Source organism: Oryctolagus cuniculus, chromosome X (genome assembly GCF_051225735.1).
Source record: "Oryctolagus cuniculus isolate XC-2025 breed Fujian yellow rabbit chromosome X, ASM5122573v1, whole genome shotgun sequence".
NCBI classification, from domain to species: Eukaryota; Metazoa; Chordata; class Mammalia; order Lagomorpha; family Leporidae; genus Oryctolagus; species Oryctolagus cuniculus.
In genome coordinates this window covers 36,328,378-36,400,466 of record NC_142888.1, presented here as the reverse complement: position 1 = coordinate 36,400,466, position 72,089 = coordinate 36,328,378, and the positions used below count along the sequence as shown (strand labels likewise).

Genomic DNA, 72,089 nt, shown 5'->3' with positions numbered 1-72,089 from the left:
CAATTAAAAGAACTGTCTAAGAAACAAAATATACTTTTATGACAAAAATGAACCATTATGTTCTTTCTATTGATATAAAGCCCTGGCAAGGATGGCGTTTCGCTGCACTCAAAATAATTTTTGAAGAATAAGAAAAAATTCCTTACAGGAAGGCAATGCACAAAGCTACAAACTGTACTCCTCACTTTTGCAACCAATATTCACCAATGTTTGAGACACTTGTGGAATGCTTTCTTTCTTCTGCTGATTGAATGGACACCTCACCCCCAAAGGAATTTTACTTCCCCTGCCCTTTACCTTCACCCTCAGGTGCTTCCTCATCTTCCATGTCCTGACCCAAAAGAATATCCTCCAACCCACTCAGTAGGTCCTCTGGTTGAAGATCTATGTCATCAAACAGCAGCATCTATTGGATTGAGTGAAGGTAAACATAAATTTTGTTGTGCTACCTGTACGGACTATACATAATACATAGGTATGTCTAATGACCATCAAAGACAGACTTCCAACACAATTCTATACACTCATTTTCTTAATAAAGTTACACTCCCTTAGGAGAAGTATCTCCCAGAAGAGTTACCCCCCCCCCCAATGCTTTTTAGTTATTTCTATCTATGCCGGGATGGACGTGTGCTATCTAGTTTTTAGGAAGCGTGACAGTGAAGTCTCTGGCTATAGCTCCAAGAACATAAGGGTGTCCACCCAGGACACAGTAGAATGAAAAACTCCCAGATGAACGCTTCCTTCAAGAAACCAATTGCTGAGCCGGTGAGGTGGCAGAGCAGGTAAGGCTGCCTGCCGCCTGCAGTGCCGGCATCCCATATGCACACCGGTTCGAGTCCCGGCTGCTGCACCTCTGATCCGGCTCTCTGCTATGGCCTGGGAAGGCAGTGACGGATGGCCCAAGTGCTTTGGCTCCTGTACCTGCATGTGGGAGCTGAAGGAGGCTCTGGCTCCTGGCTTCGGATCAGCTCGGTTTCGGCCATTGTGGCCAATTTGGGAGTGAACCAGCAGATATAGGACCTCGATATCTATCTCTCTCTCTCTCTCTCTCTCTCTCTCCCTCTCTTTCTCAGTGTAACTCTAACTTTCAATGAAATGAATAAAAAAAAAACTAAAAAAAAAAAAGAAAGACCAATTGTAGGGCTGGCGTTGTGGCATAGTAGGTAAAGCCACTACCTGCAGTGCCAGCATCCCATATGGGCAGCAGTTCGAGTCCTGGCTGCTTCATTTCTGATCCAGCTCTCTGCTATGGCCTGGGAAAGCAGTGGAAGATGGCCCAAGTCCTTGGGACCCTGCACCCGCATGGGAGACCCAGAAGGGGCTCCTGGCTCCTGGCTTCGGATCACTGCAGGTCTGGCCATTGTGGCCAATTGGGGAGTGAATCAGTGGATGGAAGACCCCTCTCTCTCTTTGCCTCTCCTTCTCTCTCTGTGTAACTCTGACTTTCAAATAAAAAAATAAATCTCCAAAAAAGTGAGACCAATTGCCACCAAATATCGACATGGATGAACTGTATCTGTACTACTCGGTAACATTTTCTCAAATATAAAAATATTCAGAAGCGTCATCAACCACTGAAGCACTTACTTCCTCGGGCTCTTCTGGCTCTTGAAACCACTCTTGGTCATCTTCGAGTTCCATAACTATAATTACTGATTTCACTGCCTCAGGCATAGTTCACCCTGAAAGCACAATATTATGATTTGGAAAATGCACTGAAGAAGAGTGATAAATTGAAGTTTCATGGCCAAATGTCGACCTGCAGTTTAAAAAAAGTTCTGAACAGACTGACAAAACCAGTTCCAGTTGAATTTTATGTTCCATGAACCCTGAACGTTTGCAACAGTATTTATATGGGCGAATAGGGCAAAGAAAGCTCTGAAGGCAAATGGCAAAGACAGGTCATCTGTGATGGTATTCATCAGATAACTGGGCACACTATACGGAGATGTTAGGGAATCACCACTTGACAGAGAAATCTCGGGTGGTCATTCTATTTCTCTCAGGGACTACTGTCCCAGTTCACAAACCAGGCCCGCGGGCCGCAGATGAAGCTGCTCTGACGAAGTGCGCAGCTTCCTCACTCCTGGGCTGTTTGTCCTGCACCGTCCAGGGCTGAGGAGATAAGCTGGGATAGAGAGAGCACGGCAGGCCCCGACATGGCACCTGTGCGGGTGTTCTTCCCATCTCGGGTCGCTGCCCCTGCCCACGCCCTCCCCTCTCCACATGCCCGCCCTTCTTCCCAGGTCCCGGTTGAGGGTTCGGGAACCTGTCCCCCGTGGGACACTCGTGGAGCCGCTAGGATGCAGACATCTCCCCAGTCCTCAGCTACCATCAGCTGACCCCTCCGTGTTCCTTTCTGCCCGACTACGAAAGTAAGGAACATGGCGGCCACGCCACCAGGGAGGGGAGGGGCACTGCTCTCGAGGTCCTTTCTCCGGCAGGACCTCGGATCACATCTACCGACTGCGTGAAGCCGCTCTGTGTCTTCTCCCCGTCCTTCGCCCTTAAGCTGATAGGAGGACTGACCCGGACCTACCTCCTGCGTCTCAGGAAGAGAGAAAGACGACTCACGACTTCAGGCCTGGCCAACAAAGCAGATGAGAACACGCATGCGCAAGAACACACATGCAGCAGTGAGCATGCGCTCTGAGTCAGCCTCCTGTAGGCAGGACTTGGCCTTTTCTGCAGTGGCAGATGTAGGATCCTGAGTTGTCGTGTGGCTGGGAAGGACTTGCTCCCCACTGTTGCTTCCTGCCCACATTTTCTTCTCTTCCAGGAACTCGGTTGCTAGAAAACCCGAGGGTACGCTCTGGGAAGTATATTCGTCATATGAGCTCTTGTGAAAGAAGGACGTCTTCACGATGTTAATAGCTCCGTTTGTATCTGCATTCACCAGTGATTTCCTTCCCTGTTGCGGTTACGTTGTGGTTATGGATGTATCCATCCATGCAGGGCCTTTTTCCACGGCTGCAGAGTAGAGGCAACATATACTTGGGAGTTGTTTATCCATTCTTGTAGTGTGTTTCTTTGAGTTAGGGATTTAGTCTATTTATGTTCAAGGTTATTACTTATAAGAAATGATTCGGGCCGGCGCCGTGGCTCACTAGGCTAATCCTCCGCATTGCGGCGCCGGCACACCGGGTTCTAGTCCCAGTCGGGGCGCCGGATTCTGTCCCGGTTGCCCCTCTTCCAGGCCAGCTCTCTGCTGTGGCCAGGGAGTGCAGTGGAGGATGGCCCAAGTCCTTGGGCCCTGCACCCGCATGGGAGACCAGGAGAAGCACCTGGCTCCTGGTTTCGGATCAGCGCGGTGTGCCTGCTGCAGCTCGCCAGGCGCGGCAGCCATTGGATGGTGAACCAACGGCAAAGGAAGACCTTTCTCTCTGTCTCTCTCTCTCACTGTCCACTCTGCCTGTCAAAAAAAAAAAAAAAAAAAAAAAAAAAGGAGAGAGAAGAAAACTTTTAACGCCTTGCGGCGCCGGCACACCGGGTTCTAGTCCCGGTTGGGGCGCCAGATTCTGTCCCGGTTGCCCCTCTTCCACGCCAGCTCTCTGCTGTGGCCAGGGAGTGCAGTGGAGGATGGCCCAAGTGCTTGGGCCCTGCACCCCATGGGAGACCAGGAGAAGCTCCTGGCTCCTGCCCTCGGATCAGCGCGGAGCGCCGACCACAGCACGCCAGCCGCGGCGGCCATTGGAGGGTGAACCAACGGCCAAGGAAGAATTTCTCTCTGTCTCTCTCACTGTCCACTCTGCCTGTCAAAAAAAAAAAAAAAAAAAAAAAAAAAAAAAAAAAAAACCCAAAAACAAACAAACAAACAAAAAAATAGAAAAAGAAATGATTCGGGCTGGTCATTTTTGTAAAGATTCCCATCGATGTATTTCAGTCTCCATTTTTCCTTTACTAGGAAGTTTTGCGCTTTCACATTCTTTCATGATGCTGAGTGTCTGTCTCTGTTTCTTTGTGTACAATAGCCATAAATATCCTTACCAGGCTGGCCAGGCGGTGAGAAATTCTTTCAATTTTGCTTATTTTGAGAGGTCTTCATTTCAAAATGGTTTTGATTCAGAGCTCACTGAATACACCAGTCTGCATCGACAGTGTTGAGTCTTTCAATACTTACACCATAACTTTCCATGCTCTGCTAGCCTGTAGGGTTTTGTTGAGAAATCTGCCATTCATCTGATAGATGGCCCTTTAAAGTGACCTGCAGCTTTTCCCTTGCAAGTGTTAGGATACTGTTCTTATGTTTCACTTTTAAAAGTTTGACTTAAGTGTGACATAGTGAGGAGCATTTCTGATCATGCCTGTTTAGGGTTTCTATGTTTTTCCGTATTTCAATGCCCTAATGTTCCTCCAAGTTAGGAGAAAATTGGAGAAATCCCTACTATTATTTCATTGAAAGTGTTTTAAAGTTCATTCTTTCATTCCATTCATTACAGAATTCCCAGGAGTCCTAAAAGGAATTTTTTTATCCCACATATCTCAAGTAGTTTTTTCATTATGTCTTTTTTTCTCCTCCTCCTATTGCTCCTCCTCTCCTTTTCCTTTTCCTTCTCCTTCTCCCCTTTAATTCTCCTCCTCTCCCTTCTCTCTCTCTAGCTCTCATTCTCTTTCTCAAGCTAACCCCCTTTCTAATTCTTCTCTGTGATATTTTATAAGACATGTCTTTTAAATCAGATATTCTTTCCTCTACCTCCTTGCCTCTGTTGTTTACGCATTCCGCTCTATTTTTAGTTGTTATTATATAATCCATTTTGAATACTCCTATTCATTTCTTTTAAATTTTTAAAGATCTAGTTCAGAGAACTGCTTCTTCTTTTTAAGATTTACTTTGTTTCTCTGAAAGGCATAGTGGCAGGTAGAGAAAGATCTTCCATTTTTTGGTTTACTCCTCAAATGGCTGCAACACCCTGGGTGGTCTTCAAAATCAACAATAAGAGAGATAATACTTTATTTAATAAAGTGGAAGCCAACCAGAGGAGACACTTCACAAAAAAGATACCAGTGCAGATGGTAAATACGCAGGCGAAAAGTTGTCCTATGTCACATAACACTTAGGAATCGCAAAATGAAATAACAGTGAAACTACTGTAGCTCTCCTAAAATGCTCAGCATGTAAATCAAGGACAACATCTAGTCCTGAGGGGGTGTGCATCAGCAGGAACTTTCATTCAATAATCATGATAATGACTTCTACCAAATCTAATACATACTGGCCATGTGAATCTGTAATCACATTCTTTCTTTTTTAAATTTGTATTTAATGAATGCATTTTTACATAGACACAACTTTAGGCATATAGTGGTTCTTTCCCCTATGATCCCCCCCCCCCCACCCAGCAGTTCCCATCCCACTGCCCTCTCCCTCTCCCATCTCCTTTTTCATTATGGATCATTTTTAGTATGACTTTATATACAGAGGACCAACTCTATGTTAATCATACTTCAACAATTTGCACCTCCCCACAACATATAGAGTACAGTTTGGGGAGAGAATTTGCAGTCGTTTCTCTTACTACAATTCAATAGGGACACAGGTCTTACATGGGGAGCAAGTGCATAGTGACTACTCTTGCTCCTTTAACTAGTAACACTCTTTTTTATGATGTCAGTGATCATCCAAGGCTCTTGTCATGGGCTGCCAAGGCTATGGAAGCCTTTTGTGATCATGGACTCCACTGGTATTTGGACACAGGTGTAAGCGAAGTGGATGTTCTCGTCTCCCTTCAGAGAAGAGTGTCTCCTTCTTTGATGACCCCTTCTTTTCTCTGAGGTCTCACAGAAATCCTCCGTGTGGGATATTTTCTTGTCACCGAGTCTTGGCTTTCCATGCCTGAAATGCTCTCACATTCCTGACCAGGAAGGCTTAAGGGTTGATTCTGAGGTCAGAGTGTTACTTATTGTGAATGTCATTGTAGAAGTCTGCTGTGTGGACTGCTTCCCATGTTGGTCCTTCCTTCCTTTTTAATTCTATTATTTTTACCGGGTACTTGATGTTATTTATATCATCCTTTTTAAACTTAGACTGATCTATCTGTTTCCTTAACATTTAATATGATCGTTTTAACAGTGAAGATGGCGTTTATACCACCGATTTTTATGGGTTTGGAGCCCCATGACTAGTTCTTAGGCTGTACCCTTAGAGGTAAGTCTGCATGACTGTATACAGAACTAGACTGCTTTACAGTTTTAAACTACTTCCTCCATCTCTTATACCCCCTCTTATTTTTAACTGGGATCTTTTTCCAATTGCCTTAAAATACATATAATTAACTCTTTGTTACATAGAGAGTTCAGCATATAGTATGAACTAGAGAAATGAGAAAGAAAGAAAGAAAACAGAGAAAAAAAACAACAAAACAAGACGAAAATGATATACAAAGTAAAAAGTAACAATGGTAAATCGTCCCTCCACAATCACGTCAAGGATTCTTGAAGACATTGATTCTTTTTTTTTAGCTTTTTTTTTTTAACTTTTATTTAATGAATATAAATTTCCAAAGTACGATTTATGGATTACAATGGCTTCCCCCACATACCGTCCCTCCCACCCACAACCCTCCCCTTGCCCACTCCCTCTCCCCTTTCATTCACATCAAGATTCATTTTCGATTATCTTAATATACAGAAGATCAGCTTAGTATACCTTAAGTAAGGATTTCAACAGTTTGCTCCCACACAGAAACATAAAGTGAAAAATAATAGATGATTTTTTTTAAATGATGATGAAATCAGATCAGACCTATTGTCATGTTTAATCCCAGTGAGAGTCAAGTTGGGAGTTGATAATTTCTTTTTTTTTTTTTTTACAGAGGATCAGTTTAGTATACATTAAGTAAAGATTTCAACAGTGTGCACCCCCATAGAAACACAAAGTGAAATATATTGTTTGAGTACTCGTTATAGCATTAAATCTCAATGCACAGCACATTAAGGACAGAGATCCTACATGAGGAGTAAGTGCACAGTGACTCCTGTTGTTGACTTTACCAATTGACACTCCTGTCTATGGCATCAGTAATCTCCCTATGCTCCAGTCATGAGTTTCCAAGGCTATGGAAGCCCTCTGAGTTCTCCGATTCTTATCTTGTTTAGACAAGGTCATAGTCAAAGTGGAGGTTCTCTCCTCCTTTCAGAGAAAGGTACCTCCTTCTTTGAAGACCTGTTCTTTCCACTGGGATCTCACTCACAGAGATCTTTTTGCCAGAGTGTCTTGGCTTTCCATGCCTGAAATACTCTCATGGGCTTTTCAGCCAGATCGGAATGCCTTTAGGGCTGATTCTGAGGCCAGAGTGCTATTTAGGACATCTGCCATTCTATGAGTCTGCTGAGTATCTCACTTCAGATGTTGGATCACTCTCCCCTTTATTTATTCTATCGGTTAGTGTTAGCAGGCACTAGACTTGTTTATGTGCTCCCTTTGACTCTTAGTCCTTTCATTATGATCAATTGTGAACTGAAATTGAGCACTTGGAATAGTTAGATGGCATTGGTACATGCCACCTTGATGGGATTGAATTGGAATCCCCTGGTATGTTTCTAACTCTACCATTTGGGGCAAGTCAGCTTGAGCATGTCCCAAATTATACATCTCTTCCCTCTCTTACTCCCACTCTTATGTTTAACAGGGATCACATTTCAGTTAATTTTCAACACTTAAGAATAACTGTGTATTAATTACAGAATTAAACCAGTCATATTAAGTAGAACAGACAAAAAAACTACTAAGAGGGATAATGTATTAAGTTGTTCATTAACAGTCAGGGCTATGCTGATCAAGTCACCGTTTCCCATAGTGTACATTTCACTTCAACAGGTTTCCTTTTAGGTGTTCAGTCAGTTGTCACCGATCAGGGAGAACATATGGTATTTGTCCCTTTGGGATTGGCTTATTTCACTCATCATGATGTGTTCCAGATTCCTCCATTTTGTTGCAAATGACTGGATTTCGTTGTTTCTTACTTTGGTATAGTATTCTAAAGAGTAAATATCCCATAATTTCTTTATCCAGTCTACCGTTGATGGGCATTTAGGTTGGTTCCAGGTCTTAGCTATTGTGAATTGAGCTGGAATAAACATTAGGGTTCAGACCGCTTTTTTGTTTGCCAATTTCAATTCCTTTGGGTAAATTCCAAGGAGTGGGATGGCTGGGTCAAACGGTAGGGTTATCTTCAGGTTTCTGAGGAATCTCCAGACTGACTTCCATAGTGGCTTGACCAGTTTGCATTCCCACCAACAGTAGGTTAGTGTCCCTTTTTCCCCACATCCTCGCCAGCATCTGTTGTTGGTAGATTTCTGTATGTGAGCCATTCTAACTGGGGTGAGGTGAAACCTCATTGTGGTTTTGATTTGCATTTCCCTGATTGCTAATGACCTTGAACATTTTTTCATGTGTCTGTTGGCCATTTGGATTTCCTCTTTTGAAAAATGTCTATTGAGGTCCTTGGCCCATCTCTTAAGTGGGTTGTTGGTTTTGTTTTTGTGGAGTTTCTTGATCTCTTTGTAGATTCTGGTTATTAACCCTTTATCTGTTGCATAGTTTGCAAATATTTTTTTCCCATTCTGTCGGTTGTCTCTTCACTCTCCTGACTGTTTCTTTTGCAGTACAGAAACTTCTCAATTTGATGCAATCCCAATAGTTGATTTTGGCTTTGACTGCCTGTGCCTCCCGGGTCTTTTCCAGAAACTCTTTGCCTGTGCCAATATCTTGCAGGGTTTCTCCAATGTTCTCTAGTAACTTGATGGTGTCAGGTCGTAGATTTAGGTCTTTAATCCATGTTGAGTGGATTTTTGTGTAAGGTGTAAGGTAGGGGTCTTGCTTCATGCTTCTGCACGTGGAAATCCAATTTTCCCAGCACCATTTATTGAATAGACTGTCCTTGCTCCAGGAATTAGTTTTAGATCCTTGATCAAATATAAGTTGGCTGTAGATGTTTGGGTTGATTTCTGGTGTTTCAATTCTGTTCCATTGGTCTATCCATCTGTTTCTGTACCAGTACCATGCTGTTTTGATTACAACTGCCCTGTAGTATGTCCTGAAATCTGGTATTGTGATGCCTCCGGCTTTGTTTTTGTTGTACAAGATTGCTTTAGCTATTCGAGGTCTCTTGTGCCTCCATATAAATTTCAGCACCAATTTTTCCATATCTGAGAAGAAGGTCTTTGGTATCTTGATTGGTATTGCATTGAATTTATAAATTGCTTTTGGGAGAATGGACATTTTGATGATGTTGATTCTTCCAATCCATGAGCATGGAAGATTTTTCCATTTCTTGGTATCCTCTTCTATTTCTTTCTTTAAGGTTTTGTAATTTTCATTGTAGAGATCTTTAACGTCCTTGGTTAAGTTTATTCCAAGGTATTTGATTGTTTTTGTAGCTATTGTGAATGGGATTGATCTTAGCAGTTCTTCCTCAGCCATGGCATTGTCTGTGTATACAAAGGCTGTTGATTTTTGTGCATTGATTTTATACCCTGCTCCTTTGCCAAAATCTTCTATGAGTTCCAATAGTCTCTTAGTAGAGTTCTTTGGGTCCCCTAAATAAAGAATCATGTCGTCTGCAAAGAGGGATAGTTTGAGTTCTTCCTTCCCAATTTGTATCCCTTTAATTTCTTTTTCTTGCCTAATAGCTCTGGCTAGATCCTCCAGAACTATATTGAATAGCAGTGGTGAGAGTGGACATCCCTGTCTGGTCCCAGATCTCAGTGGAAATGCTTCCAACTTTTCCCCATTCAATAGGATGTTGGCTGTGGGTTTTTCATAGATTGCTTTGATTGTATTGAGGAATGTTCCTTCCAAACCCAGTTTGCTTAGAGTTTTCATCATGAACGGGTGTTGTATTTTATCAAATGCTTTCTCGGCATCTATTGAGAGAATCATATGGTTTTTCTTCTGCAGTCTGTTAATGTGGTGTATCACATTGATTGTCTTGCGCACATTAAACCATCCCTGCATACCAGGGATAAATCCCACTTGGTCTGGGTGGATGATCTTTCTGATGTGTTGTTGCATTCTATTGGCGAGAATTTTATTGAGGATTTTTGCATCTATGTTCATCAGGGTTATTGGTCTGTAATTCTCTTTCAGTGCTGCATCTTTTTCCGGCTTAGGAATTAAGGTGATGCCGGCTTCATAGAAAGAATTTGGGAGGATTCCCTCTTCTTCGATTGTTCTGAATAGTTTGAGAAGAATTGGAGTTAGTTCTTCTTTAAATGTCTGGTAGAATTCAGCAGTGAATCCATCTGGTCCTGGGCTTTTCTTTGTTGGGAGGGCCTTTATTACTGTTTCAATTTCTGTCTCAGTTATGGGTCTGTTTAGGTTTTCGATGTCTTCCTGGTTCAATTTAGGTAGGTTGCATGTGTCCAGGAATCTATCCATTTCTGATAGGTTTCCCTGTTTGCTGGCATACAAGTCCTTGTAGTAATTTCTGATGATTCTTTTTATTTCTGTGGTGTCTGTTGTTACGTTTCCTTTTTCATCTCTGATTTTATTGATTTGGGTCTTTTCTCTTCTTTTTTTAGTTAGTTGGGCCAATGGGGTGTCAATTTTGTTTATTTTTTCAAAAAACCAGCTCCTCGTTTGGCTGATTTTTTGTAATGGTTTTTTTTTTTTTTTTTTGGATTCAATCCTGTTGATTTCTTCTCTGATTTTAATTATTTCTCTTCTCCTACTAGATTTGGGTCTGGTTTGCTGTAGGTTTTCTAGATCCTTGAGGTGAATTGAAAGTTCATCTATTTGGTGCCTTTCCAATTTCTTGATGTAGGCACCTATTGATATAAACTTTCCTCTTAACACTGCTTTTGCTGCGTCCCATAAGTTTTGGTATGTTGTGCTGCTATCCTCATTTACTTCCAGAAAAGTTTTGATTTCTCTTTTAATTTCTTCTATGACCCATTGTTCATTCAGGAGCATGTTGTTCAATCTCCCTGTGTTTGCGTATGCTCTAGGGATTCCTGAGTTGCTAATTTCCAACTTCATTCCTTTATGGTCTGAGAAGCTGCATGGTATGATTCTAATTCTTTTGAATTTGCTGAGACTTGCTTTATGGCCTAGTATGTGGTCAATCCTAGAGAAGGTTCCATGTACTTCTGAGAAGAATGTAAAATCTTTAGCTGTAGGATTGAAAGTTCTGTATATATCTGTTAGATCCATTTGGGCTATAGTGTCGTTTAAATCTACTGTATCCTTGTTGATCTTCTGTCCTATTGATCTGTCTATTTCTGAGAGTGGAGTATTGAAGTCCCCCAGTACTCTTGTACTACTATTGTCACTAAAAGTGACAATTTCACTTCTAGAGCTTTCATTTTAGCTGTGCTGTTAATTCTCCCAAAGCAGGGAGAACATATGGTGTTTGTCTCTTTGGGAGTGGGTTATTTCACTAAGTATGAGGTTTTCCAGCTTGCTGCATTTTGTTGCAAAGGACCAGATTTCATCCTTTTTTTTTTTTTTTTTTTTTTACTGCTGTGCAGTATTCATAGTGTACGTAACCCCCAATTTCTTTATCCAATCTTCGGTTGATGGACATTTAGGTTGCTTCCATGTCTTAGCTATTGTGAATCGAGCTGCAATAAACATGGAGGTGCAGAGAGTTCTTTTGTTTACTGATTTCATTTCCCCTGGATAAATTCCCAGTAGTGAAATGGCTGGGTCATACGGTAGGTCTATATTCAGATTTTTGAGGTATCTCCACACTGTTTTCCACAGTGGCTGTACCAGTTTACATTCCCACCAACAGTGGGTTAGGATGCCCTTTTCCCCGCATCCTATCCAGCATTTGTTGTTTGTTGATTTCTGTATGAGGGCCACTCTAACTGGGGTGAGGTGATACCTCATTGTGGTTTTGATTTGCATTTCCCTGATGGCTAGAGATCCTGAGCATTTTTCCATGTGTCTGTTGGCCATTTGGATTTCCTTTTTTGAAAAATGCCTGTTAAGGTCTGTCGCTCCCCGTCTTCGTGGAGGAACGACACAGGACCCTGCGCTGTTCTTTCGTCTGCTCGGTCCTCCCCGGGTTTGCTGCTGGTTCTTCCCGGGTTGGCTACCGACCCTTCCACCTCCGTGGAAGGGCGGTTCCCCCTGCCACATTCCCCACTTCCGCGGGGGAGTGGCACACCGCCGGCCGGCTCTCTCGGGGGCTGCACAGGTGTTCCCCTTAGATGTTCCTGGTGCATGCCGTCTCTCTCCTCCTTTATAGTCCTCCTCCGCCAATCCTAACTCGGCTGCCCACACGCCAAGTACGCTGCTCTCCTCCAATCAGGAGCAGGTCCTGCAGCTTGTCAAGTTGGTGAGAGGCAGCTGGGTAGAAGCTGTTGCCTCCTCTCCCAGCGCCATATTGTGGGAGAGCAGATGCATAGAATAAGTCTTAATTCCAGTAACTCAGTCCAGTCCGGGTTGCTCCCCACAGATCCCCCTTTCTTTTTATGTTTTTGGCGTTGATACGCGCCTGTCTTCGGTGTCCCGCGGCACACACTCTGCTCTGCTTGCTAGAGTTGCCCACAGGTGCTTACAAGTCCTATCAACCAGGCAAACCGAATCCAGGTCCTCTCTTCGCCATGTTGTGAGGGGGTTTTTAGGCGCTGATGCGTGCCTGAGTTCAGTGCCCTACAGCGCATGCTCTACTCTGCTAGAACTGCCTGCAGGTGCTTACAAGTCCTAGCAATCAGGCAAACCGAATCCAAGCCTTCTCATTGCCATATTGTGGGGAGACTTATTGATGTTAATTCGTGCCTGTCTTCGGTGACCTGCGGCGCATAAGCTGCTAGCCGCCCGCAGGTGCTTATCGTCCTAATCAGGCAGACCGAATCCAAGCTCTCTCATTGCTGTGTTGTGGGGAGGCCTTTCTCTATTTCTCTATCTCCGGGCATTCCTATTTCTCCTATTTTACTTCTATCTACCAGCATTCCTATTTCTCTCATTTTACTTCTAAAACTTCTGTTTCTCTTATCCCTGCGGCTTCCCGGCACCCGCCCCGAGGCTGCTTCTCGGCGGCTTCTCGGCGGCTTCCCGGCTCTGAGCCGCTTCAGCCAGCTTCTCTCATCTGCGCGGCTTCCCGGCTTCGCGCCCGCACCACGGCCTCGCACTAGCCCAGCGTTCCCTATCTACTTGTGCCCCGCACGCTCTCTCTGCGCGCGGCACCCTCCGCAAGTCACACAGCCCCAGCTCACGTTTCCGCCACTAGCATTCAATCCAAGTTCCCCGGACTAACCTGGCGAATTCCAACCTGGTGGCCCACGTCTCTGCCTCTGGTTCCAGATCTTCGCCTCTTGCTCCCCGGGCTGACTTGAATTCCAAGCTGGCTTACGTCTCCGCCTCGGCCTGCACTCGCGGCTTCATCCTCCCTAACATTTTTCTCTACCCGGTATGTTTCCCTAAGTTTTCTTCCAACAATATTCCCCTCTCATTTCTCCTGGCCTCTCCCCACAGTCCGTGGTGTTCCTTCTAGGTTTCACTTTTACTTTCAACCTGCAGTCCGTATCTGAGTCTAAGTTTCTTCTTGCTTTCACTTTAAATCCTAACTTCTTTCCCACAGTCCATATCCGAGTCTATGCCTAGGCTTTCGATAGCTTCTTCCGGCACCTTTTCCATCCGGGTTTCCCTAGGCTCTTTGCTAGTCTCTCTCTCCGGTAATTTCCACTTCTTCCCGTTTCTTCCCTCCTAGGTTTCCCTATCCGAGTCACGGCACCATTATGTCGCTCCCCGTCTTCGTGGAGGAACGACACTAAACCCTGCCTAGGTTTTCTATCCGAGTCACGGCACCATTATGTCGCTCCCCGTCTTCGTGGAGGAACGACACAGGACCCTGCGCTGTTCTTTCGTCTGCTCGGCCCTCCCCGGGTTTGCTGCTGGTTCTTCCCGGGTTGGCTACCGACCCTTCCACCTCCGTGGAAGGGCGGTTCCCCCTGCCACTTTCCCCACTTCCGCGGGGGAGCGGCACACCGCCGGCCGGCTCTCTCGGGGGCTGCACAGGTGTTCCCCTTAGATGTTCCTGGTGCATGCCGTCTCTCTCCTCCTTTATAGTCCTCCTCTGCCAATCCTAACTCGGCTGCCCACACGCCGAGTACGCTGCTCTCCTCCAATCAGGAGCAGGTCCTGCAGCTTGTCAAGTTGGTGATAGGCAACTTTGGGTTTTGGGTTTGGGTTGCTGCTGTTTTTCTAGATCCTTGAGGTATATAGAGAGATCAATTATTTGGTACCTTTCCAATTTCTTTATGTAGGCACCAATTTCTTTCTTCCTTTGCTTCTTCTTCTTCTTCTTTTTTTTTTTTTTTGAACAGGCAGAGTGGACAGTGAGAGAGACAGACAGAGAGAAAAGTCTTCCTTTGCCGTTGGTTCACCCTCCAATGGCCACCGTGGCTGGCGCGCTGTAGCCGGCGCACCACGCTGATCCGATGGCAGGAGCCAGGTGCTTCTCCTGGTCTCCCATGCGGGTGCAGGGCCCAAGGACTTGGGCCATCCTCCACTGCACTCCCTGGCCACAGCAGAGAGCTGGCCTGGAAGAAGGGCAACCAGGACAGAATCCAGCGCCCCGAACGGGACTGGAACCCGGTGTGCTGGCGCTGCCAGGCAGAGGACTAGACTAGTGAGTCACGGCACAGGCCTGTAGGCACCAATTTCTATAACTTTCCTCTTAGCACTGCTTTTGCTGTATCCCCGAAATTTTGATAAGTTGTATTGTCATTTTCATTTGTTTCTAGAAATTTTTTGATTTCTCTTTTGATTTCTTCTTCTGATTTCAGTCAGAATCATGTTGTACATTCTCCATGTTGTTTGCATATGATGCAGAGATTCTTGAGTTGTTGATTTTGAGCTTCATTGCTTTGTGGTCTGAGAAGATGCATGGTACAATTTCAATTTTTTAAAAATTTGCTGAGGCTCCCCTTATGGCCTAGCATATGGTCAATCCTAGAGAAAGTTTCGTGCACCAGGGAGAAATATGTGTACTCTGTGTCTGTGGGGTGGAAAGCTCTGTAGATATCTAGTAGGTCAATTTGGTCTATAGTGTCAATTAGCTCTGTTGTTTCCTTGTTGGTATTCTGTCTGGTTGATGTGCCCATTGCTCAAAGTGGGGTATTGAAGTCCCCTGTTACTATTGTATTTGAGTCTATATCTCCCTTAAAAATCCCTTAATAATTCTTCCAAATAGCCAGGCGCCCTGTAATTAGGTGCATATACATTTCTAATAGTAATGTCTTCGTGTTGGATTGATCCTTTAATCATTATATAGTGTCCTTCTTTGTCTCTTTTAATAGATTTTGTGTTAAAGTCTATTTTGTCTGATATTAGAATGGCCACACTGGCTCTTTTTTGGTTCCTGTTAGCTTGAAATATCTTTTTGCATCCTTTCACTTTCAGTCTGCATGCATCGTTGCCGGTGAGGCGTGATTCCTGAAGGCAACAGGTAGATGGGTTTTTCTTTTTTAATCCATTCAGATAGTCTGTGTCTTTTAACTATAGAGTTGAGACCATTTACATTCAGTGTGACTATTGTTAAATACTGTCTTTTCCCTGCCATGTTTCCTTAAGTAGGGCTGTTTATGTATTTTGGTTTTTGTTTGTATTTTCGCTGGGTCATTTTCTACATCTGTCTTCTTTTGTAGTGAAGTTCCTGTTTCTGTGTTTCTGCATGCAGCACATCCTTGAGCCAGTGGTGTAGGCCTGGGTGTGAAGATACAAATTCTTTCATTTTCTGTTTGTCGTAGAAAATCTTTATTTCCCCTTCATTCATAAATGATAGCTTTGCAGGGTACAGTATTGTGGGTTGTCAGTGTTTTTCTTTAAAAACTTGGAATATATCACGCCATTGCCTCCTTGGCTGTAAGGTTTGCAATGAAAAGTTTGGGGTGAGTCTCATTGGATTACCTCTGAATGTGATTTGTCGTTTCTCTCTGGCACATGTTGATTTGTTCTTTGTGCTTCACTGAGCTGAGTGTTACCACAATGTGTCGTGGTGAATTCCTTTTCAGGTCGTGTCTGTTAGGAGTCCTGTGTATTTGTTGTATTTGGACATCTCTTTCAATCTGCCTATTGTGGAAGTTTTCTGATATTATTTCATTAAGAAGGCCTTCTCATCCATTCTCTCTTTCCACACCCTCAGAGACTCCTATTATCCGGATGTTACAATGCTTGATTGAATCTTGTAAAACTCCAACCGTGATTTTTAATTTTCTAGTTTCTTTTTCTTGTGCTTGGTCTGACTGTATTATTCCTGGAAGTTTGTCTTTGAGTTCTGATATGCACTCTTCTATTTCATCTGTTCGATATCTGAGAGATTCCATGGCATTTTTTTTCACAGGCAGAGTTAGGCAGTGAGAGAGAAAGACAGAGAAAGGTCTTCCTTCCGTTGGTTCACCCCCCAACTGGCCGCTAAGGCCGGCGTGCTGCACTGATCTGAAGCCAGGAGCCTGGTGCTTCCTCCTGGTCTCCCTATGCAGGTGCAGGGCCCAAGCACTTGGGCCATCCTCCACTGCCTTCCCGGGCCACAGCAGAGAGCTGGACTGGAAGAGGAGCAACCGGGACAGAACCGGCTCCCCAACCGGGACTAGAACCCGGTGTACCGGTGCCGCAGGCGGAGGATTAGCCTAGTGAGCACCCATGGCATTTTTTACTTGCTCAATTGAATTTTTCATTGCCAGTATTTCATTCTGGCTTCTCTTCAGAATCTCTATTTCTGGGGTGTGCTTTTCATTCAGATCTTGAATCTGTTTCTGATTGCTTCTAAGTAATCTGATTATTAGTTTTCTGAATTCTTTTTCTTGCATGACTTCAATTTCTTCTTCTTCAGCCTCTATTATTGAAGGTTTAGATTGCTCCATTGGCGAGCTCATAGGTTCTTCTATATTCTTATTTAGGGTTTTTCCTTTGTTCCTTGGCATTTCTGTTTGATTTCTGTTTGGTTTAATTTTTAAGTTGATTTCCCTCTGCTATGGGCTTCTATGGGTCTGCGCAAATGCCAGTGTAAGCAAGTAGCTCCATCTCCTAGAGTTTTGTTCATTGCTGGGAGCTGAAGGAGGCAGGTACTTAAGTAGGCAGGTACCTGAGCTTTTATGTACTAAGCCCTGCCCACTGGGGCCGGTCTCCCTGTTCCTTTGTTTGCCTGACAGCCCCTGGGCCTCCGTTATTCAGCCTTCCCCATCACTGTGCCCCCTGCGTGATGAGGGGGGAGTCACTCTGAACCATTGTGACCCCTGTTTCCAGGTGGGGTGGCCCCTGCTGTGCGGGAGCCAAAAGCACAGCCCGCCTGCCTGCACTCCAGAATGTAAACAAACAAAATGGCTGCTCTCCACCCGCTGCAGCTCCGATTGGTGGGGGACACACCGAGGAATCATGGCATGTTCAACCTCTGTTCATCCCCCGGAATCGCACCCTCTTCCCCCTTATAGCACCAAGCGCTGTTCACTTTGCTTCCCCGCTCATCCGTGCTTGCATCTCTGTGAGCTGGCACCCTCTCACCTGTTTCCCCCAGGATGCGGTGGCAGTTGCCCTCCCACTGATTCCCTCTTTCTGCAGTTCGGGTGCCACTACCTTTCACGGTGTGGTCCCTGGCACTGTCTGGCGATCTCCTGGGCCACTCTGCACCAACCTTCCGTGGTTCCGTCACCTGAATGTATCCCCTCTATTCATTAAACTTTCTCTGCCTGACTGGGAACATCCTGCTGCCATACTGCCATCTTCCCCTGAATCCACTTTCTTTCATAACTCCATGAGTTGAGAATGGATGTCCACCAAGATACCAACACATGGATATTTAATTGCAAATATTTGGAAGCATACAGTATATCTTCTGTAGGGACATAGATACACTGATCTGAAACCAGAAAATGGAATATTAATTCGGACTAAAAGTAACAGGATTTCAATCAGGGAATACATAGAGGACATGAAAATACATCTTAGGAAGACAAAGACTTTACTGAAGGAATACCTACCATACACATCCATGCATGATATCTATAAAAGTGTATTATGACAAGACAGTAGATGCTAGGGAAACAGCTAAAAGAATAAGCAGAGAAGAGTGGATGGTTACTTTTTGATTTTATTTAAGTTTTTAAATTTTTGAATTTTAAATTTGATTACTGCAGCTTCCATTCGATTTCCTCTTGCATGTAATTATCTCAGAGGGGGAGGGAGGGAGGGAGAGAGAGAGAGAGAGAGAGAGAGAGAGAGAGAGAGAGAAACACAACTGGTACACTTCCCAGATGGCCACATCAGTCAGGGCTGAGGAAGGCTGAAGCCAGGAGCCAGGAGATTTTCTGGTTCTCCCACTTGGGTGGCAGGGCTCAAGTACTTGGGCCATTATCTGCTGCTCTAACAGGCAATTAAAGGGACCTGCAACAGAAGTGCAGCAGCCAGGACATGAACTGGGATGCTGGTGTCACAAGCAGCGGCTTAACCTGCTAATTGACAATGGCAGCCCCTTTACAATTCCTACAACCATTAACTTCTATACCTTCGAATATTTCCTTGTTACTTGCTAATGTCTCGTTCTTTCAGATTGAGGATTCCCTTTAGAGTTTCTAGTAAAAATATACCTGGTGACTATCAATACTAAAGTTTGTTTGTGAAAATATTTGTATCTCTTTCATATGTAAAAGATACCTGTGTTGGGTGTTGAGGAACAATGGCTCAAGCTGGTGTATAATGATTTTCATTTAATAAACATATGACTACAAGCTAAGCTTGAACGTGATAGTAACAGCAGTTGTTATTGTGAGTATTTAGGGGCCTAACATCCTGTTGGGTTCTCTCGCTCACTCGCTCTCTTTCTCTTTCTTTCTTTCTGTCTGTCTCTCTCTCCTCTCTCTCTCTCTCTATCTCTCTCCATTCCCCACCCCCTCTCTAACAGAACAGCATTAAAATTGGAGGGCTTTAAAAGTTAGAGTTTGGGGATTGACATTTGTTGTAGAAGGTCTGTTATTTCTTGGTATGCCAACATCTCAATGGAATGCCTTTCTTCGAGTCTCAGCTCCATTCCAGCATCCTGCTAATGCACACTGAGGGAGGCAGCGGGTGAAGGTTCAAGTACTCAGACACTTCAAGTTCAAGTACTCCACCAAGTGAAGGTTCAAGTACTCCAAGTCTTGGATTAAGCTCCTGGAGGCTGCCTTCAGCCTGGTCTAGCCCTACCAGTTTCAGAAATTTTGGGAGGGAAACAGCAGCTGGGAGATTTCTGTCTGTCATTCTGTCTCTGTTTCTCTGTGCCTTTCTATATTGTTTTAAAGGTTTCTGTGCTTCAGTTGGATGTCAGAGTAAGAGAGAGAAATGGAGTGACCGAGAGAGGAAGTGCATGTTCCTGGCACTGAAAAACCCCTAAAATCCTGGATGGTGCTGGACAAGGCAGCATACCAGGCTCTCAGAACTCCAGCCTGGTTGCATCTGTGGGTTGCAGGGTCCCGAAATGATGGCCTATCCTCCCCTTCTTTCCCGGGCACAATATTAGCAGGAAGCTGCACAGGAAGCCAGACGGCCTGGATTGGAACCTTTGTTCATATATGGGTTGCCGAATTTGAGAGCTGAGGCTTAACACCCTGCTCCACTTGGCTAGACCTTTTGCAGGCTTTTATAACATATAATTAAGTAATTAATTTTACTTCACATAAATTATAAAGATAAGATTCAGCAGGATAGGCTATGCAGTGGATATTGCTGGAATGTTGGACTGAACTAGCAGATAGGAGAAAACCCGTTTTTGTTTCTGTCAGTTTCTGTGTCTTTCACGTAAACACGATTTGAGGATTTAAAAAAAATCTCCCATTGCATTGATCTGCTTTTAACATTTAGGTGAAAGACAGAATTGCACAGACTGGGAAAGACAGAGACACACGGATCTGGCAGTCCTGCCATAGAGCCTATTCGACCATGCACGAAGCCACCAGGACAGGCAGGCGAGAGACCACATTCTGTCTAAGAACTGGCAGAACACTTTATGGCTGCTCTCAGTGCATGGAGGGATAAACCGCATGGTGAGGAGCTGTCACAGGCATTGTCTCACCTGCCTGCCTCTCCTGCTGGAGGAAGACACAAGCCCATTCCTCCTCCATCTCCCTAGTTTCAGCTGAGCCCAGGATGTTTGTCTTTGCCTCACCTTAGTGTGCAGTCACGGGGCATAAACTGCTCACTGCCTTAGGGTCTGGAAGTGGGCTTCTCACTGGCATAGCCAACCACTAGCTGTGCTATCACTGAGCACCACTGATCTAGTGTGAATCTGTGTGGTTGGGGGCACAGCTGACACCGTGCTGATCTTGCTTGTGTGAGTCTTCAAACAATAAACTATTGGGTTCCCTTGGGCTCACTGCCTTCCTACTGGCTGAATCTATGCAAGTTTTGCAAGCTTAACAAGCCAACTCAACTGCGCTAGTAATATTTCCTATGGTCGTACAGGGACATTGGTCTACTTCACTGACAAACTCTGGTGTTGTGTGGTGCTGCATGAATAGTCAGTTAGGTTTCCTGAAATCCCATAGAGCCTGCTTTTCAGTGTGACATTTGGTTGGCTTGCCATTCCTTAGTTATTTACAAAGCAATTTTACAAACATTGTCATATCTAGAACCAGTTAAGTGGCTATTTAATTCACACATTGATGTTTTTTGAATTCAAGTTTATGTACAAGTTAACGACATACTCCTGACTGAAATTCCAAAGTGGTATCATGGGGCCAGTGCTGTGGCATAGCGGATAAAGCTGCAACTTGTAGTGCCCGCAACCCATATGGATGCCACTTCCGGTCCCGGCCTCTCCATTTCTCACCCAGCTCTCTGCCATGACCTAGGAAAGCAGTAGAAGATAGCCCATGTCCTTGGGCGCCTTTAATCATGTGGGAAATCCGGAAAAGGTTCCTGACTCCTAGCTTTGGATCAACTCAACTCCAGTTGTTATGGCCATCTGTGGAGTGTACCAAAGGGTGAAAGAGCTCTCGCTTGCTCTCTCTCGCGCGCTCTCTCTCTCTCTGCCTCTCTGTAGCTCAGCCTTTCAAATTAATAAATAATTTTAAAAAGTGGTATCACTTGTAAGAGATATAAGTATGAAATTAATTTAAAATATTTTAAATTTTAAATGATTATAAAATGAAGGAAATCCAATTATAAAACCTATTTCTAATTCATCATCCTTATGCTTCATGGATAAAAGTAACTGCTTAAATGTAATTTACCTTAAGAACTGGGGAAGCAGATCAAATGATGTCAGTAACTTCCTACCAGGAGAATGGTCAGTGTGAATCAGAGTCAAGTCGGAGCCCATGGCTATGTCTCGCCCTAGACCCTCGGATGGCACAGCAGGCAGTTTTTGGCCTTGGAACTTCCCAGGCTTCCTTTCCCTTTCCCCTTCCCCTTACTGGGCCCTAATATGCCATTCTGATCTACACCGTTAGCATTTCTCCCACATTTTTTTTTACAAAATGTGGTAATTACATCTAGTCTCACCTTATATCTGTACCTTAGATTTTCAGTTCATTTGGAACAGGAAATATTTTAAAAACAAAAGGGGAAAATGAATACTGCTTATAATGCACATCCTTTTTCTAAGCAGAATGGATTCTGAAAAAAGGCCTTTGTTGCAAGATTATCCTTTGAGTTGTAAGGATGCAAATGAGCCTCAGAGTTGCTACTCTTGAAAAGCATTTAAGAAGGGAGGTATAAGGCTGAATCCTGGTACCTGGGTCAGAGATGAAGAAGTGTGGCCTTAAAATTGGGTATAAATTGTTTGGAGAAATGGAATAATCCTGCAGCTGCCCCTTTTGTCTCTGTCCTTGAAGTAGGCTCTAATGATGAAATGACTAAATCATCTCAGCACAACTGAACATGGCAAAGCTACTCCTACAGTACTCAAGGCTTTCAGACATATATTCTGAGGTAGACCATTTCGTTTTATGGAGAGTAAAATTAGGAAGACAGTCCGTCAAGGAGAAGAGATCACAGTAGAGGCAGGTGTCACTCATGGGCACATACAGAAAAGCTGAAACACTATATACTGTTTTTTTAAGGAATGGATGTTTTTATTTTCTGTTCCCATTAGATAAACAAAAAAGGAATAATGTGTCACAAAGTCTTTTTTTTTTTTTTTGACAGGCAGAGTGGACAGTGACAGAGAGAGACAGAGAGCAAGGTCTTCCTTTGCCATTGGTTCACCCTCCAATGGCTGCGCGGCCGGCGCACTGCAACCGGTGCACCGCACCGATCCGATGGCAGGAGCCAGGTGCTTCTCCTGGTCTCCCATGGGGTGCAGGGCCCAAGTACTTGGGCCATCCTCCACTGCACTCCCTGGCCACAGCAGAGAGCTGGCCTGGAAGAGGGGCAACCAGGACAGAATGCGGCGCCACGACCGGGACTAGAACCCGGTGTGCCGGCGCCGCAAGGCGGAGGATTAGCCTAGTGAGCCGCGGCGCCGGCCGTCACAAAGTCTTATGACAATATTCATGACTAGAAGAATTAGTAATTATGCAGAATGATTATCATAGGAGTAAGTATCTACCAACACATGTCCAGCAATTCTACTTTCACCTGAATTCAGAAAATAAAAATCTGCACTGAGAGATAAGCAGCATGTGCAAATGGATCACCCAGCTGACTCAGCTGCTTGCGATTCTATGTTCTTTAAATCAACAAAAGAAAACAATACCACTATCTTGTTCTTAAATAAGAAGAAAGATAACTGGGATTGACTGGTGAAATATTAACTTAAATCTTGCTTTTTCCCACAACTTAAGTAAATAAGCATTTAAATGAATCCAGTTATCATTATTCAAGAGTTCACCATCTTCAATTATCCATTAATGTTGATTATATCCATAACTTACAAAATACAAAAGTGTTCTACGTTTGAAAAAAATAGCCATCTCAAAGGCCAGAAACACAGTTTTAAGCCCACATAACCGTATTTAAGATCAGGACATGACATGCACCAAGTATAGATTTTTGGATTTAATTCCTTTGTAGCCCTTATTGCACAGTATCCCTATTTTTTAAAAAAGATTTATTTATTTATTTGAAAGTCAGAGTTACACAGAGAGAGGAGAGGGAGAGAGAGAGAGAGAGAGAGAGAGAGAGAGAGAGAGATCTTCCATCCGATGGTTCACTCCCCAATTGGACACAACGACCGGAGCTCCGTCGATCCGAGGCCAGGAGCCAGGAGCTTCTTCCAGGTCTCCCACGTGGGTGCAGGGGTCCAAGTTCTCGGGCCACCTTCTACTGCTATCCCAGGCCATAGCAGAGAGCTGGATGGGAAACAGAGCTGCCGGGTCTTGAACCAGCACCCATATGGGACGTCGGCGCTTCAGGCCAGGGTGTTAACCCGCTGCACCACAGCACCGGCCCCCAGTACTGCTATTTATGACTTCTCAAATGAACAAGAGCCTGTGGCAAAGAAAATGATCTATATGAAAGACCTCTATGGGCAAGAACCCAGTGGAATAAGCAGTCACCAAAGGAGGACGTACTTTCCTCTGAAGGGAGGGAAGTGCTTCCACTTTGCCTATGGCTTTGTTGAAATACTGAAGCAGTCTGTGGATCCAAAAGGTGTCCATAGCCTAGGCAGCTCTTGTCAAGAGCTTTGGGTGGTCACTGACGTCATACATCAGAGTGTTAATTGCTTACTAAACAGGAGTCACTGTGTGTTAACTTCCCATGCAGAACCTCTGTCCTCAAAGAGCTATATTATGAAACTTAATACTAAATCTTGTTCTCCAAGAATTATGATGTTCTAGTGTATTAACTGGAAGCTATTTTGTCATACAAATTCTAGTTATGTCTAAGTGCTTGCAAAAGATGTACCACTATTTTCAGGTTCCACTTTAAATATAATTAAGTTTCCAAAAAAAAGTGAAATTACCATCAAGATGCAAGGACTTTGACTAGCCTTTGTCTAGACTGTTGAGGAACAGCTTTTGCTCTTGTTTTTTGTTGCTGTTGTTGGTGGTGGTGGTTTCTTTTGATTTTTTTTTATCTATTTTTCTTTTTCTCCCTTATACAAAGAGCAGAGCTTTTTACCTAGAACAGACTTAATCTTCTGTGTATAAAGTTAAATGAAAATAGACTTTAGTAATAAACAAGACTGGGAAATGAGAGGAGAGAGGAAAGAGGAAGATGGGTGGCAGTGTGGGTGGTAGGGTGGGTACGGTGGGAAGCATTACTGTGTTCCTAAAGTTGTATTTATGAAATGTATGCAAAAATAAATAAATAAGTAAATAATAAATAAATAAATACAGGAAATCTACATGTATACTAGAGCTTCTTATTCTGATATAGCCTACCCCACACAAAAAATACCCTTACTTAATATGCTTAAGTGTTTGAAGATCTCTATTTCCTATCAGGCGTAAGGAAAACATCTCCAGTATTTCAGGTTCTATTCAAGATTGTACAGTAGGTCTCTCCAATACATTCAAGTGGTAAGAAATGTATGATTACAAGGCCAGGAATAGATGTTCTTACTCAAAGAACGTATACTACGTAAGCTGAAAATCAGAAAGGATTAAGAGAAACAATGTGCAATCAGATATTTCACAAGGTTGACTGAAAGAAAGTCAGTACACTAACATGGTATCTGTACCTTCCAAATACATCAGAACATAAAATTACAAAAAGAAACTTTATTGAGAATTTGAACTCAAGTATCCAAAGGAAGTACAACTGGCAGGAATTCAGGTTGTCTTCATTTAAACGTCAGGGTGTGCTTCACCTGTAATATGAACACAACATTTGGGGACATTAAGTTGAAGAACATTACTGAATTAACCTGAAAGACAAAACAAGCTTCGGTTTTACTAAATAGACTGAAACTGCAGGCTTGTAACAGTCACCCCTGGGGCCTGTGCTGTGACATAACACGTAAAGCTGCCACCTGCAGTGCCAACACTCCTTATGGACACACGTTCCAGTCCTGGCTGCTCCTCTTCTGATCCAACTCCTTCTTGATGCACCTGGGAAAGCAGTGGAAGACTGTACATGTCCTTGGCTCTCTGCACAGGGGAGACAGACAAGAAATACCCAGCTCCTGGATTTGGATTGATCAGCTCCACTCACTGGGGCCATTTGGGGAGTGAACCAGTGGATGGAAGTGCGTCTCTCTCTCTCTATCTCTCTCTCTCTCTCTCTCTCTCTCTTTCTCTTTCTCTAACTCTGCCTTTCAAATAAATATATAAACCTTTAAAAAAAAAACCCAGTCACCCTTTGGCTAACTATTAAATGCCTGGGAAACATAAATGAAAGATCGTCAACTATATATATATATATATATATATATATATATAAAATCTTGATTGTTAAACACACTACAGTTTCTAGTAGTAAAAGGAATCCTAGAAATTGCACAAGTTCAGGACAGACAAAATCAAAGAAACCTACTAGAAGGTAGTTTTTAGTGGAAAGCAAAAACCATTTCTGTGTCTCCTAAAAAATCTCACAACCACACAAAAATATCCTAGGATATTTAGGAAAGTATTTAAAGATGTCTGATTTAAAGGTGGCTTGAAATCATTCTGATTACAAGATGGATAAAAGTTAATCTCACGTCTGCCACTGTCTAAGTGAAGTAAAGGGAAACCAGCATGGTAGCAATGGCCGAAGCTGCGCTGATCTGAAGCCAGGAATTAGGTAGGTGTTTTTTCCCAGTCTCCTATGCAGGTGCAGGGGCCCAAGGTCTTGGGCCATCTTCTACTGCTTTCCCAGGCCATAGCAGAGAGCTGGATCGGAAGTGGAGCATCCAGGACTTGAACCGGCGCCCATACAGGATGCGGGCCCTGCAGATGGTGACTTTACCTGCTACGCCACAGCACCGGCCCCTATTTTCCTTTTGTAAGGAGTCATTCATATCTCCTATTAACTACTTCCATTTGGCTTAGGTTTCATGTACTGTTTTATCGTCATGCTTTATATTTAACGGCCACTTAAAAATACCTATTCACTTAATAACTATCTTCTGTTAAATGCAGTTAGAAATCATAATATTCCCTAGATTAAATTTTAATCATCTTTAATAGCCTCCCAGCGGTAGCCTTCCAACTGTCCTATTTTCTCTACTATTTTAAAAAATTTATTAATTAATCTATAGGACAAAGGGCTGAGACACTGGGAAAGAGAAAGCAACAGAAAGACTTTTCTTTCTGTGGTACACTGCCCTAAGTCCAAAAAGGCTATTTATATGCCTGAAGCCAGGAGCCAAAAACTTTGTCCTGCTTCCCACATCGTTTGTAGAGATTAAGCACCTGTGCCATCTTCCCCTACTGTCCCAGGCTCATTAGCAGACATCTGGATTGGAAATGGATAGGCTGGAACACACCTGGCACTCTGATACAGATGGTCTGTGACTGAATGGGAGGCTAAACCCGCCATGCTACCACGTCAGAACCTCCCACAATATTGTTAAGCATCGTAGAGAATGACAGCCTTAAGAAGACCAAGGCATTGGTAACTTCGTCCCCAGACATCAAGGGCATCCTTGTATTATGTTTAGGCCTGATTTATTCATTTTTATTTTTATTAGAGAGACAGAGATGGCATGTTCTTGGTTACTGCTGTTCTCCCCCATAGCAAGCCTGGGGCAGGCCTGCATTTGGCATAGCTGAGAGCTCAGAACTCAAACCTAGTTTCCCACTAGGGTGGTAGAGAATCAACTATCGAGCCATTGCAGGCTGCTTTCTACAGTGTGCATTGTCAGGATGCTGGAATCAAGAGCGGAACATGAAGTCAAACTCAGGTACTCTGATATGGGATGTAGCTGTCTTAACTAGCATCCCAATGGACATGTCAAAAGCCAGCCACCTAAAATTCCCAAGTTTTTGTCTTCACATTACTCTCCCACCAACTGTTGTCTTAAGGCAGGAACTTGTAATGTGTACCCTGCAATACGATTGGTGTTCATGCTCCCATATGGCATTTACAGTGTTGTTAGACGTATTAACTGGAGCTGCTACCGTGCTGCCGTAGACTAAGCAGTGGTCCGGGACAACGACACCCACCATTGATGTGGGGCTTCAAGTTCCAGCTGCTCCACTTGTAATCCAGCTCTATATTGATGTGCCGGGGAGAGCAGTGGAAGATAGCCCAGGTACTGGGTCCCCTGAGGCCCATGAAGGAAACCTGGATGGAGTTTCTGGCTCCTGGTTTCCACCTTGTGCAGGCCCAGCTGCTACGGTTATCTGGGGAGTGAACCAGCAAAGAGAAGGTCTCTTTCTCTCTCTGTCTCCCTGTGCTTTCATATAAATAAATGAATCTTTTGAAAAAGAAGTGACACTGAAGATTCATAGTAGGGCAGAGATTAGGCACAGCATAGGTGTTCATTTTCAGTTACCTTCGACATCCAGGACATACAAGCACTTTACCTACTTGATCAGTGCTGAAGGAAAAAACCAGTTGACCCCTTGCCATTCTATTATTCAGTCATTCTATGCTATACTGGGAGAAGGATTTAGAATGAAATCATTCTCTGTGAGAGAATACAGAACACGACAGAATCTAAGAGCAAGCATTCAGGCAATCAAATATCAAATAACCATCATGTACTCATTTGTTGCTTTTTCCTATCCCTATTCAAGAACACCACCTTGTTGAAATAATTGTTTTTCTCTGGTTGCCTTGCCATGGCCTCATTGACCCTGATATGCTGCTTCCCTCAGTGCACTCCATCATTTATCAATACTTGTAAAGACTGTTATTCCCACTTCCAACAATCATATTACTGACAATTATATATAAATAAAAAGGGGGGATGCAGAATGCAGAGAACAAAAATTCTGCCAAAGCACTCTCAGGTGAGAACACATTTCTTCTGAGCACATAGTGTGGCAGCAGAATGTAAAAGGAAACATTTCTGCCAAAATCGTATGCCTAATAAACACGTATTAAACAAGAAAAGGGAGAAATGTGGAGAATAAGATTTCTGCGAATGCACTCCTAGTGAAGATATTTTATTCCTAGAACACAGAGTGTGACTGCAGGGACTGATTAAGGATAGTTTATGACCTACTAACGAGAAGGGCACTGAGCCCTTGTGGGAATGCTGGCTTCACAAGGACATGCAGCTGCTTTCCCAGATATGCTAGTGTAGTATGTCCTGCTAAAGCTGTTTCAGAGAAACCTTAGAGTGATATGAACACGTGCATGCACTCTACAAGAGGCTGTCGCAATCCTTGTCAATAAAGAGAACACGCTGGGTTAGCCTTTTTGGAGGAAAAGTTCCAGCGTGCTGTCTCTCCTTTCACTTGCATAACCCAACTATCATTGTTCCTGCAGTAATGCAACGTAAAGTTGGATTTAAAATCTGACCCGAGGCTTACTTTATAGAAAGCACATTTTTCTTGGTATTTCCTCCCAAAACTAGAGAATCAAATAATTCTGCTGTTAAAATCATTTTTAAACAAAATCAAACAAAAACGGGTACAGTACTGTGGCATAGCAGGCAATGCTGCCGCTGGTCATGCAAGCATCCCATATGGGTAGCATATCAAGTCACGGCTGTTCCACGTCCAATCCAGCTCTCTGCTATGGCCTGGGAAAGCAATGTAAGATGGCCCGAGTCCTTGGGCCCCTGCACCATGTAGGAGACCCGGACGAGTGTCAGCCTCCTGGCTTTGGATTGGCTGAGCTCCGGCCTTTACAGCCATTTATCTCTCTATCTCCACCCCATCTTTCTCTGCCTCTGCCTCACTGTAAGATTGCCTTTCAAATGAAGAAACAGATATTGAAAAAAAAAAAAAAACAAAAATGGATCAAAGATTTAACTGTAAGACATGAAAGTATGAAATAACTAGAATGCAAAATACAGTCATAGGTGGAAAAATTCTGGACTGAAGAATGGCATGCTGCATACGGCTATGGAGAACAATGGAGAAAACAGTGTAGAAGGTACACTTTCGGCAGAGAATTGGAGAGAGAACTGCTCCGAATCCCCCCACGGAAGGGGAGGAATCTTTGTGAACCTGCCTGGTGAATGCTGACGCACAGCCAGAGAGCACGGAGAGTCAGGCACATTTTTCATGGCATGGGTCCAGACTGGAGCCTTTGGGCTGGCTGTTGCTGGTGGTCACCTATGGTCTTAGTCAAAGTGAAGGGGGATGATTGATTCAAACCAATCTCTCCACAACAGAACCCTTGATCGGGCTGAGAGAGGACGGGCACCATTTTAAAAAAGGGAAAAACTAGGGAAGCCTGCAAGCGTGCACAAAGCAGCTCACTGAGACCGGGCACCTGAATGCAGCGCTGGCAGCGTTCGCCCAGTGACTCTAGTGTGCAGGTGTGATCCACAGCTTCAGTGCAGAAAATGGCCCTCAGCATCCCCAAGGCTTAGTCAGAAAATCAAAAGAAAATCAAACAAAAAGTCAGAGCTCGGCTGGGAAGTGGTAGGGCAGCTACAAGGGAAAGAGGTGGGCCCGTGCCAACCATACCCTTTGCACTTGACCACTGTGGGAGCCATATGTGCTGAGTCCTTGAGGTTTGGGCGGCTACATGAAAGGGAGTAGGGTGTAGCTGGGTATTGATTTCAACCACCGCCATCTTGGGTATTACCCTGCAAACTTGCCCCAACTTACCACATTCAAAAGAGCCCCCTGGCCACACCCACCACACACCTCCCAGTATTCATTGAAATGGTAGATATTCCACAAAGCCACAGTAGCATTACCCAAAAGATAAAAGCCAACAGAAGAAAAAACTTAGAAATCAACTACACAATGCTGAAATATCAGAGCCAAAATTCAGAAAAAAAGAATAAGGAAGTCACCATGACATTCTCAGAACACAAAAATATTTCATATTAGAATGAGAAGATGAACAGATCAAGGAAATGCCTGAATGGAATTTTGAAAATTAATCATAGTTACTTAAAAAAAATCAGAAGCAAATTCACGAACTGAATAACATCATATATGACATGAATAAGTATTTTCACAGGAGACTGAGAATTTAACGCAAAATCAAAACGAAATTTTAGAAATGAAGAATTCAATGGATCAAATAAAAAATGCAGTGGAAAGTCTTAACAGCAGACTTGATTGGGCAGAAGAAAGACTATCCGAAGAAAAATCTTTGGGAATCTTACAGGTAGACCAAAAAGAAAATGAGAAAATAGAAAACTAAAAAAAAAAAAAAAAAAAAAAAAACAGTTTTGGAGATCTATGGGATACTACCAAACGGCTCAACATACAGGTATTAGGAGTTCCTGAAGGAGTGGAAAGACAGAAGGGAATGGAAAACCTGCTTAGGAGAATACTTACAGAAAAATTCCCCAATTTGGAGACAGAAAGGGTTGTTCAAATAGAGGAAGCACATCGAACTCCTAACAGAAACGACCTGGAAAGATCTTCGTCATGATACATTGTATTCAAACTCTCTACAGTAAAATATAAAGAAAAGATTCTAAAATGTGCAGGAGAGAAATGCCATATTGCTTTCAGAGGATCTCCAATTAGATTCACAGCTTGCTTCTCATCAGATACCCTACAGGCTAGGAGGGAATGGCGAGATACAGTCCAAATCTTAAAAGAAAAAAAAAAACTGTCATCCCAGAATACTGTACCCCACAAAGCTGTCATTTATGAATGAAGTTGAAATAAAGACGTTCCATAACAAACAGAAATTGAAAGAATTGGTCGACACTTGTCCAGCCTTAGAAAAGATGCTTAAGGATGTGCTACTCACAGAAACACAGAAAGATAGCCATCATTCTGAAAGAATGTGAAGGCAGAAAACATGCAAAGTAAAAAAAAACAAAAGCAACCCAAAGTAAACAATCAGAATATTTAAGGATAGATGGCAGGGCCAAGTCCTTACTTATCAATAGTCTCCTTGAATGGAAGTGGCCGAACGGATGGAAAAACAAGACACATCTATTTGCAGCTTACAAGAAACACAACTAACCAACAAAGATGCACGCAGACTGAAAGTGAAAGGATGGGAAAAGATAGTCCATGCTAACAGAAACCATAAAAGAGTTGGTGTTGCCAAGCTAATAACAGACAAAACAGACTTTAACATAAAAACTGTTAAAAAGTTGAAGAAGGGTACTATGTAATGATTAAGGGATCAATTCAACGGGAAACTACAATAAATGTATATGCACCAAATTACAGGGCACCTGGCTATTAAAAAATGTTAACAGACCTAAAGGGAGAGACAGACTCCAATACAACAGTAATGGGAGATTTCAATACCCTATTTACAGCAAGGGATGGATCAACCAGACAGAAAATTAGCTAGGAAACAACAGAGTTAATCGACACTTTAGACCAAATGGACCTAACGGATATCTAAAGAACCTTTCATCCCACAGTGGCAGAATACACATTCCTCTCAACAATGCATGGAACTTTCTAAGAATCTCTAGAACATATCTAAACACATAGATACTGGGCAACTTACTCCTGAATGAACAGAGGGTCATAGAAGAAATCAAAAGAGAAATCAAAAAATTTCTGAAAATAAATGAAGATGACAGTAGATCATACCAAAACCTATGGGATAGAGCAAAAGCAGATGTAAGTGGGAAGCTCACAGCTATCGGTGCCTACATGAAGAAACTGGAAAGGTACAAAATAAACGAGCTATCTACACATCCAAAGGACCTAGAGTAACAACAACAATCCAGACTCAAAACCGGTAGGAGGAAAGAAATAATTAGAACTAGAGCAGAAATAAACAGATTTGAAACAAAAATATACAAATGAAAAGCTGCTTTACTGAAAAAATACACAAAAAATTCATGCCCCTTTGATTTCTTTTTCTTGCCTAATGGCTCTAGTGAAAGCATCCAAGACTACGTTAAATAACAGTGGTGAGTGTGGGCATCCTTTGGATATTAGGGGGACTGCTGCCAGGTTTCCCCATTCAATAGGATGCTTGCTGTGCTTTGTCATATATTGTCTTGATACTCTTAAAGGTTTTCATCATGAAAGGATGTCGTATTTTATCAAATGCTTTCTCTGTGTCTACGGAGATAACCGTACGATTTTTGATCATTGATAGATCATTGGCACAGCTAACCACAAAAAGAAGGAAAAGGCTCAATTCAATAAATTCCAAGATAAAAAAGGAAATTTAACAACAGATGGAACAGAAATAAAAAGAATCATCAGAAATTACTACAAAGAGCTGTATGTCAACACACTAGGAAACCTAGAAGAAATGGATAGGTTCCTAGAAATATACAATCTACCAAAGCTGACTCACGAAGATATAGAAAACCCAAACAGACCAATAACCAAGGCAGAAATTGAAAAAATAATAAAGACCCTCCCAACAAAGAAAAGCCCAGCACTGGATATAATTACTGCTGAATTCTACCAGACATAAAAAGAAGAACTAATTCCAATTCTTCTCAGGCTTTTTAAAACTGTCAAAAAGGAGGGAATCCTCCCAAATGCCTTCTACAAAGCCTGCATCATCTTAATACCTAAACCTGGAATATATATATAACAGAAAAAGAGAACTACAGACCAATATCCCTGATGAGCACAGATGCAAAGATTCTCAACAAAATGCTAGCCAATTGAATCCAACCTCACATCAGAAAGATCATTCACTCTGACCAAGCGATATTTTATCCCCAATATGCAGCAATGATTCAACATTTGCAAATCAATTAGCGTGATACATTACATTAACAAACTGAAGAACAAAAATCATACAATTATCTCCACAGACACAGAGAAAGCATTTGATAAAATACAACATCCTTTCATGATGAAAACCTTTAAGAATATCAATACAATATATGACAAAGCATAGCAAGCATCCTATTGAATGGGGAAACCTGGCAGCAGTCCCCCTAATATCCAGAACCAGACAAGGATGCCCACACTCACCACTGTTATTTAACGTAGTCTTGGATGCTTTCACTAGAGCCATTAGGCAAGAAAAAGAAATCAAAGGGGTATGAATTAGAAAAGAGGAAATCAAACTATCATTATTTGCAGATGACATGATCCTATATATAGGGCATGTGAAAGACTTTACTGAGATACTGTTGGAACCCATAAAAGTCTGTGATAAAATGGTAGGATATAAAACCAACACAGAAAAACCAATAGCCTTTCTATACACAGACAATCCCATTGCTGAAAAAGACTTAAGATTAGTACCATTAACAATAGCTCCAAAATAAACTCTATAGAATACTATACAGCAGTCAAAAACAATGAAATCCGGTCATTTGCAACAAAATGAAGGAATCTGGAACACATCATGCTGAGTGAAATAAGCCAGTCCCAAAGGGACAAATATCATATGTTCTCCCTGATCGGTGACAACTAACCGAGCACCAAAAAGGAAACCTGTTGAAGTGAAATGGACACTATGAGAAACGGTGACTTGATCAGCCTTTGCCCTGACTGTTGATGAACAACTTAATACTTTATCCCTTTTAGTATTTTTTTCTGTTTGTACTACTTAATACTATTGGTTGAATTCTGTAATTAATACACAATTATTCTTAAGTGTTGAAACTTAAATGAAAAGTGATCCCTGTTAAATGTAAGAGTGGGAATAAGAGAGGGAGGAGATGTACAATTTAGGACATGCTCAATCGGACTTGCCCCTAACGGTAGAGTTAGAAACGTGCCAGGGGATTCCAATTCAATCCCATCAAGGTGGCATGTACCAATGCCTTCTCACTAGTCAAAGTGATCAGTTTCAGTTCACAATTGATCACAATGATAGGACTAAGAGCCAAAGGGATCACATAAACAACACTAGTGTCTGCAAATACTAACTGATAGAATAAAAAAGGGAGAGAACAATCCAACATGGGAAGCAAGATACACAGCAGACCCATAGAATGGCAGATGTCCTAAACAGCACTCTGACCTCAGAATCAGACCTTAAGACACGCGGATCTGGCTGAAAAGCCCATGAGAGTATTACAGGCATGGAAAGCCAAGACACTCTGGCAAAACAAAACAAAACAAAACAAAACAAAACAAAACAAAAAAAAACACCCTAAATGAAAGATCTCTGTGAGTGAGATCCCAGTGGAAAGAACAGGTCATCAAAGAAGAAGGTACCTTTCTCTGAAGGGAGGAAGGGAGGAGAGAACTTCCACTTTGACTATGTCCTTGTCCAAATATGATCAGAGTCGGCAAGCTCAAAAGGTTTCCATAGCCTTGGCAACTCATGACAAGAGCCTAGGGTGATTACTGACACCATAAACAAGAGTGTCAATTTGTTAAGTCAACAACAGGAGTCACTGTGCACTTACTCCTCATGTAGGATCTCTGTCCTTAATGTGCTGTACATTGTGATTTAATGCTATAACTAGTACTCAAACAGTATTTTTCACTTTGTGTTTCTGTGTGGGTGCAAACTGTTGAAATCTTTACTTAATATATACTAAACTGATCTTCTGTATATAAAGAGAATCAAAAATGAATCTTGATGTGAATGGAAGGGGAGAGAGAGTGGGGGGTGGGAGGGAAGTTATGGGTGGGGGGAAAAGCCATTGTAATCCATAAGCTGTACTTTGGAAATTATATTCATTAAATAAAAGTTAAAAAAAAGAAAGAGAGAAAAAGTTTAGGATTCTAAGACAAAAAAAAAAAAATAGCTCCAAAATCATCAAATACCTTGGAATAAATTTAATCAAGGATGTCAAAAGTCTCTATTATGAAAATCACAAAACACTAAAGAAATAAATAGAAGAAGACATTAAAAATGGAAAAATCTTCCATGTTCACGGATAGGAAGAATCAACATCATCAAAATGTCCATACTACCAAAAGCCTTTGACAGATTTAATGAAATACCAATCAAAATAGCAGTGACATTCTTCACAGATGTACAGAAAACTATGTTCATATTCATAAGGAAAGATAAGAGACCACAAATACCCAAGATCAATCCCATTCACAATAGCTACAAAAACAATCAAATACCTTCTGGAATAAACTTAACCAAGGACGTCAAAGATCTCTACGATGAGAATTACAAAATCTTAAAGAAAGAAATAGAAGAGAATACCAAAAAATGGAAAAATCTTCCATGCTCATGGACTGGAAGAGTCAATATCATCAAAATGTCCATTCTCCCAAAAGCAATTTATAGATTCAATGCAATACCAATCAAAATACCAAAGACATTCTTCTCAGATCTGGAAAAAAATGATGCTGAAATTCATATGGAGGCACAGGAGACCTCGAATAGCTAAAGCAATCATGTACAACACAAACAAAGCCGGAGGCAACACAATAGCAGATTTCAGGACATACTACAGGGCAGTTATAATCAAAACAGTGGGGTACTGGTACAGAAACAGATGGATAGACCAATGGAACACAGTAGAAACCCCAGAAATCAATCCAAACATCTACAGCCAACTTATATTTGATCACGGATCCTAAACCAATCCCTGGAGTAAGGACAGTCTATTCAACAAATGGTGCTGGGAAAACTGGATTTCCATGTGCAGAAGCATGAAGCAAGACCCCTACCTTACACCTTACACAAAAATCCACTCAACATGGATTAAAGATCTAAATCTATGACCCGACACCATCAAATTATTAGCGAACACTGGAGAAACCCTGAAATATATAGGCACAGGCAAAGACTTCTTGGAAAAGACCCCGGAGGCACAGGCAGTCAAAGCCAAAATTAACAATTGGGATTACATCAAATTGAGAAGTTTCTGTCCTGCAAAAGAAACAGTCAGGAAAGTGAAGAGGCAACCGTCAGAACGGGAAAAAATATTTGCAAATTATGCGACGAATAAAGGATTAATAGCCAGATTCTACAAAGAGATCAAGAAACTCCACAACAACAAAACAAACAACTCACTTAAGAGATGGGCCAAGGACCTCAATATACATTTTTTAAAAGAGGAAATCCAAATGGCCGACAGACACATGAAAAAATGTTCAGGATCACTAGCCATCAGGGAAATGCAAATCAAAACCACAATGAGGTTTCACCTCACCCTGGGCAGAATGGTTCACATACAGAAATCTACCAACAACAGATGCTGGCGAGGATGTGAGGAAAAAGGCACACTAATCCACTGTTGGTGGGAATGCAAACTGGTGAAGCCACTATGGAAGTCAGTTTGGAGATTCCTCAGAAACCTGAATATAACCCTACCATACAACCCAGCCATCCCACTCCTTGGAATTTACCCAAAGGAAATTAAATTGGCAAACAAAAAAGCTGTCTGCACCTTTTTTTTTTTTTTTGACAGGCAGAGTGGAAAGTGAGAGAGAGAGACAGAGAGAAAGGTCTTCCTTTTGCCGTTGGTTCACCCTCCAGTGGAGCCGCAGCCGGCACACTGCGCTGATCCGAAGCCAGGAGCCAGGTGCTTCTCCTGGTCTCCCATGCGGGTACAGGGCCCAAGAACCTGGGCCATCCTCCACTGCACTCCCGGGCCACAGCAGAGAGCTGGACTGGAAGAGAGGCAACTGGGACAGAATCCGGTGCCCCGACCAGGACTAGAACCCGGTGTGCCGGCGCCGCAGGTGGAGGATTAGCCTATTGAGCCGTGGCGCCGGCCTGCACCTTAATGTTTATTGCAGCTCAATTCACAATAGCTAAGACCTGGAATCAGCCTAAATGCCAATCAACAGTAGACTGGATAAAGAAATTATGGGATATGTACTCTATAGAATACTATATAGCAGTAAAAAAAAAGAAAGAAAGAAAGAAAGAAAGAAAGAAAGAAAGAAAGAAAGAAAGAAAGAAAGAAAGAAAGAAAGAAAGAAAGATCCAGTCATTTGCAACAAAATGAAGGAACTGGAAAACATCATGCTGAGTGAAATAAGCCAGTCCCAAAGGGACAAATATCATATGTTCTCCCTGATCGGTGACAACTAACTGAGCACCTAAAAGGAAACCTGTTGAAGTGAAATGGACACTATGAGAAGCAGTGACTTGATCAGCCCTTGTCCTGACTGTCGAGGAACAACTCACTACTTTATTCCTTTTAGTATTTTTTTTGTTCCACTTAATACCATAGGTTGAACTCTTTAATCAACACACGATTTTTCTTAGGTGCTTAAATTTAACTGAAAAGTGATTCATGTTAAATATAAGAGTGGGAATAAGAGAGGGAGGAGATGTACAGTTTGGCACATGCTCACTCGGACTTACCCCTAACGGTAGAGTTAGAAACGTGCCAGGGGATTCCAACTCAATCCCATCAAGGTGGCATGCACCAATGCCTTCTCACTAGTCAACGTGATCAGTTTCAGTTGATAACTGATCATTATGATAGGATTAAGTGTCAAAGGGATCACATAAACAAGACTAGTGTCTGCTAATACTAACTGATAGAATTAAAAAGGAGAGAACAATCCAACACAGGAAGCGGGATACACAGCAGACTCATAGAATGGCAGATGTCCTAAACAGCCCTCTGGCCTCAGAATCAGCCCTTAAGGCATTCGGATCCGGCTAAAAAGCCCATGAGAGTATTTCAGGCATGGAAAGCCAAGACACTCTGGCAAAAGAAAAAAATGACCTACATGAAAGATCTCTGCGAGTGAGATCCCAGCAGAAAGAACAGGCCATCAAAGAAGGAGGTACCTTTCTCTGAAGGGAAGAGAGAACTTCCACTTTGACTATGGCCTTGTCTAAGTAAGATCAGAGTTGGTGAACTCAAGAGGCCTCCTTAGCCTTGGCAGCTCATGACAAGAGCCTCAGGTGATTACTGACGTCATAAACAAGAGTGTCAATTTGTTAAGTCAACAATAGGAGTCACTGTGCACTTACTCCCCATGTAGGATCTCTGTCCTTAATGTGTTGTACTTACATGTGAATTAACGGTATAACTAGTACCCAAACAGTACTTTATACTTTGTGTGTCCGTGTGGGTGCAAAGTGTTGAAATCTTTACTTAGTATATACCAAGTTGATCTTCTGTATATAAAGATAATTCAAAATTAATCTTGATATGAACGGGATGGGAGAAGGAGTAGGAGATGGGATGGTTGTGGGTAGGAGGGACATTATGGGGGAGGGGGGAGGAAAGCCAGTATAATCCAAAAGTTGTACACTGGAAATTTATATTTACTAAATAAAAGTTAAAAAAGATATAAATATATTTAATATATGTGATTGGAATTCTAATTGCTAATAAGAGCAATGCTTTCGTTATAATGCACAGGATTCATCCAGAAACTCATAAGTCATATTTGAACTGATACTAAAATCGACTTCACTGCTTCAGAGTCTGTCATACAAACCATTAGTAAAAACTCATTATATATTTAAAAGTACAAGCTTTAAGAGAATGTAATACAGGTTAGCTGTTGCTGGGAGATTTATAATGATAATAAATTGCAATATTAAATTATAATTTATACGGCTTTGACCCAAATGTTTAGTAATTAGATAGTGTTTCAGTGAGGCAGTCAGGCTTCTGAAATCTGAATGATGATTCAAGGACTACTGTTCTGCGAACACTGTCATTAAATTAGCATTAATGCTGTCCCTACAGGTACTGTAAGAGGACTAGGTATGTAGAAAACAGATTCACATGACGCTGCACCATCATGGGTTACATACCTGTTCCTGGCATTCTAGGGCTCCCGATATGCTATGGTGCCTCATTGACTTCAGGATGTTCTTCTTCTTCCTGTGGATGCTGGGCCTGAGAAGGTTCCTGGACATCAGCTTCCATGGGTGCCTCTTAGACATAAAACGTGACATCAGCAACATAGCAGAACAGGAGGTTCCGACTTTTCGCCCTCCCAGAGTTCCACCAAAGAAACATCCTGACACAAATCAATTCCCTCTGTGAGGAACAGAAAGTGGATGATACACACCTATCACGAGAAAACTGAGAAACTGTCCACACTTAAGTGGGAAGAACGTGTGACACACTGTCACCGTGTACTTCACCAAGTGCAGAGAACCTCACTGTGAAGACGGAATTCCCACCGCCCAGCATCTCCCTAAGGAGTGACAGGCTCAGTGCAGACACAGAGCTCCCACTGCTTCTACTGTTCCCACCTCACAACCTAGCTCTGAGAGTGCAAGCCCATTGCTGGTCGTGTGTTCTCTGGGAGCTTCAACAAGCATGGGTGGAAAGCAGGCTGACTCAGATGAGCCAGATACAGAAAGAAAATACTGCCTGATCTCACAACACGAGAAACCTGAATGGATGCATATACAAAAATGGTGGAATGGTCATTATCCTGAGAGGGGGTGAAGAATAGGTAAGGAAAATTGCAAGGGGAAAAGTTGCCTATTACATACATCTATGGATGCTAGGTACAACATGCGTACTAGTCACCAATAGAATATTTTTAGTGAATTTGACTGACTGAAGAGAATGGTGCTCTTACCACTGAAATAAAGACTAAGCATAGGAAGAAGTGCATATATCCTTTTTTATTTTGGTAATTGAATTATTTATATACAAATATACATGCATGTACAAAAGCACACACACATATAAATGCTTACCAATGCATTGTGTGGTATACCTCAAATAAAAAATACAAAAGAAATAGAGTGGTTACCAAGTTAAGTAGAAAGAGCATGAAATATGAGCAACAAAATGATAAAATTCATTCCTTCAGTGTCGTGAAATCAAAGCTGTGGGCTGACGTGATCACGAATGTGATTCCTAAGAATCCCAAGAACTTAATTTCGGGAGTCTGTTTGCCACAAAGGAGGGGAAGTAACATTCCCCCAATGTTGTCCTTTTCCCTTACCACGATTTCCCTCCATCAAACCACTTTCCTCTATGAAATTACTTTCAATTTTACTCAACATATTCAATCAGTGGTATTCTGGGTATTCTGCTGAGAATGTGAGTCACAGGCTAAGCACCCTGTGTCTGATTAGTATTTAGATTCCAGAACCTGAATTGTGACATGCATGCAGAGGTTCCAATAAGTATGGCATGCAGAAAGGTGTAATAAACAATCGAAATCTCTTCTTTACAAGGTCAGCAGTAGGTGCCAGCGTTGTGATGTATTGGCACAGTGGTTAAAGCCGCAACCTGCTACGCTGGCATTCCTTAAGGGCGCTGGTTCAAGTACTGGCTGTTCCACTTCTGATCCCGCTCCCTGATAATGCACCTGGTAAAGCAGCAGAGGATGGTCCAAGTACGTGGATCCCTGCACTCCCGTGGGAAACCTGGAAGCTCCTTGCTCCTGGCTATGTACCCACACAGCTCCAGCCATTGTGGCCATTTGAGGAGTGAACCAGTACACAGGACATCTCTTTGTTTCTCTCCCTCTAAAACTCTGCCTTTCAAATAAATAGATAAATCCTCAAAAATAAATAAAAATGCATCAGGGAAGTTATTTGGTCTAGCTCTTCAGCCACCAGTTAGGAGGCCCACATGCCCTATTACCACTATGGTGACTTTGACATCAGCACAGCAAAGTCATGACTGCACTCCCGGTTTTACTACTGTCTGATTCACAAGAACTAAGATATAAAATCCACCAAGATAGCCATCAACAGATGAAGTCATAAGGAAAATGTGGTTCTTATACACAACGGAATATTATTCAGCCATAAAAATAACGATATCCTCTCACTTGCCCTGAACAGTATGGAAGTGGACGGTATCAAATTAAGGGAAATAAGTCAGAATCAGGAAGACAATCACCACATATATCAAACCATATGTGGAAGCTGCAAAATCATTGTTAAAGACATATATTTGTTTGAAAGTGAGAGAGAGAGAGAGAGAGAGAGAGAAACTTCTCCCACCTAGCGATTCACTCCCCAAATGGCCTCAATAGCCATGTCTGGTCCATACAGGAGACAGGACTCAGGACCTCCATACTCGTCTCCCTGCTGTGTTGCAGGGGCCCAACAACTTGAGACATTCTCTGCTGCCCTGGAAGCTGCTTCAAAAGGAAGCACATCACCCAGAAGACTGATAGAGGAAGCCAGCCTCATAGGTGGTATCTCAACCCAATTCACAACATCAAGCTGCTACAAGATAATTTTTGGTCTTTAAAAAATATGTATTTATATGAAAGGCATGGTTACAGAGAGAGACAGAGAACGAGACGGTGGGGAGGTAGGAGGGAGAGAGGGAGGGGAGAGAGGGAGAGAGGGAGAGGGAGGGGGGGAGAGAGAGAAAGAGAGAGGGAGAGAGAGATCGTCCATTGGTTGGTTCACCCTCCCCCAAATGGCCATAACACCCAGGTCTGTGCCAGGTTGAATCAGGAGCCTGGAACACTATCTAGGTCTCCCACATGAGTAGCAAGGGCACAGGCACTTGGCATTCCCAGGTGCTTTTGCAAGAAGCTGGTTCAGCAGTGATGTAGCCTGGACTCAAACTGATGCTCATATGGGATGACCAACTCACATGTGCTAGTGTAACCCCTGAGCAACGACAGTAGCCTCAGTTATTTGATCAGAATACAGAATAGTGATGACTAGAGGCTGGGCAAGTTTGGGGGTAGGTGTATTGGATAAACGATATTAATATACAGCCAGAGATCAGGAATAAGTGCCAGTGTTGCACTGCACAGCTGTATGACCGTAATTATCAATAGCCCATTATATATTCCATGAATGCATCAAAGGGAAGAAGTTTGGGGCTCCAAACACAGGATGAATATAAGGACATCGAAATGTCACCTGCTTTAAATTGACTGGTACACATTCTGTACATCTCTTGAAGATTTCTTTTTTTTTTTTATTTGACAGATAGAGTTAGACAGTGAGAGAGAGACAAAGGTCTTCCTTCCGTTGGTTCACCCCCCAAATGGCCGCTACAGCCGGAGCTACGCCGATCCGAAGCCAGGAGCCGGGTGCTTCCTCCTGGTCTCCCATGCGGGTGCAGGGGCCCAAGCACTTGGGCCATCCTCCACTGCCCTCCCGGGCCACAGCAGAGAGCTGGACTGGAAGAGGAGCAACTGGGACTAGAACCTCTGTACATCTCTTGAAATGTCACACTCTCACCACAGATACCTCAAGCTCTGGAGTGTGGTCAAACAATAAAAATATATTTAAGGAGGAGATGGTAATGTTAAATAACCTGGTTTGACCAACATTCAATGAATACATGTGCCCATTTATTGCAGTGTACCCAATAAACATACACAAATATAATCAAGTAGCTAAAAATGTAATTAAAATGCCATGGTCATGAATGATAAAATTGGAAAGACCCATGCAAATTAAAGGGAGCTAAATGTACATTACAAAGACAATGCACTGGACTCTAATTGAGAAAAAATTACACAAAGGAAATTGTTGAGACCTCAGAGATATTTCAATGTAGACAGTATCTTTTTTAAAAAAAAATATTTATTTGATAAGTGACAGAGGAGGGAAAGACCTTCAATCCACTGGTTCAGTCCCCAAATGCCTTCAACAGACAGGGCTGGACCAAACTAAAGCCAGGAGGCAAGAACTCCACCTAGGCCTCCTACATGGGTGGCATGTACATTATTAAGCATGCAGAGTACAATGCTGAATCGTGTAGACAGTATCTTAAATTCTTGCATTATTGAACCGTTAAATGTCCTGGATTCTCTAAGTATGCCATGGTTATCGAAAGAAATACTTTTCCACTTTTCTTGGATATGCACACAAGGAGAGTAAAGGGACTTCATAAGAACTGAAAATCAGGGGCCAGCGCTCTGGCGCAATGCGTTAACGCCCTGGCCTGAAGCGCCAGCATCCCATATGGGCGTCGGTTCGAGTCCCGGCTGCTCCACTTCAGATCCCGCTCTCTGCTGTGGCCTGGGAAAGCAGTAGAAGATGGCCCAAGTCCTTGGGCCCCTGCACCCGCGTGGGAGACCTGGAGGAAGCTCCTGGTTCCTGCCTTCGGATCGGCGCAGCTCCGGCCGTTGTGGCCATCTGGGGAGTGAACCAGCGGATGGAAGACCTCTCTCTCTCTCTCTCTCTCTCTCTCTCTCTCTCTGTCTCTGCCTCTCCTCTCTCTGTGTAACTCTGACTTTCGAATAAATAAATAAATCTTTAAAAAAAGAATTGAAAATCAATCTAAATCATTCTGTGTTAATAAAAAAGGCAGTAAGGACAAAACTTTATACACATTACGATACACAGATAATCAGGACACAAGGGAGACAAATAGAAGGGCAGTGGGGGTGGGAGGGAGTGAGGGTGAGGCAGGAAGAAAACGGAGAAAACCCTGCATAGCTTAAAGCATAAAAATTAGTGAATATAGATGAAAACTCCATGTAACATAATTGTATCATGATAAGTTTTGTGCAAACTTAGGTTTCCAAAATATAAACTAAAAATGCAGGATTATGCAATAAGGCAGCACAGACATTTGTGTTATGCACTTAATAAAAGCCATTCACTTTTCACACAAAAACATAGGTGATGGGAATATTACAACGTGCAGAATGAAGGAAAGATGTGACTCAGCCAGCCAAGTGCTCTTTGGTAAAGGACACACTACCTGAGCCTCGGTTTTCTCCTGTAGACAGCGTGCCAACATCCCTGTGTACCCAAGTGTTATACATGTACGCTGACCACGCGTTCCTCACATGCCATGAAAAATAGGCAGTCTCTTGAGAACATGGCTACAAAAGAGTACATGCTTTTAGGACAAAAACGAAATGGTATGCTTTGGCACCCGGTGGAGAGGCCTGGCAAGGAAGGTATTCTGAAGCAGTCAAAGTAGGTCTTGAAGGAAAGAGAAATTCCTTAGAGCGAGGCAACACACTAAGCTGTAAACGATACTCTTCACCTTTCCACCCAGCGTTCAGGACATGTTTGAGACACGTGAGACATGTTTTCATGCCTCCTGATACTGAGTGTGCCCTGTTGCATGAGGGACATGCACACCTCACCCCCAAAGGCATTTTACTTCCCCTGCCCTTTACCTTCAGCCTCAGGTGCTTCCTCATCTTCCACATCCTCATCATATGGAATGTTCCCCTCTTCAAGTAGAAAATCTTCATCCTCAAACAGCAAGGTCTATTGGAATGAGTGCAGGTAAATAAAATGTTTTTGCTCTAATACATGTAATAACTCTATATAAAGCACAGGTACATATCATGGTCATCAAAGACAGATTTCCAACACAATCCTACACACTTATATTCTTAATAAAGTGACTCACCCTTCAGAGAGATGTCTCCCAGGACAGATGCCACCAATGATTTTAAAGTTATTTTTATCTATGCTGGGATGGACGTCTGTTGCATAGCGTAAGCATGGCTGTGGAGTCCCTGGTTATATTTCCCAGGAACCTAAGAACATCCACCCTGGACACAGCAGAATGAGAACCTCCTGGACCAACGTTTCTTTCCTGAGACCCACTGTCACCCATTACCCACACGGATGACCTACATCAGCAGCATATCTGTATCACTTAGTCACCTTCCGTGAAAAGTGAATTTATCAACAGAAATCATCATAAGTTAAAGCACTCACCTCCTCAGGCTCAATTGGCTCTTGGATCCATGCTGCTATGTCTTCTGCTGTAACTGAAGATGCTGATTTCATTCTCTCAATCATGTTTTGCACTGAAAGCAGAACATTATGATTTGGAAAATACACTTAAGACAATTGCTGTATTTATATTTGTCTCCACAGCCTAGTGTCCTCCTGTAATTATGAAAAAGTTTTGAATGCATTTGCAAAACAAGTCCCAAATTGGGTGTATGTTTTCCGTTTTTCTGCAAGTCGGCAATCATATTGATGCTGGCCAGTCTGGCAAAGAACGTTCTTAAGGCAAATGGCCACAACGGGCCATTTGTGATGACATCCGTCACACATCGGGATACCCCATCATGCAGACTGTTGGGAGAACACCACCAGGGAGAGAAAACTCAGGGCAGCAGACTTTTTGGTTGGCTTTTGAGGGTTTCTAGTCTAATCTCACACACGAGGCCCATTTGCCTCAGATGAGGCGGTTTCGTTGGAGTGTCCAGCTTCCATCCTTCCTCCTAGCAGTTTCTCTGCATGGTCCAAGGCAGAGGTGAGAAGCTGGGGTACGGACCGATGGGCACACCCCTCACCGGGCACCTCTGCCTGACCCCTCACTGAACTCGGAGATGCTGACATCACCCCACTGTCTCCAGGCCCGATGCCCTGCCCTCTGCACCTGCCAGGACTTCTGCCCGCCTGGGTCTCCACTGAGGATTCGGCAATCTGGCCTCTGCGAGCCACTCCAGGAGCCACTGGAGTGCAGACTTCTCGAACGGCCTTCCCGGCCCTTTCCCTAACTTCACGTGACCCCGCTCCTGTCCGAGGGCCACCTTCCTTTGTTTTCGGGCCTCACTACAAACATCAGGCACATGGCGCCAGCGCCACCAGTGAGAAACACATCGTCTTCGAAGTGTTTTCTCCTCCTCTGGGACCACACGTCACATCACCCAATCCCGTGAAACCGCGTGGCGTTCTCAAATGCATTCACATTTAAATCGACCAGAGGACTCATGAGGACCTACCTGAATAGTCTCAAGAGGAAAGATGATTGCAGCAAACGGCTCGCGTGCCACGCGTCTGCACAGAGAACGCCAACGGGAAGGCGCATGCGCAAGAAGACAAGTGCAGCAGTGAGTTTGCGCACTGCGTCAGACAGCTGTGGGTGGGTCTTGGAGTTTTCCAGCCTCGGCAGACGCGGAAGTACAAGCTGTCCCATGTTTGTTTTCAGCGGGAGCAAAGTGTTCGTTTTCAGCCCAGTCTTTCTTTGTCTCCCAGGAACTCTGGGGACAGACAACTCTTATGTTTCCCTTTGGTAAGGCTATGCATCTTGAGAACTGTTTTGATACGAGCAGGTTTAAAGGTATTAATACCTCTTTTGATATCTGCTTTTCATCAGTGCTTTCCTTCCCAATTGTGGTTACTTTGTTGGCTGCTGGCATCATTTTTCCTGAAATTATTGACTATTTTCTTGCTTCTTGTAGTTCATAAGCATTATTCAAGAGGGAGACAGACACGAGAGAGAAAGAGAGCACTACTATCCACTCACACACCAAATGCCCACAATTGTCCAGACAGCGGGGATCAAAAGCCGGGAGATTGTGATTTGATCCAGGAAACCCACCTAGGTGGCAGGACCTTCCCTCCTAAACTGTCTCCATTGCATCACAAGGTCCACTTTATCAGGAAGCATGAAAACACCCATACAACAAAGTAACCACAATTGGGAAGGAAAGCACTGATGAAAAGCAGATATCAAAAGAGGTATTAATACCTTTAAACCTGCTCGTATCAAAACAGTTCTCAAGATGCATAGCCTTACCAAAGGGAAACATAAGAGTTGTCTGTCCCCAGAGTTCCTGGGAGACAAAGAAAGACTGGGCTGAAAACGAACACTTTGCTCCCGCTGAAAACAAACATGGGACAGCTTGTACTTCCGCGTCTGCCGAGGCTGGAAAACTCCAAGACCCACCCACAGCTGTCTGACGCAGTGCGCAAACTCACTGCTGCACTTGTCTTCTTGCGCATGCGCCTTCCCGTTGGCGTTCTCTGTGCAGACGCGTGGCACGCGAGCCGTTTGCTGCAATCATCTTTCCTCTTGAGACTATTCAGGTAGGTCCTCATGAGTCCTCTGGTCGATTTAAATGTGAATGCATTTGAGAACGCCACGCGGTTTCACGGGATTGGGTGATGTGACGTGTGGTCCCAGAGGAGGAGAAAACACTTCGAAGACGATGTGTTTCTCACTGGTGGCGCTGGCGCCATGTGCCTGATGTTTGTAGTGAGGCCCGAAAACAAAGGAAGGTGGCCCTCGGACAGGAGCGGGGTCACGTGAAGTTAGGGAAAGGGCCGGGAAGGCCGTTCGAGAAGTCTGCACTCCAGTGGCTCCTGGAGTGGCTCGCAGAGGCCAGATTGCCGAATCCTCAGTGGAGACCCAGGCGGGCAGAAGTCCTGGCAGGTGCAGAGGGCAGGGCATCGGGCCTGGAGACAGTGGGGTGATGTCAGCATCTCCGAGTTCAGTGAGGGGTCAGGCAGAGGTGCCCGGTGAGGGGTGTGCCCATCGGTCCGTACCCCAGCTTCTCACCTCTGCCTTGGACCATGCAGAGAAACTGCTAGGAGGAAGGATGGAAGCTGGACACTCCAACGAAACCGCCTCATCTGAGGCAAATGGGCCTCGTGTGTGAGATTAGACTAGAAACCCTCAAAAGCCAACCAAAAAGTCTGCTGCCCTGAGTTTTCTCTCCCTGGTGGTGTTCTCCCAACAGTCTGCATGATGGGGTATCCCGATGTGTGACGGATGTCATCACAAATGGCCCGTTGTGGCCATTTGCCTTAAGAACGTTCTTTGCCAGACTGGCCAGCATCAATATGATTGCCGACTTGCAGAAAAACGGAAAACATACACCCAATTTGGGACTTGTTTTGCAAATGCATTCAAAACTTTTTCATAATTACAGGAGGACACTAGGCTGTGGAGACAAATATAAATACAGCAATTGTCTTAAGTGTATTTTCCAAATCATAATGTTCTGCTTTCAGTGCAAAACATGATTGAGAGAATGAAATCAGCATCTTCAGTTACAGCAGAAGACATAGCAGCATGGATCCAAGAGCCAATTGAGCCTGAGGAGGTGAGTGCTTTAACTTATGATGATTTCTGTTGATAAATTCACTTTTCACGGAAGGTGACTAAGTGATACAGATATGCTGCTGATGTAGGTCATCCGTGTGGGTAATGGGTGACAGTGGGTCTCAGGAAAGAAACGTTGGTCCAGGAGGTTCTCATTCTGCTGTGTCCAGGGTGGATGTTCTTAGGTTCCTGGGAAATATAACCAGGGACTCCACAGCCATGCTTACGCTATGCAACAGACGTCCATCCCAGCATAGATAAAAATAACTTTAAAATCATTGGTGGCATCTGTCCTGGGAGACATCTCTCTGAAGGGTGAGTCACTTTATTAAGAATATAAGTGTGTAGGATTGTGTTGGAAATCTGTCTTTGATGACCATGATATGTACCTGTGCTTTATATAGAGTTATTACATGTATTAGAGCAAAAACATTTTATTTACCTGCACTCATTCCAATAGACCTTGCTGTTTGAGGATGAAGATTTTCTACTTGAAGAGGGGAACATTCCATATGATGAGGATGTGGAAGATGAGGAAGCACCTGAGGCTGAAGGTAAAGGGCAGGGGAAGTAAAATGCCTTTGGGGGTGAGGTGTGCATGTCCCTCATGCAACAGGGCACACTCAGTATCAGGAGGCATGAAAACATGTCTCACGTGTCTCAAACATGTCCTGAACGCTGGGTGGAAAGGTGAAGAGTATCGTTTACAGCTTAGTGTGTTGCCTCGCTCTAAGGAATTTCTCTTTCCTTCAAGACCTACTTTGACTGCTTCAGAATACCTTCCTTGCCAGGCCTCTCCACCGGGTGCCAAAGCATACCATTTCGTTTTTGTCCTAAAAGCATGTACTCTTTTGTAGCCATGTTCTCAAGAGACTGCCTATTTTTCATGGCATGTGAGGAACGCGTGGTCAGCGTACATGTATAACACTTGGGTACACAGGGATGTTGGCACGCTGTCTACAGGAGAAAACCGAGGCTCAGGTAGTGTGTCCTTTACCAAAGAGCACTTGGCTGGCTGAGTCACATCTTTCCTTCATTCTGCACGTTGTAATATTCCCATCACCTATGTTTTTGTGTGAAAAGTGAATGGCTTTTATTAAGTGCATAACACAAATGTCTGTGCTGCCTTATTGCATAATCCTGCATTTTTAGTTTATATTTTGGAAACCTAAGTTTGCACAAAACTTATCATGATACAATTATGTTACATGGAGTTTTCATCTATATTCACTAATTTTTATGCTTTAAGCTATGCAGGGTTTTCTCCGTTTTCTTCCTGCCTCACCCTCACTCCCTCCCACCCCCACTGCCCTTCTATTTGTCTCCCTTGTGTCCTGATTATCTGTGTATCGTAATGTGTATAAAGTTTTGTCCTTACTGCCTTTTTTATTAACACAGAATGATTTAGATTGATTTTCAATTCTTTTTTTAAAGATTTATTTATTTATTCGAAAGTCAGAGTTACACAGAGAGAGGAGAGGCAGAGACAGAGAGAGAGAGAGAGAGAGAGAGAGAGAGAGAGAGAGGTCTTCCATCCGCTGGTTCACTCCCCAGATGGCCACAACGGCCGGAGCTGCGCCGATCCGAAGGCAGGAACCAGGAGCTTCCTCCAGGTCTCCCACGCGGGTGCAGGGGCCCAAGGACTTGGGCCATCTTCTACTGCTTTCCCAGGCCACAGCAGAGAGCGGGATCTGAAGTGGAGCAGCCGGGACTCGAACCGACGCCCATATGGGATGCTGGCGCTTCAGGCCAGGGCGTTAACGCATTGCGCCAGAGCGCTGGCCCCTGATTTTCAGTTCTTATGAAGTCCCTTTACTCTCCTTGTGTGCATATCCAAGAAAAGTGGAAAAGTATTTCTTTCGATAACCATGGCATACTTAGAGAATCCAGGACATTTAACGGTTCAATAATGCAAGAATTTAAGATACTGTCTACACGATTCAGCATTGTACTCTGCATGCTTAATAATGTACATGCCACCCATGTAGGAGGCCTAGGTGGAGTTCTTGCCTCCTGGCTTTAGTTTGGTCCAGCCCTGTCTGTTGAAGGCATTTGGGGACTGAACCAGTGGATTGAAGGTCTTTCCCTCCTCTGTCACTTATCAAATAAATATTTTTTTTTAAAAAAGATACTGTCTACATTGAAATATCTCTGAGGTCTCAACAATTTCCTTTGTGTAATTTTTTCTCAATTAGAGTCCAGTGCATTGTCTTTGTAATGTACATTTAGCTCCCTTTAATTTGCATGGGTCTTTCCAATTTTATCATTCATGACCATGGCATTTTAATTACATTTTTAGCTACTTGATTATATTTGTGTATGTTTATTGGGTACACTGCAATAAATGGGCACATGTATTCATTGAATGTTGGTCAAACCAGGTTATTTAACATTACCATCTCCTCCTTAAATATATTTTTATTGTTTGACCACACTCCAGAGCTTGAGGTATCTGTGGTGAGAGTGTGACATTTCAAGAGATGTACAGAGGTTCTAGTCCCAGTTGCTCCTCTTCCAGTCCAGCTCTCTGCTGTGGCCCGGGAGGGCAGTGGAGGATGGCCCAAGTGCTTGGGCCCCTGCACCCGCATGGGAGACCAGGAGGAAGCACCCGGCTCCTGGCTTCGGATCGGCGTAGCTCCGGCTGTAGCGGCCATTTGGGGGGTGAACCAACGGAAGGAAGACCTTTGTCTCTCTCTCACTGTCTAACTCTATCTGTCAAATAAAAAAAAAAAAGAAATCTTCAAGAGATGTACAGAATGTGTACCAGTCAATTTAAAGCAGGTGACATTTCGATGTCCTTATATTCATCCTGTGTTTGGAGCCCCAAACTTCTTCCCTTTGATGCATTCATGGAATATATAATGGGCTATTGATAATTACGGTCATACAGCTGTGCAGTGCAACACTGGCACTTATTCCTGATCTCTGGCTGTATATTAATATCGTTTATCCAATACACCTACCCCCAAACTTGCCCAGCCTCTAGTCATCACTATTCTGTATTCTGATCAAATAACTGAGGCTACTGTCGTTGCTCAGGGGTTACACTAGCACATGTGAGTTGGTCATCCCATATGAGCATCAGTTTGAGTCCAGGCTACATCACTGCTGAACCAGCTTCTTGCAAAAGCACCTGGGAATGCCAAGTGCCTGTGCCCTTGCTACTCATGTGGGAGACCTAGATAGTGTTCCAGGCTCCTGATTCAACCTGGCACAGACCTGGGTGTTATGGCCATTTGGGGGAGGGTGAACCAACCAATGGACGATCTCTCTCTCCCTCTCTCTTTCTCTCTCTCCCCCCCTCCCTCTCCCTCTCTCCCTCTCTCCCCTCCCTCTCTCCCTCCTACCTCCCCACCGTCTCGTTCTCTGTCTCTCTCTGTAACCATGCCTTTCATATAAATACATATTTTTTAAAGACCAAAAATTATCTTGTAGCAGCTTGATGTTGTGAATTGGGTTGAGATACCACCTATGAGGCTGGCTTCCTCTATCAGTCTTCTGGGTGATGTGCTTCCTTTTGAAGCAGCTTCCAGGGCAGCAGAGAATGTCTCAAGTTGTTGGGCCCCTGCAACACAGCAGGGAGACGAGTATGGAGGTCCTGAGTCCTGTCTCCTGTATGGACCAGACATGGCTATTGAGGCCATTTGGGGAGTGAATCGCTAGGTGGGAGAAGTTTCTCTCTCTCTCTCTCTCTCTCTCTCACTTTCAAACAAATATATGTCTTTAACAATGATTTTGCAGCTTCCACATATGGTTTGATATATGTGGTGATTGTCTTCCTGATTCTGACTTATTTCCCTTAATTTGATACCGTCCACTTCCATACTGTTCAGGGCAAGTGAGAGGATATCGTTATTTTTATGGCTGAATAATATTCCGTTGTGTATAAGAACCACATTTTCCTTATGACTTCATCTGTTGATGGCTATCTTGGTGGATTTTATATCTTAGTTCTTGTGAATCAGACAGTAGTAAAACCGGGAGTGCAGTCATGACTTTGCTGTGCTGATGTCAAAGTCACCATAGTGGTAATAGGGCATGTGGGCCTCCTAACTGGTGGCTGAAGAGCTAGACCAAATAACTTCCCTGATGCATTTTTATTTATTTTTGAGGATTTATCTATTTATTTGAAAGGCAGAGTTTTAGAGGGAGAGAAACAAAGAGATGTCCTGTGTACTGGTTCACTCCTCAAATGGCCACAATGGCTGGAGCTGTGTGGGTACATAGCCAGGAGCAAGGAGCTTCCAGGTTTCCCACGGGAGTGCAGGGATCCACGTACTTGGACCATCCTCTGCTGCTTTACCAGGTGCATTATCAGGGAGCGGGATCAGAAGTGGAACAGCCAGTACTTGAACCAGCGCCCTTAAGGAATGCCAGCGTAGCAGGTTGCGGCTTTAACCACTGTGCCAATACATCACAACGCTGGCACCTACTGCTGACCTTGTAAAGAAGAGATTTCGATTGTTTATTACACCTTTCTGCATGCCATACTTATTGGAACCTCTGCATGCATGTCACAATTCAGGTTCTGGAATCTAAATACTAATCAGACACAGGGTGCTTAGCCTGTGACTCACATTCTCAGCAGAATACCCAGAATACCACTGATTGAATATGTTGAGTAAAATTGAAAGTAATTTCATAGAGGAAAGTGGTTTGATGGAGGGAAATCGTGGTAAGGGAAAAGGACAACATTGGGGGAATGTTACTTCCCCTCCTTTGTGGCAAACAGACTCCCGAAATTAAGTTCTTGGGATTCTTAGGAATCACATTCGTGATCACGTCAGCCCACAGCTTTGATTTCACGACACTGAAGGAATGAATTTTATCATTTTGTTGCTCATATTTCATGCTCTTTCTACTTAACTTGGTAACCACTCTATTTCTTTTGTATTTTTTATTTGAGGTATACCACACAATGCATTGGTAAGCATTTATATGTGTGTGTGCTTTTGTACATGCATGTATATTTGTATATAAATAATTCAATTACCAAAATAAAAAAGGATATATGCACTTCTTCCTATGCTTAGTCTTTATTTCAGTGGTAAGAGCACCATTCTCTTCAGTCAGTCAAATTCACTAAAAATATTCTATTGGTGACTAGTACGCATGTTGTACCTAGCATCCATAGATGTATGTAATAGGCAACTTTTCCCCTTGCAATTTTCCTTACCTATTCTTCACCCCCTCTCAGGATAATGACCATTCCACCATTTTTGTATATGCATCCATTCAGGTTTCTCGTGTTGTGAGATCAGGCAGTATTTTCTTTCTGTATCTGGCTCATCTGAGTCAGCCTGCTTTCCACCCATGCTTGTTGAAGCTCCCAGAGAACACACGACCAGCAATGGGCTTGCACTCTCAGAGCTAGGTTGTGAGGTGGGAACAGTAGAAGCAGTGGGAGCTCTGTGTCTGCACTGAGCCTGTCACTCCTTAGGGAGATGCTGGGCGGTGGGAATTCCGTCTTCACAGTGAGGTTCTCTGCACTTGGTGAAGTACACGGTGACAGTGTGTCACACGTTCTTCCCACTTAAGTGTGGACAGTTTCTCAGTTTTCTCGTGATAGGTGTGTATCATCCACTTTCTGTTCCTCACAGAGGGAATTGATTTGTGTCAGGATGTTTCTTTGGTGGAACTCTGGGAGGGCGAAAAGTCGGAACCTCCTGTTCTGCTATGTTGCTGATGTCACGTTTTATGTCTAAGAGGCACCCATGGAAGCTGATGTCCAGGAACCTTCTCAGGCCCAGCATCCACAGGAAGAAGAAGAACATCCTGAAGTCAATGAGGCACCATAGCATATCGGGAGCCCTAGAATGCCAGGAACAGGTATGTAACCCATGATGGTGCAGCGTCATGTGAATCTGTTTTCTACATACCTAGTCCTCTTACAGTACCTGTAGGGACAGCATTAATGCTAATTTAATGACAGTGTTCGCAGAACAGTAGTCCTTGAATCATCATTCAGATTTCAGAAGCCTGACTGCCTCACTGAAACACTATCTAATTACTAAACATTTGGGTCAAAGCCGTATAAATTATAATTTAATATTGCAATTTATTATCATTATAAATCTCCCAGCAACAGCTAACCTGTATTACATTCTCTTAAAGCTTGTACTTTTAAATATATAATGAGTTTTTACTAATGGTTTGTATGACAGACTCTGAAGCAGTGAAGTCGATTTTAGTATCAGTTCAAATATGACTTATGAGTTTCTGGATGAATCCTGTGCATTATAACGAAAGCATTGCTCTTATTAGCAATTAGAATTCCAATCACATATATTAAATATATTTATATCTTTTTTAACTTTTATTTAGTAAATATAAATTTCCAGTGTACAACTTTTGGATTATACTGGCTTTCCTCCCCCCTCCCCCATAATGTCCCTCCTACCCACAACCATCCCATCTCCTACTCCTTCTCCCATCCCGTTCATATCAAGATTAATTTTGAATTATCTTTATATACAGAAGATCAACTTGGTATATACTAAGTAAAGATTTCAACACTTTGCACCCACACGGACACACAAAGTATAAAGTACTGTTTGGGTACTAGTTATACCGTTAATTCACATGTAAGTACAACACATTAAGGACAGAGATCCTACATGGGGAGTAAGTGCACAGTGACTCCTATTGTTGACTTAACAAATTGACACTCTTGTTTATGACGTCAGTAATCACCTGAGGCTCTTGTCATGAGCTGCCAAGGCTAAGGAGGCCTCTTGAGTTCACCAACTCTGATCTTACTTAGACAAGGCCATAGTCAAAGTGGAAGTTCTCTCTTCCCTTCAGAGAAAGGTACCTCCTTCTTTGATGGCCTGTTCTTTCTGCTGGGATCTCACTCGCAGAGATCTTTCATGTAGGTCATTTTTTTCTTTTGCCAGAGTGTCTTGGCTTTCCATGCCTGAAATACTCTCATGGGCTTTTTAGCCGGATCCGAATGCCTTAAGGGCTGATTCTGAGGCCAGAGGGCTGTTTAGGACATCTGCCATTCTATGAGTCTGCTGTGTATCCCGCTTCCTGTGTTGGATTGTTCTCTCCTTTTTAATTCTATCAGTTAGTATTAGCAGACACTAGTCTTGTTTATGTGATCCCTTTGACACTTAATCCTATCATAATGATCAGTTATCAACTGAAACTGATCACGTTGACTAGTGAGAAGGCATTGGTGCATGCCACCTTGATGGGATTGAGTTGGAATCCCCTGGCACGTTTCTAACTCTACCGTTAGGGGTAAGTCCGAGTGAGCATGTGCCAAACTGTACATCTCCTCCCTCTCTTATTCCCACTCTTATATTTAACATGAATCACTTTTCAGTTAAATTTAAGCACCTAAGAAAAATCGTGTGTTGATTAAAGAGTTCAACCTATGGTATTAAGTGGAACAAAAAAAATACTAAAAGGAATAAAGTAGTGAGTTGTTCCTCGACAGTCAGGACAAGGGCTGATCAAGTCACTGCTTCTCATAGTGTCCATTTCACTTCAACAGGTTTCCTTTTAGGTGCTCAGTTAGTTGTCACCGATCAGGGAGAACATATGATATTTGTCCCTTTGGGACTGGCTTATTTCACTCAGCATGATGTTTTCCAGTTCCTTCATTTTGTTGCAAATGACTGGATCTTTCTTTCTTTCTTTCTTTCTTTCTTTCTTTCTTTCTTTCTTTTTTTTTACTGCTATATAGTATTCTATAGAGTACATATCCCATAATTTCTTTATCCAGTCTACTGTTGATTGGCATTTAGGCTGATTCCAGGTCTTAGCTATTGTGAATTGAGCTGCAATAAACATTAAGGTGCAGGCTGGCGCCACGGCTCAATAGGCTAATCCTCCACCTGCGGCGCCGGCACACCGGGTTCTAGTCCTGGTCGGGGCACCGGATTCTGTCCCAGTTGCCTCTCTTCCAGTCCAGCTCTCTGCTGTGGCCCGGGAGTGCAGTGGAGGATGGCCCAGGTTCTTGGGCCCTGTACCCGCATGGGAGACCAGGAGAAGCACCTGGCTCCTGGCTTCGGATCAGCGCAGTGTGCCGGCTGCGGCTCCACTGGAGGGTGAACCAACGGCAAAAGGAAGACCTTTCTCTCTGTCTCTCTCTCTCACTTTCCACTCTGCCTGTCAAAAAAAAAAAAGGTGCAGACAGCTTTTTTGTTTGCCAATTTAATTTCCTTTGGGTAAATTCCAAGGAGTGGGATGGCTGGGTTGTATGGTAGGGTTATATTCAGGTTTCTGAGGAATCTCCAAACTGACTTCCATAGTGGCTTCACCAGTTTGCATTCCCACCAACAGTGGATTAGTGTGCCTTTTTCCTCACATCCTCGCCAGCATCTGTTGTTGGTAGATTTCTGTATGTGAACCATTCTGCCCAGGGTGAGGTGAAACCTCATTGTGGTTTTGATTTGCATTTCCCTGATGGCTAGTGATCCTGAACATTTTTTCATGTGTCTGTCGGCCATTTGGATTTCCTCTTTTAAAAAATGTATATTGAGGTCCTTGGCCCATCTCTTAAGTGAGTTGTTTGTTTTGTTGTTGTGGAGTTTCTTGATCTCTTTGTAGAATCTGGCTATTAATCCTTTATTCGTCGCATAATTTGCAAATATTTTTTCCCGTTCTGACGGTTGCCTCTTCACTTTCCTGACTGTTTCTTTTGCAGGACAGAAACTTCTCAATTTGATGTAATCCCAATTGTTAATTTTGGCTTTGACTGCCTGTGCCTCCGGGGTCTTTTCCAAGAAGTCTTTGCCTGTGCCTATATATTTCAGGGTTTCTCCAGTGTTCGCTAATAATTTGATGGTGTCGGGTCATAGATTTAGATCTTTAATCCATGTTGAGTGGATTTTTGTGTAAGGTGTAAGGTAGGGGTCTTGCTTCATGCTTCTGCACATGGAAATCCAGTTTTCCCAGCACCATTTGTTGAATAGACTGTCCTTACTCCAGGGATTGGTTTAGGATCCGTGATCAAATATAAGTTGGCTGTAGATGTTTGGATTGATTTCTGGGGTTTCTACTGTGTTCCATTGGTCTATCCATCTGTTTCTGTACCAGTACCCCACTGTTTTGATTATAACTGCCCTGTAGTATGTCCTGAAATCTGCTATTGTGTTGCCTCCGGCTTTGTTTGTGTTGTACATGATTGCTTTAGCTATTCGAGGTCTCCTGTGCCTCCATATGAATTTCAGCATCATTTTTTTCCAGATCTGAGAAGAATGTCTTTGGTATTTTGATTGGTATTGCATTGAATCTATAAATTGCTTTTGGGAGAATGGACATTTTGATGATATTGACTCTTCCAGTCCATGAGCATGGAAGATTTTTCCATTTTTTGGTATTCTCTTCTATTTCTTTCTTTAAGATTTTGTAATTCTCATCGTAGAGATCTTTGACGTCCTTGGTTAAGTTTATTCCAGAAGGTATTTGATTGTTTTTGTAGCTATTGTGAATGGGATTGATCTTGGGTATTTGTGGTCTCTTATCTTTCCTTATGAATATGAACATAGTTTTCTGTACATCTGTGAAGAATGTCACTGCTATTTTGATTGGTATTTCATTAAATCTGTCAAAGGCTTTTGGTAGTATGGACATTTTGATGATGTTGATTCTTCCTATCCGTGAACATGGAAGATTTTTCCATTTTTAATGTCTTCTTCTATTTATTTCTTTAGTGTTTTGTGATTTTCATAATAGAGACTTTTGACATCCTTGATTAAATTTATTCCAAGGTATTTGATGATTTTGGAGCTATTTTTTTTTTTTGTCTTAGAATCCTAAACTTTTTCTCTCTTTCTTTTTTTTAACTTTTATTTAATGAATATAATTTCCAAAGTACAGCTTATGGATTACAATGGCTTTTCCCCCCACCCATAACTTCCCTCCCACCCCCCACTCTCTCTCCCCTTCCATTCACATCAAGATTCATTTTTGATTCTCTTTATATACAGAAGATCAGTTTAGTATATATTAAGTAAAGATTTCAACAGTTTGCACCCACACAGAAACACAAAGTGAAAAATACTGTTTGAGTACTAGTTATAGCATTAAATCACAATGTACAGCACATTAAGGACAGAGATCCTACATGAGGAGTAAGTGCACAGTGACTCCTGTTGTTGACTTAACAAATTGACACTCTTGTTTATGGTGTCAGTAATCACCCTAGGCTCTTGTCATGAGTTGCCAAGGCTATGGAAACCTTTTGAGCTTGCCGACTCTGATCATATTTGGACAAGGACATAGTCAAAGTGGAAGTTCTCTCCTCCCTTCCTCCCTTCAGAGAAAGGTACCTTCTTCTTTGATGACCTGTTCTTTCCACTGGGATCTCACTCACAGAGATCTTTCATTTAGGGTGTTTTTTTTTGTTTTGTTTTGTTTTGTTTTGTTTTGTTTTGTTTTGTTTTGCCAGAGTGTCTTGGCTTTCCATGCCTGTAATACTCTCATGGGCTTTTCAGCCAGATCCGCGTGTCTTAAGGTCTGATTCTGAGGTCAGAGTGCTGTTTAGGACATCTGCCATTCTATGGGTCTGCTGTGTATCTTGCTTCCCATGTTGGATTGTTCTCTCCCTTTTTTATTCTATCAGTTAGTATTTGCAGACACTAGTGTTGTTTATGTGATCCCTTTGGCTCTTAGTCCTATCATTGTGATCAATTGTGAACTGAAACTGATCACTTTGACTAGTGAGAAGGCATTGGTACATGCCACCTTGATGGGATTGAATTGGAATCCCCTGGCACGTTTCTAACTCTACCGTTAGGGGCAAGTCCGATTGAGCATGTCCTAAATTGTACATCTCCTCCCTCTCTTATTCCCACTCTTACATTTAACAGGGATCACTTTTCATTTAAGTTTCAACACTTAAGAATAATTGTGTATTAATTACAGAATTCAACCAATAGTATTAAGTAGTACAAACAGAAAAAAATACTAAAAGGGATAAAGTATTAAGTTGTTCATCAACAGTCAGGGCAAAGGCTGATCAAGTCACCGTTTCTCATAGTGTCCATTTCACTTCAACAGGTTTCCTTTTTGGTGCTCGGTTAGTTGTCACCGATCAGGGAGAACATATGATATTTGTCCCTTTGGGACTGGCTTATTTCACTCAGCATGATGTGTTCCAGATTCCTTCATTTTGTTGCAAATGACCGGATTTCATTGTTTTTGACTGCTGTATAGTATTCTATAGAGTTTATTTTGGAGCTATTGTTAATGGTACTAATCTTAAGTCTTTTTCAGCAATGGGATTGTCTGTGTATAGAAAGGCTATTGGTTTTTCTGTGTTGGTTTTATATCCTACCATTTTATCACAGACTTTTATGGGTTCCAACAGTATCTCAGTAAAGTCTTTCACATGCCCTATATATAGGATCATGTCATCTGCAAATAATGATAGTTTGATTTCCTCTTTTCTAATTCATACCCCTTTGATTTCTTTTTCTTGCCTAATGGCTCTAGTGAAAGCATCCAAGACTACGTTAAATAACAGTGGTGAGTGTGGGCATCCTTGTCTGGTTCTGGATATTAGGGGGACTGCTGCCAGGTTTCCCCATTCAATAGGATGCTTGCTATGCTTTGTCATATATTGTATTGATATTCTTAAAGGTTTTCATCATGAAAGGATGTTGTATTTTATCAAATGCTTTCTCTGTGTCTGTGGAGATAATTGTATGATTTTTGTTCTTCAGTTTGTTAATGTAATGTATCACGCTAATTGATTTGCAAATGTTGAATCATTGCTGCATATTGGGGATAAAATATCGCTTGGTCAGAGTGAATGATCTTTCTGATGTGAGGTTGGATTCAATTGGCTAGCATTTTGTTGAGAATCTTTGCATCTGTGCTCATCAGGGATATTGGTCTGTAGTTCTCTTTTTCTGTTATATATATATTCCAGGTTTAGGTATTAAGATGATGCAGGCTTTGTAGAAGGCATTTGGGAGGATTCCCTCCTTTTTGACAGTTTTAAAAAGCCTGAGAAGAATTGGAATTAGTTCTTCTTTTTATGTCTGGTAGAATTCAGCAGTAATTATATCCAGTGCTGGGCTTTTCTTTGTTGGGAGGGTCTTTATTATTTTTTCAATTTCTGCCTTGGTTATTGGTCTGTTTGGGTTTTCTATATCTTCGTGAGTCAGCTTTGGTAGATTGTATATTTCTAGGAACCTATCCATTTCTTCTAGGTTTCCTAGTGTGTTGACATACAGCTCTTTGTAGTAATTTCTGATTATTCTTTTTATTTCTGTTCCATCTGTTGTTAAATTTCCTTTTTTATCTTGGAATTTATTGAATTGAGCCTTTTCCTTCTTTTTGTGGTTAGCTGTGCCAATGATCTATCAATGATCAAAAATCGTACGGTTATCTCCGTAGACACAGAGAAAGCATTTGATAAAATACGACATCCTTTCATGATGAAAACCTTTAAGAGTATCAAGACAATATATGACAAAGCACAGCAAGCATCCTATTGAATGGGGAAACCTGGCAGCAGTCCCCCTAATATCCAAAGGATGCCCACACTCACCACTGTTATTTAACGTAGTCTTGGATGCTTTCACTAGAGCCATTAGGCAAGAAAAAGAAATCAAAGGGGCATGAATTTTTTGTGTATTTTTTCAGTAAAGCAGCTTTTCATTTGTATATTTTTGTTTCAAATCTGTTTATTTCTGCTCTAGTTCTAATTATTTCTTTCCTCCTACCGGTTTTGAGTCTGGATTGTTGTTGTTACTCTAGGTCCTTTGGATGTGTAGATAGCTCGTTTATTTTGTACCTTTCCAGTTTCTTCATGTAGGCACCGATAGCTGTGAGCTTCCCACTTACATCTGCTTTTGCTCTGTCCCATAGGTTTTGGTATGATCTACTGTCATCTTCATTTATTTTCAGAAATTTTTTGATTTCTCTTTTGATTTCTTCTATGACCCTCTGTTCATTCAGGAGTAAGTTGCCCAGTATCTATGTGTTTAGATATGTTCTAGAGATTCTTAGAAAGTTCCATGCATTGTTGAGAGGAATGTGTATTCTGCCACTGTGGGATGAAAGGTTCTTTAGATATCCGTTAGGTCCATTTGGTCTAAAGTGTCGATTAACTCTGTTGTTTCCTAGCTAATTTTCTGTCTGGTTGATCCATCCCTTGCTGTAAATAGGGTATTGAAATCTCCCATTACTGTTGTATTGGAGTCTGTCTCTCCCTTTAGGTCTGTTAACATTTTTTAATAGCCAGGTGCCCTGTAATTTGGTGCATATACATTTATTGTAGTTTCCCGTTGAATTGATCCCTTAATCATTACATAGTACCCTTCTTCAACTTTTTAACAGTTTTTATGTTAAAGTCTGTTTTGTCTGTTATTAGCTTGGCAACACCAACTCTTTTATGGTTTCTGTTAGCATGGACTATCTTTTCCCATCCTTTCACTTTCAGTCTGCGTGCATCTTTGTTGGTTAGTTGTGTTTCTTGTAAGCTGCAAATAGATGTGTCTTGTTTTTCCATCCGTTCGGCCACTTCCATTCAAGGAGACTATTGATAAGTAAGGACTTGGCCCTGCCATCTATCCTTAAATATTCTGATTGTTTACTTTGGGTTGCTTTTGTTTTTTTTTACTTTGCATGTTTTCTGCCTTCACATTCTTTCAGAATGATGGCTATCTTTCTGTGTTTCTGTGAGTAGCACATCCTTAAGCATCTTTTCTAAGGCTGGACAAGTGTCGACCAATTCTTTCAATTTCTGTTTGTTATGGAACGTCTTTATTTCAACTTCATTCATAAATGACAGCTTTGTGGGGTACAGTATTCTGGGATGACAGTTTTTTTTTTCTTTTAAGATTTGGACTGTATCTCACCATTCCCTCCTAGCCTGTAGGGTATCTGATGAGAAGCAAGCTGTGAATCTAATTGGAGATCCTCTGAAAGCAATATGGCATTTCTCTCCTGCACATTTTAGAATCTTTTCTTTATATTTTACTGTAGAGAGTTTGAATACAATGTATCATGACGAAGATCTTTCCAGGTCGTTTCTGTTAGGAGTTCGATGTGCTTCCTCTATTTGAACAACCCTTTCTGTCTCCAAATTGGGGAATTTTTCTGTAAGTATTCTCCTAAGCAGGTTTTCCATTCCCTTCTGTCTTTCCACTCCTTCAGGAACTCCTAATACCTGTATGTTGAGCCGTTTGGTAGTATCCCATAGATCTCCAAAACTGTTTTTTTTTTTTTTTTTTTTTTTTTTTTTAGTTTTCTATTTTCTCATTTTCTTTTTGGTCTACCTGTAAGATTCCCAAAGATTTTTCTTCGGATAGTCTTTCTTCTGCCCAATCAAGTCTGCTGTTAAGACTTTCCACTGCATTTTTTATTTGATCCATTGAATTCTTCATTTCTAAAATTTCGTTTTGATTTTGCGTTAAATTCTCAGTCTCCTGTGAAAATACTTATTCATGTCATATATGATGTTATTCAGTTCGTGAATTTGCTTCTGATTTTTTTTAAGTAACTATGATTAATTTTCAAAATTCCATTCAGGCATTTCCTTGATCTGTTCATCTTCTCATTCTAATATGAAATATTTTTGTGTTCTGAGAATGTCATGGTGACTTCCTTATTCTTTTTTTCTGAATTTTGGCTCTGATATTTCAGCATTGTGTAGTTGATTTCTAAGTTTTTTCTTCTGTTGGCTTTTATCTTTTGGGTAATGCTACTGTGGCTTTGTGGAATATCTACCATTTCAATGAATACTGGGAGGTGTGTGGTGGGTGTGGCCAGGGGGCTCTTTTGAATGTGGTAAGTTGGGGCAAGTTTGCAGGGTAATACCCAAGATGGCGGTGGTTGAAATCAATACCCAGCTACACCCTACTCCCTTTCATGTAGCCGCCCAAACCTCAAGGACTCAGCACATATGGCTCCCACAGTGGTCAAGTGCAAAGGGTATGGTTGGCACGGGCCCACCTCTTTCCCTTGTAGCTGCCCTACCACTTCCCAGCCGAGCTCTGACTTTTTGTTTGATTTTCTTTTGATTTTCTGACTAAGCCTTGGGGATGCTGAGGGCCATTTTCTGCACTGAAGCTGTGGATCACACCTGCACACTAGAGTCACTGGGCGAACGCTGCCAGCGCTGCATTCAGGTGCCCGGTCTCAGTGAGCTGCTTTGTGCACGCTTGCAGGCTTCCCTAGTTTTTCCCTTTTTTAAAATGGTGCCCGTCCTCTCTCAGCCCGATCAAGGGTTCTGTTGTGGAGAGATTGGTTTGAATCAATCATCCCCCTTCACTTTGACTAAGACCATAGGTGACCACCAGCAACAGCCAGCCCAAAGGCTCCAGTCTGGACCCATGCCATGAAAAATGTGCCTGACTCTCCGTGCTCTCTGGCTGTGCGTCAGCATTCACCAGGCAGGTTCACAAAGATTCCTCCCCTTCCGTGGGGGGATTCGGAGCAGTTCTCTCTCCAATTCTCTGCCGAAAGTGTACCTTCTACACTGTTTTCTCCATTGTTCTCCATAGCCGTATGCAGCATGCCATTCTTCAGTCCAGAATTTTTCCACCTATGACTGTATTTTGCATTCTAGTTATTTCATACTTTCATGTCTTACAGTTAAATCTTTGATCCATTTTTGTTTTTTTTTTTTTCAATATCTGTTTCTTCATTTGAAAGGCAATCTTACAGTGAGGCAGAGGCAGAGAAAGATGGGGTGGAGATAGAGAGATAAATGGCTGTAAAGGCCGGAGCTCAGCCAATCCAAAGCCAGGAGGCTGACACTCGTCCGGGTCTCCTACATGGTGCAGGGGCCCAAGGACTCGGGCCATCTTACATTGCTTTCCCAGGCCATAGCAGAGAGCTGGATTGGACGTGGAACAGCCGTGACTTGATATGCTACCCATATGGGATGCTTGCATGACCAGCGGCAGCATTGCCTGCTATGCCACAGTACTGTACCCGTTTTTGTTTGATTTTGTTTAAAAATGATTTTAACAGCAGAATTATTTGATTCTCTAGTTTTGGGAGGAAATACCAAGAAAAATGTGCTTTCTATAAAGTAAGCCTCGGGTCAGATTTTAAATCCAACTTTACGTTGCATTACTGCAGGAACAATGATAGTTGGGTTATGCAAGTGAAAGGAGAGACAGCACGCTGGAACTTTTCCTCCAAAAAGGCTAACCCAGCGTGTTCTCTTTATTGACAAGGATTGCGACAGCCTCTTGTAGAGTGCATGCACGTGTTCATATCACTCTAAGGTTTCTCTGAAACAGCTTTAGCAGGACATACTACACTAGCATATCTGGGAAAGCAGCTGCATGTCCTTGTGAAGCCAGCATTCCCACAAGGGCTCAGTGCCCTTCTCGTTAGTAGGTCATAAACTATCCTTAATCAGTCCCTGCAGTCACACTCTGTGTTCTAGGAATAAAATATCTTCACTAGGAGTGCATTCGCAGAAATCTTATTCTCCACATTTCTCCCTTTTCTTGTTTAATACGTGTTTATTAGGCATACGATTTTGGCAGAAATGTTTCCTTTTACATTCTGCTGCCACACTATGTGCTCAGAAGAAATGTGTTCTCACCTGAGAGTGCTTTGGCAGAATTTTTGTTCTCTGCATTCTGCATCCCCCCTTTTTATTTATATATAATTGTCAGTAATATGATTGTTGGAAGTGGGAATAACAGTCTTTACAAGTATTGATAAATGATGGAGTGCACTGAGGGAAGCAGCATATCAGGGTCAATGAGGCCATGGCAAGGCAACCAGAGAAAAACAATTATTTCAACAAGGTGGTGTTCTTGAATAGGGATAGGAAAAAGCAACAAATGAGTACATGATGGTTATTTGATATTTGATTGCCTGAATGCTTGCTCTTAGATTCTGTCGTGTTCTGTATTCTCTCACAGAGAATGATTTCATTCTAAATCCTTCTCCCAGTATAGCATAGAATGACTGAATAATAGAATGGCAAGGGGTCAACTGGTTTTTTCCTTCAGCACTGATCAAGTAGGTAAAGTGCTTGTATGTCCTGGATGTCGAAGGTAACTGAAAATGAACACCTATGCTGTGCCTAATCTCTGCCCTACTATGAATCTTCAGTGTCACTTCTTTTTCAAAAGATTCATTTATTTATATGAAAGCACAGGGAGACAGAGAGAGAAAGAGACCTTCTCTTTGCTGGTTCACTCCCCAGATAACCGTAGCAGCTGGGCCTGCACAAGGTGGAAACCAGGAGCCAGAAACTCCATCCAGGTTTCCTTCATGGGCCTCAGGGGACCCAGTACCTGGGCTATCTTCCACTGCTCTCCCCGGCACATCAATATAGAGCTGGATTACAAGTGGAGCAGCTGGAACTTGAAGCCCCACATCAATGGTGGGTGTCGTTGTCCCGGACCACTGCTTAGTCTACGGCAGCACGGTAGCAGCTCCAGTTAATACGTCTAACAACACTGTAAATGCCATATGGGAGCATGAACACCAATCGTATTGCAGGGTACACATTACAAGTTCCTGCCTTAAGACAACAGTTGGTGGGAGAGTAATGTGAAGACAAAAACTTGGGAATTTTAGGTGGCTGGCTTTTGACATGTCCATTGGGATGCTAGTTAAGACAGCTACATCCCATATCAGAGTACCTGAGTTTGACTTCATGTTCCGCTCTTGATTCCAGCATCCTGACAATGCACACTGTAGAAAGCAGCCTGCAATGGCTCGATAGTTGATTCTCTACCACCCTAGTGGGAAACTAGGTTTGAGTTCTGAGCTCTCAGCTATGCCAAATGCAGGCCTGCCCCAGGCTTGCTATGGGGGAGAACAGCAGTAACCAAGAACATGCCATCTCTGTCTCTCTAATAAAAATAAAAATGAATAAATCAGGCCTAAACATAATACAAGGATGCCCTTGATGTCTGGGGACGAAGTTACCAACGCCTTGGTCTTCTTAAGGCTGTCATTCTCTACGATGCTTAACAATATTGTGGGAGGTTCTGACGTGGTAGCATGGCGGGTTTAGCCTCCCATTCAGTCACAGACCATCTGTATCAGAGTGCCAGGTGTGTTCCAGCCTATCCATTTCCAATCCAGATGTCTGCTAATGAGCCTGGGACAGTAGGGGAAGATGGCACAGGTGCTTAATCTCTACAAACGATGTGGGAAGCAGGACAAAGTTTTTGGCTCCTGGCTTCAGGCATATAAATAGCCTTTTTGGACTTAGGGCAGTGTACCACAGAAAGAAAAGTCTTTCTGTTGCTTTCTCTTTCCCAGTGTCTCAGCCCTTTGTCCTATAGATTAATTAATAAATTTTTTAAAATAGTAGAGAAAATAGGACAGTTGGAAGGCTACCGCTGGGAGGCTATTAAAGATGATTAAAATTTAATCTAGGGAATATTATGATTTCTAACTGCATTTAACAGAAGATAGTTATTAAGTGAATAGGTATTTTTAAGTGGCCGTTAAATATAAAGCATGACGATAAAACAGTACATGAAACCTAAGCCAAATGGAAGTAGTTAATAGGAGATATGAATGACTCCTTACAAAAGGAAAATAGGGGCCGGTGCTGTGGCGTAGCAGGTAAAGTCACCATCTGCAGGGCCCGCATCCTGTATGGGCGCCGGTTCAAGTCCTGGATGCTCCACTTCCGATCCAGCTCTCTGCTATGGCCTGGGAAAGCAGTAGAAGATGGCCCAAGACCTTGGGCCCCTGCACCTGCATAGGAGACTGGGAAAAAACACCTACCTAATTCCTGGCTTCAGATCAGCGCAGCTTCGGCCATTGCTACCATGCTGGTTTCCCTTTACTTCACTTAGACAGTGGCAGACGTGAGATTAACTTTTATCCATCTTGTAATCAGAATGATTTCAAGCCACCTTTAAATCAGACATCTTTAAATACTTTCCTAAATATCCTAGGATATTTTTGTGTGGTTGTGAGATTTTTTAGGAGACACAGAAATGGTTTTTGCTTTCCACTAAAAACTACCTTCTAGTAGGTTTCTTTGATTTTGTCTGTCCTGAACTTGTGCAATTTCTAGGATTCCTTTTACTACTAGAAACTGTAGTGTGTTTAACAATCAAGATTTTATATATATATATATATATATATATATATAGTTGACGATCTTTCATTTATGTTTCCCAGGCATTTAATAGTTAGCCAAAGGGTGACTGGGTTTTTTTTTTAAAGGTTTATATATTTATTTGAAAGGCAGAGTTAGAGAAAGAGAAAGAGAGAGAGAGAGAGAGAGAGAGAGATAGAGAGAGAGAGACGCACTTCCATCCACTGGTTCACTCCCCAAATGGCCCCAGTGAGTGGAGCTGATCAATCCAAATCCAGGAGCTGGGTATTTCTTGTCTGTCTCCCCTGTGCAGAGAGCCAAGGACATGTACAGTCTTCCACTGCTTTCCCAGGTGCATCAAGAAGGAGTTGGATCAGAAGAGGAGCAGCCAGGACTGGAACGTGTGTCCATAAGGAGTGTTGGCACTGCAGGTGGCAGCTTTACGTGTTATGTCACAGCACAGGCCCCAGGGGTGACTGTTACAAGCCTGCAGTTTCAGTCTATTTAGTAAAACCGAAGCTTGTTTTGTCTTTCAGGTTAATTCAGTAATGTTCTTCAACTTAATGTCCCCAAATGTTGTGTTCATATTACAGGTGAAGCACACCCTGACGTTTAAATGAAGACAACCTGAATTCCTGCCAGTTGTACTTCCTTTGGATACTTGAGTTCAAATTCTCAATAAAGTTTCTTTTTGTAATTTTATGTTCTGATGTATTTGGAAGGTACAGATACCATGTTAGTGTACTGACTTTCTTTCAGTCAACCTTGTGAAATATCTGATTGCACATTGTTTCTCTTAATCCTTTCTGATTTTCAGCTTACGTAGTATACGTTCTTTGAGTAAGAACATCTATTCCTGGCCTTGTAATCATACATTTCTTACCACTTGAATGTATTGGAGAGACCTACTGTACAATCTTGAATAGAACCTGAAATACTGGAGATGTTTTCCTTATGCCTGATAGGAAATAGAGATCTTCAAACACTTAAGCATATTAAGTAAGGGTATTTTTTGTGTGGGGTAGGCTATATCAGAATAAGAAGCTCTAGTATACATGTAGATTTCCTGTATTTATTTATTTATTATTTACTTATTTATTTATTTTTGCATACATTTCATAAATACAACTTTAGGAACACAGTAATGCTTCCCACCGTACCCACCCTACCACCCACACTGCCACCCATCTTCCTCTTTCCTCTCTCCTCTCATTTCCCAGTCTTGTTTATTACTAAAGTCTATTTTCATTTAACTTTATACACAGAAGATTAAGTCTGTTCTAGGTAAAAAGCTCTGCTCTTTGTATAAGGGAGAAAAAGAAAAATAGATAAAAAAAAATCAAAAGAAACCACCACCACCAACAACAGCAACAAAAAACAAGAGCAAAAGCTGTTCCTCAACAGTCTAGACAAAGGCTAGTCAAAGTCCTTGCATCTTGATGGTAATTTCACTTTTTTTTGGAAACTTAATTATATTTAAAGTGGAACCTGAAAATAGTGGTACATCTTTTGCAAGCACTTAGACATAACTAGAATTTGTGTGACAAAATAGCTTCCAGTTAATACACTAGAACATCATAATTCTTGGAGAACAAGATTTAGTATTAAGTTTCATAATATAGCTCTTTGAGGACAGAGGTTCTGCATGGGAAGTTAACACACAGTGACTCCTGTTTAGTAAGCAATTAACACTCTGATGTATGACGTCAGTGACCACCCAAAGCTCTTGACAAGAGCTGCCTAGGCTATGGACACCTTTTGGATCCACAGACTGCTTCAGTATTTCAACAAAGCCATAGGCAAAGTGGAAGCACTTCCCTCCCTTCAGAGGAAAGTACGTCCTCCTTTGGTGACTGCTTATTCCACTGGGTTCTTGCCCATAGAGGTCTTTCATATAGATCATTTTCTTTGCCACAGGCTCTTGTTCATTTGAGAAGTCATAAATAGCAGTACTGGGGGCCGGTGCTGTGGTGCAGCGGGTTAACACCCTGGCCTGAAGCGCCGACGTCCCATATGGGTGCTGGTTCAAGACCCGGCAGCTCTGTTTCCCATCCAGCTCTCTGCTATGGCCTGGGATAGCAGTAGAAGGTGGCCCGAGAACTTGGACCCCTGCACCCACGTGGGAGACCTGGAAGAAGCTCCTGGCTCCTGGCCTCGGATCGACGGAGCTCCGGTCGTTGTGTCCAATTGGGGAGTGAACCATCGGATGGAAGATCTCTCTCTCTCTCTCTCTCTCTCTCTCTCTCTCTCTCTCTCTCCCTCTCCTCTCTCTGTGTAACTCTGACTTTCAAATAAATAAATAAATCTTTTTTAAAAAATAGGGATACTGTGCAATAAGGGCTACAAAGGAATTAAATCCAAAAATCTATACTTGGTGCATGTCATGTCCTGATCTTAAATACGGTTATGTGGGCTTAAAACTGTGTTTCTGGCCTTTGAGATGGCTATTTTTTTCAAACGTAGAACACTTTTGTATTTTGTAAGTTATGGATATAATCAACATTAATGGATAATTGAAGATGGTGAACTCTTGAATAATGATAACTGGATTCATTTAAATGCTTATTTACTTAAGTTGTGGGAAAAAGCAAGATTTAAGTTAATATTTCACCAGTCAATCCCAGTTATCTTTCTTCTTATTTAAGAACAAGATAGTGGTATTGTTTTCTTTTGTTGATTTAAAGAACAGAATCGCAAGCAGCTGAGTCAGCTGGGTGATCCATTTGCACATGCTGCTTATCTCTCAGTGCAGATTTTTATTTTCTGAATTCAGGTGAAAGTAGAATTGCTGGACATGTGTTGGTAGATACTTACTCCTATGATAATCATTCTGCATAATTACTAATTCTTCTAGTCATGAATATTGTCATAAGACTTTGTGACGGCCGGCGCCGCGGCTCACTAGGCTAATCCTCCGCCTTGCGGCGCCGGCACACCGGGTTCTAGTCCCGGTCGTGGCGCCGCATTCTGTCCTGGTTGCCCCTCTTCCAGGCCAGCTCTCTGCTGTGGCCAGGGAGTGCAGTGGAGGATGGCCCAAGTACTTGGGCCCTGCACCCCATGGGAGACCAGGAGAAGCACCTGGCTCCTGCCATCGGATCGGTGCGGTGCACCGGTTGCAGTGCGCCGGCCGCGCAGCCATTGGAGGGTGAACCAATGGCAAAGGAAGACCTTGCTCTCTGTCTCTCTCTGTCACTGTCCACTCTGCCTGTCAAAAAAAAAAAAAAAAGACTTTGTGACACATTATTCCTTTTTTGTTTATCTAATGGGAACAGAAAATAAAAACATCCATTCCTTAAAAAAACAGTATATAGTGTTTCAGCTTTTCTGTATGTGCCCATGAGTGACACCTGCCTCTACTGTGATCTCTTCTCCTTGACGGACTGTCTTCCTAATTTTACTCTCCATAAAACGAAATGGTCTACCTCAGAATATATGTCTGAAAGCCTTGAGTACTGTAGGAGTAGCTTTGCCATGTTCAGTTGTGCTGAGATGATTTAGTCATTTCATCATTAGAGCCTACTTCAAGGACAGAGACAAAAGGGGCAGCTGCAGGATTATTCCATTTCTCCAAACAATTTATACCCAATTTTAAGGCCACACTTCTTCATCTCTGACCCAGGTACCAGGATTCAGCCTTATACCTCCCTTCTTAAATGCTTTTCAAGAGTAGCAACTCTGAGGCTCATTTGCATCCTTACAACTCAAAGGATAATCTTGCAACAAAGGCCTTTTTTCAGAATCCATTCTGCTTAGAAAAAGGATGTGCATTATAAGCAGTATTCATTTTCCCCTTTTGTTTTTAAAATATTTCCTGTTCCAAATGAACTGAAAATCTAAGGTACAGATATAAGGTGAGACTAGATGTAATTACCACATTTTGTAAAAAAAAATGTGGGAGAAATGCTAACGGTGTAGATCAGAATGGCATATTAGGGCCCAGTAAGGGGAAGGGGAAAGGGAAAGGAAGCCTGGGAAGTTCCAAGGCCAAAAACTGCCTGCTGTGCCATCCGAGGGTCTAGGGCGAGACATAGCCATGGGCTCCGACTTGACTCTGATTCACACTGACCATTCTCCTGGTAGGAAGTTACTGACATCATTTGATCTGCTTCCCCAGTTCTTAAGGTAAATTACATTTAAGCAGTTACTTTTATCCATGAAGCATAAGGATGATGAATTAGAAATAGGTTTTATAATTGGATTTCCTTCATTTTAATAATCATTTAAAATTTAAAATATTTTAAATTAATTTCATACTTATATCTCTTACAAGTGATACCACTTTTTAAAATTATTTATTAATTTGAAAGGCTGAGCTACAGAGAGGCAGAGAGAGAGAGAGCACGCGAGAGAGAGCGAGCGAGAGCTCTTTCACCCTTTGGTACACTCCACAGATGGCCATAACAACTGGAGTTGAGTTGATCCAAAGCTAGGAGTCAGGAACCTTTTCCGGATTTCCCACATGATTAAAGGCGCCCAAGGACATGGGCTATCTTCTACTGCTTTCCTAGGTCATGGCAGAGAGCTGGGTGAGAAATGGAGAGGCCGGGACCGGAAGTGGCATCCATATGGGTTGCGGGCACTACAAGTTGCAGCTTTATCCGCTATGCCACAGCACTGGCCCCATGATACCACTTTGGAATTTCAGTCAGGAGTATGTCGTTAACTTGTACATAAACTTGAATTCAAAAAACATCAATGTGTGAATTAAATAGCCACTTAACTGGTTCTAGATATGACAATGTTTGTAAAATTGCTTTGTAAATAACTAAGGAATGGCAAGCCAACCAAATGTCACACTGAAAAGCAGGCTCTATGGGATTTCAGGAAACCTAACTGACTATTCATGCAGCACCACACAACACCAGAGTTTGTCAGTGAAGTAGACCAATGTCCCTGTACGACCATAGGAAATATTACTAGCGCAGTTGAGTTGGCTTGTTAAGCTTGCAAAACTTGCATAGATTCAGCCAGTAGGAAGGCAGTGAGCCCAAGGGAACCCAATAGTTTATTGTTTGAAGACTCACACAAGCAAGATCAGCACGGTGTCAGCTGTGCCCCCAACCACACAGATTCACACTAGATCAGTGGTGCTCAGTGATAGCACAGCTAGTGGTTGGCTATGCCAGTGAGAAGCCCACTTCCAGACCCTAAGGCAGTGAGCAGTTTATGCCCCGTGACTGCACACTAAGGTGAGGCAAAGACAAACATCCTGGGCTCAGCTGAAACTAGGGAGATGGAGGAGGAATGGGCTTGTGTCTTCCTCCAGCAGGAGAGGCAGGCAGGTGAGACAATGCCTGTGACAGCTCCTCACCATGCGGTTTATCCCTCCATGCACTGAGAGCAGCCATAAAGTGTTCTGCCAGTTCTTAGACAGAATGTGGTCTCTCGCCTGCCTGTCCTGGTGGCTTCGTGCATGGTCGAATAGGCTCTATGGCAGGACTGCCAGATCCGTGTGTCTCTGTCTTTCCCAGTCTGTGCAATTCTGTCTTTCACCTAAATGTTAAAAGCAGATCAATGCAATGGGAGATTTTTTTTAAATCCTCAAATCGTGTTTACGTGAAAGACACAGAAACTGACAGAAACAAAAACGGGTTTTCTCCTATCTGCTAGTTCAGTCCAACATTCCAGCAATATCCACTGCATAGCCTATCCTGCTGAAT

At 42.7% G+C, this 72,089-nt stretch overlaps 3 long non-coding RNA genes across 5 annotated transcripts in view; 1 reads left to right on the top strand and 2 right to left on the bottom strand.

Annotated features, from left to right (window-relative positions):
- LOC149119605 (uncharacterized) overlaps window positions 1-2,686 on the bottom strand; it is a 7,596-nt gene extending 4,910 nt beyond the window's left edge. Inside the window, exons 1-3 of the long non-coding RNA XR_016227796.1 lie at window positions 2,543-2,686; window positions 1,591-1,685; window positions 298-406 (exon numbers count right to left, since the gene is read on the bottom strand). This is a non-coding gene — a long non-coding RNA (uncharacterized LOC149119605). The remainder of the gene's footprint in view (window positions 1-297; window positions 407-1,590; window positions 1,686-2,542) is intronic.
- A 21,887-nt stretch (window positions 2,687-24,573) lies between these two features.
- LOC103345151 (uncharacterized) lies at window positions 24,574-45,520 on the bottom strand. 2 transcript variants are annotated; one of them, XR_515148.4, is made up of 5 exons: window positions 45,322-45,513; window positions 44,303-44,394; window positions 43,750-43,843; window positions 38,477-38,599; window positions 24,574-24,677 (listed from the first exon to the last, which is right to left on the bottom strand). It is a non-coding gene; the product is annotated as an uncharacterized LOC103345151 (long non-coding RNA). The 2 variants fall into 2 exon arrangements; XR_016228202.1 differs by lacking the exons at window positions 24,574-24,677; window positions 38,477-38,599 and adding an exon at window positions 43,364-43,446 and having other exon boundaries at window positions 45,322-45,520.
- Window positions 45,521-46,198: 678 nt separating this feature from the next.
- LOC138847593 (uncharacterized) lies at window positions 46,199-67,126 on the top strand. Of its 2 annotated transcripts, XR_016228200.1 has the most exons (5): window positions 46,208-46,408; window positions 47,336-47,427; window positions 47,887-47,980; window positions 53,133-53,255; window positions 67,023-67,126. It is a non-coding gene; the product is annotated as an uncharacterized LOC138847593 (long non-coding RNA). The 2 variants fall into 2 exon arrangements; XR_016228201.1 differs by lacking the exons at window positions 53,133-53,255; window positions 67,023-67,126 and adding an exon at window positions 48,284-48,366 and having other exon boundaries at window positions 46,199-46,408.
- Window positions 67,127-72,089: the final 4,963 nt, after the last annotated feature.